This window comes from Hemitrygon akajei, unplaced genomic scaffold (genome assembly GCF_048418815.1).
Source record: "Hemitrygon akajei unplaced genomic scaffold, sHemAka1.3 Scf000034, whole genome shotgun sequence".
NCBI lineage: Eukaryota > Metazoa > Chordata > Chondrichthyes > Myliobatiformes > Dasyatidae > Hemitrygon > Hemitrygon akajei.
In genome coordinates this window covers 10,958,174-11,030,262 of record NW_027331920.1, presented here as the reverse complement: position 1 = coordinate 11,030,262, position 72,089 = coordinate 10,958,174, and the positions used below count along the sequence as shown (strand labels likewise).

Here is a 72,089-nt window from a genome sequence, read left to right as displayed (position 1 = left end):
TCCCGGAGTGTTCTGCCCAACGCCCAACAGTCCTCGGCGTTGTTTTGCCAAATCTGTTTGTCTGCCTCAACTGCAAGTCCTGACTGTTGCTAGGATACCGGCCTGTGTGTTGGTTTATTCCGCTCGAGGTATGAAATGGGTTCTGGTTTAGAAATACAATTGGACAGGGTGTTGCTGAGGCGGAATCTTAATATTGATTATGGTTCAGTATCCCCTGTGTAAGAAAGTGAACAGTACATTAAACACGCTCCAACAGAGATTCATTCTTCACAAACTAAAACAATTTGCTCCAGATTCGTTGGTCGTCTAGAAGAAGGTTTGCCGATTTTACCGAGCGGTACAAAATCCCACTGGGACGTGAGTGTGAGTAGACGGAGTGATTCAGGTGCAGAGAGAGACAACGTGGAAATAACCCCCTGTCCGATTTATAGCGGCTACTGTTAATAATCATCAAGTTCATTTTGAAGTATAATTGTAATCCGACCGTACTCCTGTGTACAAGACGGGACGGTAGCGTGGTGGTTCGCACAGTGCTTTACAGTACAGGTGGCCATAGAGTACAGGGCGCCATATACGACACTACCGGTAAAGAGTTTGTACTTTCTCCCCGAGACCGTGTGGGTTTCCTCCGGTGGCTCTGGTTTCCTCCCACAGTCCAAAGACCTACTGGTTGTTGGATGGAGTTCCGTGACGATCCCTAAGATCCCACATCCCTGGCCATTTATAGACTCCAGACCGACAGGTATTTTTTTACGATCTGCGGTTGACCCGACCAGTAGGAGTACCAGTCTCTGAGTTAGACCATCACCTGAGTACCAACGCTCTTGACGGGAGACCACTTGAGCCAGGAAATGTTTGTCACGTCTTAGAGGCCCTGTGCTTCCTGATAGATTTCACTTTATCTATTCCCTTGGGGTCTGCTTCTGCTGAGGGTTTCTGTGGTTTTCAGAGCATGGCCCCATTATGGTCCTGGGAAACTTCCTGGGATCATCATAGGTCAGAAACATGGGAATGGCTCTATCCTGGGCCGATTCCCAGAAGCTCACGGAGATCCCGAGACTGTAACCCCTGTTTCCGTTCCTGCCTCTGACATTCCCGAGTTTTCGACCTATGACGATCCCAAGAGGTTTCCCAGGAGTATTCCGACTCCTCGGGGTTTCCAGTAAACAGATTGCAAACGCACACACCGCCCCATCGGCGCTATGTTTGTGTCATGAAGTTATTTTAGGGACCCGCCCACCGCATGGAAGACTCCTTCTCTCCCTCAGGACCCGAAATGCTGGTCAAGGACAAGTATATTCAAGAGGTTCTTTCCGCAGGGTTTTTCAGATCCTGCACTTCCCTAGCGGGAGCAGGGTTCTTTGTGTGATCAGAAAGATGGGCGTCTGACACCTTGCATCGATTATAGTGGCTTTAACAAAAATAACAGTGTGAATCACTCCCACTTGTCGATAACTAACACAGTGTTTGAATTACTGCAAGGGGCAACTATTCTCGTAAAACTGAACCTGAGGAATGCCTCTAACTTAATTCGTATTCATTAAGGGGGCGAGTGGAAGACAGCTTTTAATGCTCCGACAGATCATCATGAATGCTGATTGATAATATCCAGTTGTCTTTCAGACATTTATTAATGGCATTCTGAGGGGAATGCTTGACAAGTTCGTGTTCGTGCACCTCGATGACTTTCTGATCTTTTGAAACGCTTATGGGGAACAGGTAACACATGTAAGTCCGGTTCTTCAGTACCTGTTCAGGAATCGCCTGTCTGTGAAAATAGAGAAGAGTGGACCCTGAAACACCACGTGCCGTGTGGGACTGGCCTACATGACCTACAGCCAATAACACTGGAATACAAGAATTGAATTGTAAGAAAGGAGCATAAAAGCAGAAGCTTCAAGTGTGCAGGCGGGTGTAACTCTGTAGACCAACAATCGCAGATGTGAGGTTGGAAACGGGACTATGAGGAACATGCGACCTGCAGAAGGAAGTCATTGGTCTTATATTTCCTGTTCTTTGACCCTTCATTGGTCAGGAAAACTTAGTTGGTGAGCTCAAAGCCCCCACTTGTCCATTTACTTCACATGGTCCCCTTCGTTGTATTTGCCTCGAGTATCACCCCTGGAAGGGCATCACAATGTGTCAACAAAAACTGCCCCGCACACCTCCTTTCAACTTAACCACTCTTGGCGCACATGCGTACCACCTAGTCTGTGATATTGCGCTCTTGGGACAATAAAATCAATTGTTTATTCTATCTGTGTCTCTGTACAAACATTCTTACAAACATTCGTTAAGTTATCCTTCAGCCTCCGCAGCCCCAGAGAAAACAACACGTTTGTCCAATCTCTGCTTGTTATTTACCTCGTGTCTCAACAAGAGTTACACCTGCCAATTCACCTCCTTACCTACCAATATTCAAGGTCCCAAAGAGTCCTTGAGTCCTTATTATTAAAGAGTACTTTGATAATAAATTTACCCGGAATTGTCACGAAAGGAATGTAGGTTTGATTTATTGCTATAACGGTGTGGATGGTGATGAAGATTTCACAATCAGCTGGATTTGCTCTATCCAGTCCAAGGGTCGAACAACATTCCTTTCTTTTTACAATATTTTTATTTAGAAGAAAAAAAACCGAGATTTACAGAGTGCAACACATAGATACATCTCAACATGAAGTGTGTACATTCATATATTGTAATAAAATTGATCAAAATGTTACAGCATATCACACAAAGGTATACCACTCTGTAATCAAAAATTTAAAGATAGGTTATACATCATAAAAGAATTTTTTATATAAAAAAGTCAACCCCCTACCAACTACCAAATAAAAAAACTGTTAAACTTTATAAATTGGAAAAGTAATTTAGGAAAGGTCCCCAGATATCATGAAAAGATTGGTTCGAATTTAAGGCTGAGCAGCGGATCTTGTTCTAAATTTAAATAAGTCATAATATCATGAAGCCATTGAAGATGTGTAGGAGGGGTAGACTCCTTCCATTTTGGGCACCTCTGGAAGGGAATTTCATTCACCCATTACAATACGTCAATAATTCTTGCCCCGCAAATCTCCTTTATATATGAGGAGAGTTTGGCAGCGTTTGGCCTGAACTTACTGGAATTTAGAAGAATGCGGGGGAAATCTGATTGTAACCTCCAGCATGTTGAAAGGACTAGATAATTTGTATGTGAAAATAATGTTTCCTCTGAAGGGGGTATCCAGAACTCGAGGGCAAAACTAAGGCACGGCCACCTGGAGCAGAGTTAAAGAGGAATATTTTAGCCAGAGAGTAGTGAATCTGTGGAATGTGCTGGAGGACAAGTACGAGGGTATTTTTAAAGAGGAAATTGATAGGTTCCTGATTGGTTAAGACTTCAAAGGATATGTCGAGAAAGCAGGAACATGGGGTCGAGTGGAACCCGGGTTGGCCAAGCTGAAATGGTGCAGCAGACTGGATGGGCTGAATGGCCTCATCCTGCTCCTATGTCTTATGGACAGAATCTCCTGCTGGCCACCGATTGTAATTCCCCTTCCCTTTCTCATTCCAACATGCCTGTCCATGGCCTCCCCACTGCCTCTATGACACGACTCCCTGCTTGGAGAAGTAACACCACGTACTTGGCCTCCACCACATTCCACAGACTCCCTACTCTCCAGCTAATTGCCCCAGGTTCCGGTATTTATCCCCCCCCCCTTCCCTTTCTCCCATTCTCTATTCCGGCTCCACTTTCGCCTCCTCTTCTCTACTCACATCCCTTCCTGGGGTACACCTCCTCCTGACCGTTCCCCCATGGTCCACACTCCTCTCCCATCAGCTTCCTTCTTCAGCCATTTATCTCTTCTCCCTGTCACTCCCAGCTTCATACTTCATGTCCCTTCCCCCACCTACTCACCTTTCCCCTCACCTATCACCTTCCCACTTGTTCTCCTTCCACTCTCACGCCATTATTATTCTCCCTTCTGCTCCCTTCCTTCCCATTGCGCAAGAAGGGTCTCAGCCTGATCCGTCAACTCATTATTCATCTCCTTGGATGCTACCTGACCTGCTGAGTTCCTCCAGAATTTTGTTTTTATTATGCTGTTATAAAAATCGCAAAGATCATTGTGCCCAGCGCAGATCCTTGCAGAACACCACATGTCACTGACTTCCAGGCAGAATACCCTCTATCTGAACCACCCTCTACCTTCCATGGAGAAGACAATTCCGTATCCACACATCCCAGCGCGGATCGCTGCAGAACACCACATGTCACTGACCTCCAGGCAGAATACCCTCTATCTGAACCACCCTCTACCTTCTATGGAGAAGACAATTCTGCATCCGCAATTCCCCAAAAATTGAATGGGTTAATTTCAGTTCAAAGAAGGAGAGGTGATTTGATAGGTGTGTATAGCTTACGAGAGCATAGGTAGGGTGGCTAAAATTTTCTAGTTAGCTTGGGTGAACTACATGTGGAGATGATCGGCTAAGGGTGAAAGGTGAAAATTTTAAGGGAACATCTTCACTGAGAGTGTGGTGGGTGTGTGGAACGAGATGCCAGCAGAAGGTCAACATTGACGAGAGTTTTGGATGACTACATGTGTGGGAGAGTTCAGTACAGATCAGTGGGACCAGGCAGAGTAATAGCTCGGCAAGGTCTAGACGGGCTAAATGGCCTGTTCTGTGCTGCAGTGTTTAAAGAAAAGTTGCTAATGTGAAGGGAAACTGCTGGCAAGGTCTAGAAGTAGAGACATGGATCGGAGCAGTGACGACACCCAAGTTTCAGGAACTTCACTGATGATATTATAGTGTGTATCTCTTGTTGTCATAGAGAATTGGCCTTGCTCTTAGACCTGTGCATCAGTGTTTTATTCAGTCAACAGGACCTAGTCTGTTACTTCATTAAGTATTTTTGTATTTTTGGTTGCCAGTGTCAAATGACTTTTAGTGACATGATCATCATTGAGAGGTAAGTCTAGTGGCTGTAATATATCCATCTTGTTGGATGCAATTGACCCAGATTTATTCTTCTGCTGCGCATCCAATATCTGGTCCACGTGACGTCCACATGTCTGGTCTCCAACATCCACTGGTCCTCTCGGTAATCACCTGCTAGGACTTTTTCTCAAAACTTCAAATCTCAAAGTTCCATGCTGATCTGCTGGAAACCGGCTCAAATGCACTTTCTCCATAGATCTGGTTTCAGGATGTCTCGGCAAGATCTCAGACTCCTGTTCATGAACATCATTGCAGGTGTTTGATTTGTCGTCGCATGGACTGAGTTCCAATACACTAAAAAGAAAATTGTTCACCTTGTGCTTTACAGAAATGTCCTCCTTGTCCATAGTTTTGTTCGAATGCTTGAAGGTTTGGATAAAACTTTCAACTAACTCATTCGTTTCCGTGTGGTGGTGAGCTGATTTGAAATATTTGATGCCATTTTCCTGCATGAATAGTCTAAACTCCCCTGACGTCTATTCTGGTCGCTTGTCACACATAATTTGTTCACCATCAGCAACTTGTGGAGAAGGTGGTTGTCAGAGTGGAGGAAGAGCAGAGTGATCGACTTCACTGGTATGACCTTCTGCCACTTCGAATGAGCATCCACAGTAGCCAGAAACACAGAATCCATGTATATCCCAGCAAAGTCAATATCCAGAGATATCCATGATGAAGACGGCCATTCCCACGGGTGTAACGGTGCCTGTAGGGGTTCATTTTGAACTTCGTGGCATCCCAAACAGCTTTTGTCCAAGTCTGCAATCTATCTATATATTCCCGGCCAGCACAGTTAACTTTCATCTTCACTGTATCCAGGTGTCTTTCATGCAGAGTTTCTAACGCCCTGATGCACAGTTTACAGGGAAATACATCACGAGGTCAACACATCACCATTCTTTGACATACCAACAGTTGGTCTCATCTCACTGAGAGCGCTGGAAACATAGGGCTGCCTATGAGCTGGCCATCCTCGCATGGTGATTTCATAGACTTCCGACAATGTTGGGTCATTCCTTGTTTCTCTTTGTGTACTGAATGTGTTACTGGAGTTGATACACCAATGAAGTCCCAAAACGTCGACTGCACTCTTTTCCATAGATGCTGCCTGGCCTGATGAGTTCCTCCAGCATTTTGTGTGTGTCGCTTGGACTTCCAGCATCTGCAGATTCTTTCATTTTCCCTTACAAAGGGAGCATGCCTTATGAGAATAGGGTTGAGTGAACACGGCCTTTCTTCCTTGGAGCGACGGAGGATGAGAGGTGATTTGATAGAGGTGTACAAGAAAACGAGAGTCATTGATCGTGTGGATAGTCAGAGGCTTTTTCCCCAGGGCTGAAATGGCTGGCACGAGAGGGCATAGTTTTAAGCTGCTTGGAAGTTGGTACAGAGGAGATGTCAGGTGTAAGTTTGTTTACCCAGATTGTGGTGAGTGCTTGGAATGGGCTGCCGGCGGCAGTGGTGGAGGCGGAAACAATAGGGTATTTTAAGAGACTCCTGGATGGGTATATGGAGCTTAGGAAAATAAAGTGCTATGGGTAAGCCTAGGTTGTTCTAAGGCAGGGACTTACTCGGCACAGCTTTGTGGGCCGAAGGGCTTGTACTGAGCTGTAGGTTTTCTGTGTTTCTATGTTACATACCTCGAGCAGACTGAGCAAACACACAGGCCGGTATCCTAGCAACAGTCAGGACTCGCAGCCGAAGCAGACAAACAGGTTTGGAAAAACAATGCCGAGCACTGTTGGGGGTTGGGCAGAACACTCCGGGAGGGGGAGGCACAGAATCCAAACTTTAAACGGAGCCTGTCTGAGGGGCGAACAGCAGATTTCCTCCAGAAAGCCTCAAAACAGGGCAAAATTGTGTTGCCTCTCCCAGTCCATCAGTAATAACCCCACTGGCTGAATATACAGGTAACTTAAAACCTTAAAATGGGTTTAACGATAGATAGATAGATAGATAGATAGATAGATAGATACTTTATTCATCCCCATGGGGAAATTCAACATTTTTTTCCAATGTCCCATACACTTGTTATAGCAAAACTAATTACATACAATACTTAACTCAGTAAAAATATGATATGCATCTAAATCACTCTCTCAAAAAGCATTAATAATAGCTTTTAAAAAGTTCTTTAGTTTACTTAAATACATTGAGTCCTAACCCCGGCACTTTAACATATCTTACTCCTGGCGGTTGAATTGTAAAGCCTAATGGCATTGGGGAGTATTGACCTCTTCATCCTGTCTGAGGAGCATTGCATCGATAGCAACCTGTCGCTGAAACTGCTTGTCTGTCTCTGGATGGTGCTATGAAGAGGATGTTCAGGGTTTTCCATAATTGACCGTAGCCTACTCAGCGCCCTTCGCTCTGCTACCGATGTTATACTCTCCAGTACTTTGCCCACGACAGAGCCCACCTTCCTTACCAGCTTATTAAGACGTGAGGCATCCCTCTTCTTAATGCTGCCTGCCCAACACGCCACCACAAAGAAGAGGGCGCTCTCCACAACTGACCTATAGAACATCTTCAGCATCTCACTACAGACATTGAATGACAAGGAGAAAGATTCCAATGAAGACACTTGGGGGACGTGGATAATGAAGACGTGGGCCATCTCAAAGTTGGGATAGTGAAGGGATACGGCGTATCCACTAGGAGGCTGACAAATCTAGAGGGATATCTTCCCAGCTGCCCACATAATCACATCCTTACAATGAAGCTGGTCGGGTGTTTAAGAATGCATATGGTGTGTTGGACTTCATTAGTCGGGACATTAATCTCAAGGGTCATGTTGAGCTCTCTGAAAGTCTAGTTAGACGACACTGAGAGTTTTGTGTCAGTTCTGGTCTCCTCCTGATAGGAAAGTTGTGGAGGTTTTAGAGAGGGAGAGTAGGAAATTTACCCAGGGCATTGTTTTGTTTCAGCCAGTATGCGGGTGTACGGCTGAATCACAGCAAACTGGAACTTGAGCTTGAAGCGGTCGGGGAAAGGCTGCTGGAATGTAAACATCCCACCACGTAGACGAGCCAGTTCTACATTAACCCTCCATCTCCCTCGGCAGAGTCCAACACTTCTGAATGTGAAGACGTTGGAGGATTCCCTCAAAGCAGCTGCACAAGTTGATAGACCGAAAGGCCATGATAGAAAGGATCACAATGGGAACATTAGGCCCATCGAGTCTGCCTGCCATCCCACCATGACTGATTTCTTCTTCTGTGCAAATTCTGTTTGATTTCTGATCCTCAGGGTTCTTCCGGGGCCGTGTCCGTATGTTGACGCAGTGGACAGAAGCTTCTGGAATGATGAGCTCGATTGTTGATACCTGTGAGACTGGCCACACTCAGGGTGGAGGACTGATCATCAGCAGGCACCCTACCATCATGATGTAGGAACTATGAGCATATTTAAATGACAAAAACACAAATTTAAAAAAATACACAAATAAGAATAGCCGAATCACACCGAATCGTTGGTCACTGATTCCTACCCGCTTTACCCTGGGCAAAGCAGCGTGAGGGGAGAAAAATGCAGGACGCACCGTTAAAGAGTCGCTACTGACCGTGAACATAGAATTATAGAACCAAAAACAGGCCATTCATCCCACCTATCAGACGCCAAACTACCGTGCTGCCTCGACCCATCGACTGGATGCGTCGCTCCCCAAATCCCAGCCCTCATTACCTGTGCAGATCACTCTGAAATGTGGAAACCGAAGCCGCATCCACCACTTGCGCTGGCAGCCCGTTCCACACTCTCACCCCCTGAGTGAATGTTCCCACCTCACCTTCCCCTTCAGCACTTCAATGAAAAAACGTCTGAAATAGCCTCTCACATTTTTGGAAGAGGGACTAGCCCCATTTATTGGGCACCAGGACACACCATCTTTAATTACCCACAAAGTTAATTGAAGACTGCACCTGTTAGACCATGATGTACCCCACAACTTATTTACAAACATGTTACAAAATAAACATAATTATCCAGTATACAAACAACATATACACAATCCCCATCACGAGAGACATTGAATATTCCACCGTGTATGTTCGGAAAGGCACCACAAGACAAACCCAAGCATATCGACCCCATTTAAAACACTTTATTGAAAATAACGGGGAAGACATTGAAGTGCATGCACTCAGCCAAATGACAACAGAACGAGAAGACAATGTTTGCGTGTGTAAGGAGTGTGTTTATCGAGCGCTGCCCGTCACAAGCCGAATGGCCGAATCCTGCTCCTGCACCTTATGGTCTCCCATCGTCGTGGAGCCTCAAATGCGGCTGCACGTGTTGATAGACCGAAGGGCCATGAGATAAAGGAGCAAAATTAGAACATTAGGCCCTTCCAGTCTGCCTGCCATCCCATCATGACTGATTTTTCCTCCTGTGGAAACTCTGTTTAATTTTTGATCCTTAGAGTTCTTCTGGGAGTTAAAAATAACTAGTGACCTTAATTGCAAAATTTCAGTTTATCTTAGAGTACAAACAAACATGCAAATTCTCAGCAAACTAAACAAAGAGCTGAGAACGATGGCAAGAAGTGTAAGGCAAAAAAAGTCAGCGCTTCTGAAAAATCTATCACTTCTATAATAAGATAAAGGAACTCACTTCGATGATGATGAATTAATTAATTAAATTCTTCTCCTGCTTCCAGCCGGGTAAAGGTGTCAATTTTAACCGGTGTTTCCATTGCAAACTCTGCCATCTTCATCGGGGATGATGCCTGGGCATGTCTATTCCAGTGGTATATATATTTCCGTCAGCCGCCCCGATTAGATATACCTGGTTGGAAGTCTGAGAAGAGTTTAAACATCATCTACGCTGGGAAATCACTGGGTCCTTTACTTTAAATTAATACGCTGCATAATTTCAACTGTGGGCACCAGAAATATTGGTGTATATTAGACCAATAGCAAAGGTAGGAAAGGTGCGGTCCTCAAGAGATATATTAGGGAGTGAGGTAGAAAGCTGAAACGCAGGACCTCAGGCGTAGTGATCCCTCGATTCTGCCTGAGCCACGTGCCAGTGAAAGTAAGAACAGGATGATTTGACAGATGACAGTGTGGCTGTGAAACTGGGGCGGAGGGGCAGGGTCCGGGATCATTAGTGAACATAGGACCTGTACAACAGGGACTGTTTACACCTGAACTCGGTGGGGGGGGGGGGGGGGGAGGGTCAGTGTCTGCTGATATCCATGCGGGTAGGATTGCTACAGCTGTCCGAAAAGTTTTAAACTAATTTGGCAGCAGATCTGAACTGGAGTGATAGGGCTGAGGAGAATGTTACTAGTTTTCAAACAGCGTCAGTGTGTAGTGAGACTGCCACCATCGAGAGGCTGACGATATGGCAACATTTCAGTGGGCGGGATGAGATGCAATGCAAAAGGGTGAGAAAATGAAAAAGGTGATGAATACGGAACTGAAGGTTTTATATTTGAATGTGTGCAATACATGGAGTAAGGGAGATGAACTTGTGTCACAGTTACAGATTGGCATTGTGGGCATCACTGAATGGTGGCTGAAGGAAGATTATAGCTGGGAGCTTCATGTCCAAGGATACAGATTGTACTGAATGGACAGGCAGGTAGGCAGAGGGGTGGGGAGGTTCTATATGTAAAAATGAAATCAAATCTTCTAACTGGTGAAATGGGATTGCAAGGTTTAGAATAAAGACATATAGGGGTGAATCCTGATGCACTCAAATATTTTCTATTTCATATTTGTAATTACTTTTTTCACTTTTTGGTGATATATTTTCACATTGACACAAAAGAGTTTTTATTTCTGTTGATCAGTGTGAATTAAACAAATCTAAATCCACTCTGTCTCCATGTTGTAAAACAATAAAAGATGAAAACTTCCAAGGTGGCCGCATACTTTTTATAAGCACTGCAAGTGCAATTACGAAGAAAGCACGGCAGTGCCTCTCCTTCCTTTGAAGTTTGCAAAGCTGCAGTATGACATCGAAAACTTTGAAAAACATCTACAGATGTGCGGTGGAGAGGAGCTGCATCGTGGCCTGGTATGGAAACAGCAAAGCCCTTGAAAGGAAAATCCTACACAAAGTAGTGGATACGTCCCAGTACATCACGGGTAAAACCCTCCCCTCCACCGAGCACATCTCTATGGAGTGCTGTCACAGGAAAGCAGCATCCATTAGGAAGGACCCCCACCAACAAGGACATGCTCTCTTCTCACTGCTACCATCTGGAAGAGGGTGCGGGATCCTCAGGCCCACACCACCAGGTCAGAAACAGTGACTACCCCTGAACCATTAGGCTCTTGAACCAGAGGGCATAACTTCACCGAAATTCAGTAACCCCTTCACTGAACCGTTCCCACCACCTCTAGACTCACTTTCAAGGACTCTTCATCTCATGTTCTTCATCTTTATTTCTCATTTATTTATTATTATTATTTCCTTTATAGTCACAGATTACTCTCAGCCTGTGGGATGAAGGGAATGAAGAGATTTCCCAGATTTATTTAGGAGGTGAGGTAGTGTCCTCGGAGAGATTATACTGACCGGGCCTGTCTCAAAATTAGAGAAATAACAAGTGGTCTGACTGAGACAGACACAGTCTCACAGGGTATTGACAGGGTGGGGCAGGAATGATGTTTCCTTTGGTGAGGAACTGGGGTCACAAAATCCGAGTTCACCTCAGCAGGACTAGGATGAGGAGAAATTTCCTCACCCAGAGGGCAGTGAATTTTCTCCACAGGGTTTTTAAATTCGAAGGACAAATTTGGGGCTCTGCGATGCTGGGAACGTTGCGCGAAAGTGGCGCTCAGGTCAAAGATCAGGCATGTTCTGAGTGAAAGGCAGAACAGACACAAAGGGCCGAATGGCCTGCTCCTGTTTCCTTTTTCTAAAGTCCGAGTTTACCTTTGCGCCTGGTTCTCCCTTGGCCTTCAGCCTGTCCTTTTGCACAGGGGAGCGCTCACAGCACCGGAGTTCCATCGGCAGCCGCTGCGGGCCAGCTCCCGTATCCCAGCAGCAGGAGACAGGACTGGGAGGGAACTCCGGACAATAGGCCCCGATCCACGGCGGGGAAAGACCGGGCACCCCCTGTGTGGCTGAAACATCTCACGGAATCTCCGCCCGAATCTTCACCTCCGCCATCGGAAGGATTCAAAACTCCGACCGCTGTTGTAGCCTTTACACGGGGAGCTGCTCCCAATCTCGGGTCTCTCACCGGGTCCACTCGTTCCCGGTTCCAAACTTCGGTCCGCCCAGCATCCAGCCCACTGACACTCCTCAGCCAATGGAGGCAAGATTCTCCCAGTGGTGTTCTCTGATTGGCTGTGACTGTGTCCGAGGACGGGTTGCTACCGGGAGCTGGAGATGACAGTCACAGTTTGTTCTCAGAATCAAAGCAAGTTCCCCGAGGCTCAAAGTTCAAAGTAAATTTTATTATCAGAGTACATACAAGTCGCCACATACAACGCCTACAAACATGCAGAGCAAAGCTACAGATCGGTAACTATATCTGAATCACTGAAAGATCAACCAGAGTGCAGAAGACAACAAACTTCGCCAATGCAAATAAACAACGAGAAGATGAAATAACAGCAGCGGCTGCCGATAGATGTCCGGTGCTCTCAGCGCTCCCTGTTCAATCTGACAGGACAAGAAACAGTGAGGCGCAAAGGTAAACTCGTGTTTCAGAAAATGAGAAATAGAGAGGGTGTGGCCATTCGGCCCCTTGCGCCTCTTCTACCCTTCACTCAGAACATGCTTGACTTTTGACCTCAGCACCACTTTCCTGCAACTTCCCATCACCGCTGAGCCCCAGGATATGTCCATTCAATTTAGAAACCTTGTGGAGATAATTGCAATGATTCACTGCACTCTGGGTGAGGAAATTTCTCCTCACCTCAGTCCTGCTGAGTTGTCCTCGGATTTTGAGTCTGTGAGCGTTGGTTCCACACCTTATGGAAAACATTATTCCAGCCCTTCTGCTGTAAATATCCGGTGAGATTGTATTTCTCTAATTCTGAGACACGAATGTGATCTGTCTCAGTCAAACCACCTCTTATTTCACTCATTTTGAGACAGACCCAATACGATGATTAGTTGTTGGAGCATCTCTATGGACAGCAAGTGAGTGCAGTTATCCTGTGTTGTTCCACAGACAGATGGTTGAGGGGTAGTAACTGTTCCTGACACTGGTGGGACGAGTACTGAGGCTCTCGTACCTTCTAACTGATTACAGCAGTGAGAAAAGAGACTGCCTGTGTGGTGAGCCTCATCACAGCCGCCTGTATCGCCGTCCCCTCCGGCCTGCCCTATCCGGGACCAAAGGGATTGTGGAGAATAAACGTGGTACTCTGTCGAGTATCACTGTGATACGTCCCCTCCGGCCTGCCCTATCCGGGACCAATGGGATTGTGGAGAGTAAATGTGGTACTCTGTCGAGAATCACTGTGATCCGTCCCCTCTGGCCTGCCCTATCCGGGACCTAAGGGATTGTGCAGAGTAAATGTGGTACTCTGTCAAGTATCACTGTGATCTGTCCCCTCTGGCCTGCCCTATCCGGGACCAAAGGGATTGTGCAGAGTAAATGTGGTACTCTGTCGAGTATCACTGTGATCCGTCCCTTCCGGCCTGCCCTATCCGGGACCAAAGGGATTGTGGAGAGTAAATGAGGTACTCTGTTGAGTATCACTGTGATCCATCTCCTCTGGCCTGCCCTGTCTGGGACCAAAGGGATTGTGGAGAGTAAATGTGGTACTCTGTCGAGTATCACTGTGATCTGTCCCCTCTGGCCTGCCCTATCCGGGACCAAAGGGATTGTGCAGAGTAAATGTGGTACTCTGTCGAGTATCACTGTGATCCGTCCCTTCCGGCCTGCCCTATCCGGGACCAAAGGGATTGTGGAGAGTAAATGAGGTACTCTGTTGAGTATCACTGTGATCCATCTCCTCTGGCCTGCCCTGTCTGGGACCAAAGGGATTGTGGAGAGTAAATGTGGTACTCTGTCGAGTATCACTGTGATCCATCCCCTCTGGCCTGCCCTATCCAAGACCAAAGGGATTGTGGAGAGTAAATGTGGTACTCTGTCCAGTATTACTGTGATCCGTCCCCTCTGACCTGCCCTATCCGGGACCAAAGTGATGGTGGAGAGTAAATGTGGTACTCTGTCGAGTATCGCTGTAATCCGTCCCTTCTGGCCTGCCCTAACTGGGACCAAAGGGATTGTGGAGAGTAAATGTGGTACTCTGTCGAGTATCACAGTGATCTGCCCACTCTGGCCTGCCCTGTCTGGGACCAAAGGGATTGTGGAGCGTAAATGTGGTACTCTGTCGAGTATCACTGTGATCCGTCCCTTCCGGCCTGCCCTAACTGGGACCAAAGGGATTGTGGAGAGTAAATGTGGTACTCTGTCGAGTATCACTGTGATCCGTCCCCTCTGGCCTGCCCTATCCGGGACCAAAGGGATTGTGGAGAGTGAATGTGGTACTCTGTCGAGTATCACTGTGATCCGTCCCCTCTGGCCTGCCCTATCCGGGACCAAAGGGATTGTGGAGAGTAAATGTGGTACTCTGTCGAGTATCACTGTCATCCGTCCCCTCAGGCCTGCCCTATCCGGGACCAAAGGGAATGTGGTGAGTAAATGTGGTACTCTGTCGAGTATGAGTGTGATCCGTCCCCTCTGGCCTGCCCTATCCGGGACCAAAGGGATTGAAGAGAGTAAATGTCCTTGCCCACGCCCAGGATTACGGCTGCACAGGTGGAAGGTCAACTGAGGAAGATCTGTACCAGCAAGGCGGCGGGACCGGATGGAGTTTCCCCACGATTACTGAGGGCCTGTGCGACTGAACTGGGAGAACCACTACAGCACATCTTCAACATGAGCCTGGAGCAGAGAAGTGTACCCAGACAGTGGAAAACATCCTGTATTGTCCCGGTACCGAAGAAACCACAACCAAAGGAGTTGAATGACTTCAGACCTGTTGCCTTGACGTCGCTCGTGATGAAGACCATGGAGCGGCTGATAATACAGAATCTGAGGCCACAAACCAGGCACGCCCGGGATCCTCTTCAGTTTGCGTATAAGGAGAAGGTGGGAGTGGAGGATGCTATCCCGTATTTGCTGCACAAATCCCTCTCTCACCTAGATGGGGTCAGTGGTGCTGTGAGGATTACATTCCTGGACTTCTCTAGTGCCTTTAACACCATCCAGCCCAAGATCTTAAGGCACAAACTAACGGAGATGGGAGTAGACTCTCACATGGTGGATTGGATAGTGGACTACTTGACAGATAGACCTCAGTATGTGCGGTTGGGAGACTGCAGGTCTGACACTTTGGTCAGCAGCACAGGAGCGCCGCAGGGAACCGTGCTCTCTCCGGTCCTGTTCACCCTGTACACATCAGACTTCCAATATAACTCGGAGTCCTGCCATGTGCAGACGTTCGCTGATGACACGGCCATAGTGGGGTGTGTCAGGAATGGACAGGAGGAGGAGTATAGGAAACTGATACAGGACTTTGTGATATGGTGCAACTCAAACTACCTGTGTCTCAATATCACCAAGACCAAGGAGATGGTGATGGACTTTAGGAGATCTAGGCCTCATATGGAGCCAGTGATCATTAATGGAGAATGTGTGGAGCAGGTTAAGACCTACAAGTAACTGGGAGTACAGTTAGACGAGAAGCTATACTGGACTGCCAACACAGATGCCTTGTGCAGGAAGGCACAGAGTCGACTGTACTTCCTTAGAAGGTTGGCGTCATTCAATGTCTGTAGTGAGATGCTGAAGATGTTCTATAGTTCAGTTGTGGAGAGCGCCCTCTTCTTTGTGGTGGCGTGTTGGGGAGGAAGCATTAAGAAGAGGGACGCCTCACGTCTTAATAAGCTGGTAAGGAAGGCGGGCTCTGTCGTGGGCAAAGTACTGGAGAGTTTAACATCGGTAGCTGAGCGAAGGGCGCTGAGTAAGCTATGGTCAATTATGGAAAACTCTGAACATCCTCTACATAGCACCATCCAGAGACAAAGAAGCAGTTTCAGCGACAGGTTACTATCGATGCAATGCTCCTCAGACAGGATGAAGAGGTCAATACTCCCCAATGCCATTAGGTTTTACAATTCAACCGCCAGGACTTAAGAACTTTTTAAAAGCTATTATTAATGCTTTTTGAGATAGTGATTTAGATGCATATCATATTTTTTACTGAGTTAAGTATTGTATGTAATTAGTTTTGCTACAACAAGTGTATGGGACATTGGAAAAAAAGTTGAATTTCCCCATGGGGATGAATAAAGTATCTATCTATCTATCTATCTATCTATCTGTCTGGTACTCTGTCGAGTATCACTGTGATCCGTCCCCTCTGGCCTGCCCTATCCGGGACCAAAGGGATTGTGGAGAGTAAATGTGGTACTCTGCCGAGTATCACTGTGATCCGTCCCCTCTGGCCTGCCCTATCCGGGACCAAAGGGATTGAGGAGAGTAAATGTGGTACTCTGTCGAGTATCACTGTGATCCGTCCCCTCTGGCCTGCCCTATCCGGGACCAAAGGGATTGTGGAGAGTAAATGTGGTACTCTGCCGAGTATCACTGTGATCCGTCCCCTCTGGCCTGCCCTATCCGGGACCAAAGGGATTGAGGAGAGTAAATGTGGTACTCTGTCGAGTATCACTGTGATCCGTCCCCTCTGGCCTGCCATATCCGGGACCAAAGGGATTGAGGAGAGTAAATGTGGTACTCTGTCGAGTATCACTGTGATCCGTCCCATATGGCCTGCCCTATCCGGGACCAAAGGGATTGTGGAGAGTAAATGTGGTACTCTGCCGAGTATCACTGTGCTCCGTCCCCTCTGGCCTGCCCTATCCGGGACCAAAGGGATTGAGGAGAGTAAATGTGGTACTCTGTCGAGTATCACTGTGATCCATCCCCTCTGGTGGCTCCCGGTCACCTTCGGGCATCTGCCTGGGAAAGGGTTTCCCACTCCCTGTCCCTGTCCGAGAGGTTCCATATATAACCCTGAGGAGTGGCACAAGTCCCCGGGCAGGGTCTGGAAAGGGGAACCCACTCCCTGTCCCTGCCCGAGAGGTTCCATATATAACCCTGAGGAGTGGCACAAGTCCCCGGGCAGGGTCTGGAAAGGGGAACCCACTCCCTATCCCTGTCCGAGAGATTCCATATATAACCCTGAGGAGTGGCACAATTCCCCGGCCAGGGTCTGGAAAAGGGAACCCACTCCCTGTCCCTGTCCGAGAGGTTCTATATATAACCCTGAGGAGTGCAGGCAAGTCCCCGGGCAGGGTCTGGAAAGGGGAACCCACTCCCTGTCCCTGTCCGAGAGGTTCCATATATAACCCTGAGAAGTGGCACAAGTCCCCGGGCAGGGTCTGGAAAGGGGAACACACTCCCTGTCCCTGTCCGAGAGGTTCCATATATAACCCTGAGGAGTGGCACGTCCCCGGGCAGGGTCTGGAAAGGGGAACCCACTCCCTGTCCCTGCCCGAGAGGTTCCATATATAACCCTGAGGAGTGGCACAAGTCCCCAGGCAGGGTCTGGAAAGGGGAACCCACTCCATGTCCCTGCCCGAGAGGTTCCATATATAACCCTGAGGAGTGGCACGTCCCCGGGCAGGGTCTGGAAAAGGGAACCCACTCCCTGTCCCTGCCCGAGAGTTTTCATATATAACCCTGAGGAGTGGCACAAGTCCCCGGGCGGGGTCTGGAAAGGGGAACCCACTCCCTGTCCCTACCCGAGAGGTTGCATATAAAATTTTTTAAATCCTTTTCTTCTATACTCGCTCCTTGGCTTTGTAAAATTTTTAAAGATGCGTTAAACGTAGGTAAATAACCACAATCTTTTTATGATGCCTCCATTTCTCCAATTCTTAAAAAAGATAAAGACCCCACTGAATGTGCATCCTATCGGCCAATATCCTTGCTGAATGCGGATTCTAAGATTTTTACCAGAATTTTGCCCACTAGATTAGAAAATGTATTTCCTCAAATTATCTCTGAAGATCAGACCGGATTTATTAAAAACTGTGATTCTTCTTTTAACATTAGAAAATTTATTAATATAATTTATACTTCTTCATCTAAAATACCAGAATATCATTTCCTTAGATGCTGAAAAAGCATTCGATAGAGTTGAATGGCTATATTTATTTAATACGTTGCAGAATTTTAATTTTAGCTTGAAATTTATATCATGGATTAAATTAGTCTATTATAATCCTTTTGCTTCAGTTCTTACCAATAATCAAAGATCTCCTTTTTTTCAATTGTCCCGTGGTACGAGGCAAGGCTGTCCTTTAAGTCCTCTATTATTTGACATTGCTTTGGAACCTTTAGCCGTTGCCATTCGTGAATCACCTAATATTTTTGGTACTACCTGTGGGTAAGGGACTTATAAGTTATCATTATATGCTGATGATTTGTTACTATACATATCTGACCCTGAGAGATCTATTCCTGCTATTTCATCCTTGCTTGTTCAGTTTAGTAGCTTTTCTGGCTACAAACTGAATTTTAATAAGAGTGAATTATTTCCATTAAATATGCAAGTTCCAATTTATAAACACTTACCATTTAAAGTTGTCACATGTCATTTTATCATTTCAATTACCAGGAAACGTAAGGGTTTATTGAAAGTTAATTTTTTACCTTTAATTGAACAAATCAAGCAACTTGTTACCAGGTGGTCCCCATTATCTCTGTCATTGGTTGGTCGAATTAATACTATCAAGATGATAGTATTACCCAAATTTTTATATTTATTCCAAGCATTACCAATTTTTATTCCTAAATCTTTTTTTGATATTATTGACTCCAAAATATCCTCGTATGTGTGGCAGAGTAAAAATCCGAGATTAAGTAAAAAATATTTACAGAAGCCCAAGAAAGAAGGTGGTTTTGCTTTGCCAAACCTGAGATTTTACTATTGGGCAGTTAATATTCAATATTTAATATTTTGGAAACAAGAATCGGTCATAGTACCTTGCCCACAATGGGTAAATCTGGAGTGTAAATCTGTACAAGACTTCTCATTGTTTTCTATTTTAGGATCTTCGCTTCCTTTTGCTTTATCTAAACCGAATAAACAAATAACTAATCCTATAGTTAAACATACATTAAGAATATGGTTTCAATTTCGTAAATTCTTTGGCTTGAATAATCAAGCCCTATTATATCTAACTTCTTTTTCCAGCCCTCTTTTATGGACCAAGCCTTTGTGTTATGGAAAACAAAAGGTATAACATGTTTTCATGATCTATTTTTAGATAACAGTTTTATGTCCTTTGAACAGCTATCCAGCCTAAAACTCATTTTTTTTAGATACTTGCAAGTTAGAAATTTCTTGAATGTTAGTATTTTCTGAAATTATGACCAGTGGACATTACAGAAAAAATTCTAGCTCTGAATCCTTGCCAGAAGGGGTAAGTAGCCATCATTTATCATATGATCATGAAAATACAGCCAGGAGTATCAGAAATAATTAAGAAGGAATGGGAAAAAGAACTTCACTGTCTTATACCCACAGAACAGTGGGAGAAATTTTTACAATTAGTCAATTCTTCTTCTATTTGTGCTAAACATGCCGAATACAATTTAAGGTTATTCATAGGGTTCACATATCCAAGGATAAACTCGCTCAATTTTATTCTTATGTTAATCCAACCAGTAACAGATGTCATTCTGAAGTCGCTTCATTGACCCACATGTTCTGGTCTTGCCCCTGTTTGCAAAATTATTGGAAAGATCTTTTTGGTATTATTTCAACAGTTCTGAATATCAAATTGCAACCACATCCTATTACTGCAATTTTCGGTTTACCAATGGTGGATAATAGTCGTTTATCACCCCCCCCCCCCCAAGCCCGGCGGATGATTGCATTTGTTACATTAATGGCTAGAAGATCTATCCTATTGAACTGGAAAGAAATTAATCCTCCAACTATATTTCAGTGGTTTTCTCAAACTATTTCTTGTTCGAGTTTAGAAAAATTACAAGTGTTGTCTTTGACCCTTCAGTTAAATTTGAAGAAACTTGGAGACCATTTATTCAACATTTTTATATAAGCTAAACCTTACTTTTATTGCCCTTAATTATTTGGATGGAGGTGCGGAGTTATTGACGCTACTGTGTATAATTGATATAATGCAATGGCCCATGTCGGTTAGGATTTTTTCCATTTTTTTTGGGGGGGAGGGTTTCTTATATTCTCCATTTTTTGTAACCACTATGAGTTTGGGAGGTCATTATCATCTATTTGTATTTATACCTTAAGCTATTAATTATGTACTCTCAAGCTCTTTGTATTCATGTTTCATTTATTTTTGTTTAAGATCAATAAAAAGATTTAAAAAGAAAGGACTATTCTGAGGAAAGGGTGGAATAGGCGCAACGGGCCGAGTGGCCAGACATGCTCCTGTTACTTATTTTCTAAAGCATGAGTTTACCTTTGCGCCTTGTTCTCCCTTGGTTTTCAGCCGTTCGGATTGCACAGGGGAGCGGTGAGAGCTCCGGAGATCCATCGGCAGCCGCTGCGGGGCAGCTCCCGTCTCCCAGCAGGAAGGGACGGGTCTGGCAGACAACTCCAGACAACAGGCCCCGATCCTCGGCGGGGAAAGGCCGGGCGCCCTCTGTGTAGCTGAAACATCTCACGGAATCTCCGCCAGTCGCTTCAGCTCTGCCTTCGAAAGGATTCGAGACCCGCCGGTGGTGCAGCCGAAACCCGAGGCTCAGCTCCCGGTCTCCGGCCTCACTCGGTCCCGGTTCCAAACCGCCCACTGACACCACTCAGCCAATGGGAGCAACCCTCTCCCAGCGGTGATCGCAGATTGGCTGTGAGTGTGTGAGGACGGGCTGCTGCTGGGAGCTGGAGATGTCAATCACAGTTTGTTCCCAGAATTAAAGCAAGTTTCCCGAAACTCAAATATCAAAATAAATTTTATTATCAGAGTCCAGATAAGTCACCACATACAATCCGGAGAAGCATTTTCCTGCGGACATACTTAGAAAAAGTATAGAATAGTAACCATAACAGAAGCAGGCAGTGGAAGATCAGCCAGACAGCTGAAGGTAACAAACTAAAATGCAAATCAGCGATAAATAACAAGAGCATGAAACAACCGCAGCGGCTGCTGATGGATCTGCGGAGCTCTCACCGCTCCCCTGTGCAATCCGACAGACTGAAGGCCAAGGGAGAACAAGGCGCAAAGGTCAACTCGTGATTTAGAAAATAAGAAACAGGAACAGACGTTGTCATTCGGCCCGTTGCACTGTTCTGCCCCTCACTCGGAACATGGCTGAACTTTGACCTCAGCGCCACTTTCCTGAAACGTTCCCAACATCGCCAAGCCCTTAAATATGTCCGTTTAATTCAGGAAACTTGTGGAGAAAACTCCAAATATTCACTGCACTGTGTTGGGGAAATTTCTCCTCATCTCAGTCCTGCTGAGGTGATGACGGATTTTGAGTCTGTGATCCCTCGTTCCACTGCCCAGCCAGGAGAAAAAACATCATTCCTGCCCCTACCCTGTAAATACCCTGTGAGACTGCGTCTGTCTCAATCAGGAAGCTTCTCCATGTGAACCTTGTGTTAATGAAATTGGTGACAGTTCTTTCAGACCAGCAGCTTTGACCACAAGAACGCCAGACAGTGGTCAGCACGGAATGTCCTGCAGTTACTGCAGGAGAAGGACTGGATGACACAGTGGAGTGGTTCCCTGAGCAGACAGTCCAGACCATCTGGCAGAATGTCTCATCACCAGATCTCAGCAACAGGCACCGAGACCTCACCTGTCTGGCGGGGAGAGGACCCCTCCCAGTCTGCTCCTTGCTGCATGCCCGGAGATCACTCCCACAGCGCGCTGCCCCGAGATTACTGCAGTGGAGACGAGAGGGCCCCTCCCAGTCAGATCCTTGCTACATGCCCGGAGATCACTCCCACAGCGCGCTGCCCCGAGATTACTGCAGTGGAGACGAGAGGGTCCCTCCCAGTCTGGTCCTTGCTGCATGCCCGGAGATCACTCCCACAGCGCGCTGCCCCGAGATTACTGCAGTGGAGACGAGAGGGCCCCTCCCAGTCTGATCCTTGCTGCATGCCCGGAGATCACTCCCACAGCGCGCTGCCCCGAGATTACTGCCGTGGAGACGAGAAGGGGCCCTCCCAGTCTGATCCTTGCTGCATGCCCGGAGATCACTCCCACAGCGCGCTGCCCCGAGATTACTGCCGTGGAGACAAGAGGGCCCTCCCATTCTGATCCTTGCTGCATGCCCGGAGATCACTCCCACAACGCGCTGCCCCGAGATTTCTGCAGTGGAGACGAGAGGGCCCTCCCATTCTGATCCTTGCTGCATGCCCGGAGATCACTCCCACAGCGCGCTGCCCCGAGATTACTGCCGTGGAATCGAGAGGGACCCTCCCAGTCTGATCCTTGCTGCATGCCCGGAGATCACTCCCAAAGCGCGCTGCCCCGAGATTACTGCAGTGGAGACGAGAGGGCCCCTCCCAGTCTGATCCTTGCTGCATGCCCGGAGATCACTCCCACAGCGCGCTGCCCCGAGATTACTGCAGTGGAGACGAGAGGGTCCCTCCCAGTCTGATCCTTGCTGCATGCCCGGAGATCACTCCCACAGCGCGCTGCCCCGGGATTACTGCAGTGAAGACGAGAGGGTCCCTCCCAGTCTGATCCTTGCTGCATGCCCGGAGATCACTCCCACAGCGCGCTGCCCCGAGATTACTGCAGTGGAGACGAGACGGTCACTCACCTCTTTGCGGACTGTGGGCTGGCGAAGATCTGTGGAGAAAGATGCAAGGGCCTGTGCCACAGCAGCTGCGTGACAGAAGGCTCACTGATGCTCGGGCTGTTCCCAGGACGCGCAGGCAAACGGACAGCGAGTGCTGCTGGAAGATCATCAACTCGGGGAAAGAAGCTCGAAACTTGTTGGCCTGCCATCACACCGAGATGTCCGGAGAGCAGCGGTTCCCAACCTGGGGTCCACGGTTACTGGTATTGGTCTTTGGCACAAAATGTTTGGGAACCCTGTCGTACATGAATGCTGCCGACTGGCACATTCCAGACTACAGGGACACCATTGGAACTATCGGGTCCCTCTACTGCTCGACTGGGAGAGGCCGTGTTGGCTGAGGAAACCTCTCAATTATTGTTCTCCACCCCAGGGGGCACATGAGCGACAACAGACAACAGAATACCCCATAGTGAACGAATGTAAATTCATTGGGTAAAGGTACTGGCACGTTTTATCATTCTGAATAAAGCTTATAAAGCTTATTTTGATACAAAAAAAAGTATCAACATCTGATGTGTATCCAGAGTGAAGGAGACCAGGCCTTCTATTGGAGACGGGACGGACATGGGTCAAGTCACAAAGTTTTTCTCACGAAGGGCTGTTGAAATTACCACAAAAATAACATTTTCCACCCTGTGACGTAGGATGTCCAGTCCTGTGCTTTTTCCTGCAGCCACGAGTCGGTCATCACCACTGCATCTCTCTCCTCACAGCACAATATTCTCTCCGCATCCCCAGTTTAATGGCATGTTTTCACTGTTTACTTATCCACCGTATTGCGCTCCACTCTGACTCTCTTAGAACTGGAGAAAGATAAAAAACGACTGCTGGAGGAACTCAGCGGGTCGGGCAGCATCTGTGGAGGGAAATGGACAATCGACATTTCGGGTTGAGACAGTTCAGATGAAGGATCTCGATCCGGAAAGGTCCTTCCGATCAGAGCGATGGGGCCTTTGGACATTGAGCTAACGTTTTTTGTCGCTCTAGGTGTTTACGAGATGGGGTTGCTGGGCATATGGCCAACTCACCTACGCTCGTCGCCGGGATTAGACAGTCCATTGGGCGTTTTCTTATCTTTTCCCTGTTTAATTTGTTTTTGATCCCACACTAACATGGAAATAGCCAGAATTTCCACTGAACATATCCCTGAGTCTGCAGCGCGCGTAGTGGACAATCGCGGTACTGCAGGGGATCAGCAGCTCCCCGAAAGTGAAAGCATTCTGAATCAGGAAGTGCCAGGAGTTAACATGGCTTCGAAAGGACCGGTCGAGAGTTGGACCGAGGAGGTAATTTGTCCCATCTGCCTGGATTTCTTCACCGATCCGGTGTCACTGGAGTGTGGACACAACTTCTGTCGCTCTTGTATCACACGGTGTTGGGAAAGGGAGGAGAGAAACTCCTGCCCGGAATGTAGAGAGGAGTTTGCTGACCGCACCCTCAGGGTGAATCGGGCCTTAGCAAATCTGGCTGAAAAAGCTCGAAATCTAAACCTGAATCCGAAAGAGAAGGAAAGTAAACGTCTCTGCGAGGAACATGAGGAGGAACTGAAGCTGTTTTGTGAAACGGACAAGACACTGATCTGTCTGGTCTGTAGAGACGCGCAGGAACACAGAGAGCACCGCTTCATGCCGATTAAAGAAGCTGTTAAAATCTACAAGGTAAAACTAACCCGAAGTTGATCTTCACTCTATCCTCCATTCTTCTGCCTGGGACCACAGGAGCCTTCACACCGAACACATCATTCCCCGCAACTGTCGCCATCTCCAAACGGGATTCTACCACCAAACACATCTCTCCCTCCAACAGCCCAGACCCACCCCTCCCCACAACTCTCCGCTGTCTATACCGATCCCAAACAATGTCCCATTCTTTCCCAATCCCAAAGAAGGGTCTCATCACGAAATACCGACTGTTTATTTCCCCTGAATAGATGTTGCCTGACTCACTGAGTTCCTCCGGCATTTTGTGTGATAATCGGGTTTGATCACCTGTTTCTTTTGATGCATCTTTGTTTCTATTTCCTTCACTCTCTGACTTCCAGGATCAGCTAAAATCTTCCTTAGACTCTCTCACAAAAAAGAAATCAGACTTCCAGGAAAAGGAGCAGCAACAGAAAGAGAAGATTTCCGGAGTTCGGGTGAGGCTTCCTGAGCGGAATTTCTGATATTACTGTCGAGTTTTGCTCTATTTAATGCAGAATAGCAGAGTATCGCAGCTCCAGTGACCTGGGTTCGATCCTGACCTCTGCTGCTGTCTGTGTGGAGTTTGCATGCTCTCCCTGTGACCACGAGAGACTCCGACACATCCCAAGGACATGCCGGATGAATGGCTAATTAATGTTAACCCTGTGAAGTTGGGGATGGTGTGTGTGAATCAGATGGGGGTTTATGGGTCAATGAGGGAGAATAGGTTTCAGGAAAACGTGAGGGAATGGTGTTGATGGGAATGCACTCAGAAGTAGCATGGACTCCAATAGACTGAACTTAACGACAAAAGGAAACAGAGCACAGCAATGCAGTATATTAATCTTCACCTTTCCTTCGACAGGAACAGTCACACAGTCTTCAGTCCCACGTCACATCCCAGTTTGCTGAACTGCGCCAGATTATCACTGAGAAAGAGCAGAGCTTACTCAGGGATCTCAGGGAAGAAGAGAAGAGGATTCTCAACCCAATGGAGAAAAATCTTCTAGCTCTTCAAGAGAATATAAGGAGTATTCAGGAGGAAATCTCAAAGTTAAAGGAACAGATGGATCAGAAAGACAGTGTTATATTTCTCAAGGTGAGGGATTATATTTCAATTTGTTTCTGTCAAAGGGCACTGAATGAACAGTGGTACATTCAAAATAAACACAGCACCGAGGCCAATTCTAACAAATCAATTGTCGCTCTGGCGACCTCACACAGAAGGCAGTGGAGGCCAAGTCTCTGGATGCTTTCAAGAGAGAGTTAGATAGAGCTCTTATAGATAGCACGGTCAAGGGATATGGGGAGAGGGCAGGAACGGGGTCCTGATTGTGTATGATCAGCCATGATCACAGTGAATGGTGGTGCTGGTTAGAAGGGCCGAATAGCCTACCCCTGCACCTATTGTCTATTGTCCCAAAACTGGGCTTCCACAACTTCTGTACATCCCAGGACAGAATGCAAATCTCTCTAAAATTATTTACTCTGATCATAACACAGAGCTACAGACTGTGTCCTTAATTCTACATTAAATACCCTCTAAAACTCTTGTTAACTCCCATTTCCAGTCATAGGCTGTGAGTGTGTCTGGTGCGGTGGGTGTGAGGGTCTCCTTGTCAATCAGTGAGAACAAAGAATTTGACCCACACATCAGACTTATCTTCTGTATCCGGTTTCCATCAGATTAGGGAAACTATTATTGTCTCTTTACTTTTACAGATAACATTCAAATGAACGTTCAATCGTTCAAAACATAACCAGGCCATTCGGCCCATTTTCTCCTCTCAATTTCCCTGCTTCACAATCCTCCTGCCACTTGCTCACCACAGCCAGCAACAGTGCCCTGAAATCTCTGGTCCCTCACGTGTTTATCCAGCCTCCCCATTACATTCAATCTCTGCTGTTCCATTTCAACCACTCCTGTGGCAGCGGGTTCCACATCCTCTTCACCAAATTTCTTGTGGAATCTGTTAAAATCCATCTGGAATTACATCTCCCCACAAGTCTCCCCATAAATAGAAGTACTTCCTCCACCCGTACACAATCACATAGATCACTGATCTTAAATTCCTCCATCCTATCACACTGACGTCATATCCAGATGGTAATGCACAGCCTGTCCTGTCTTCCCTGTAAGTTTCATCCTCACAGTAATGGTCTGACATTCAGAAACTTTCCCTGTAATTTACCCCATGGTTCTGTATTGTCCGTGTGTGTGAGTGACTGTGGGAGTGGGAATTTTCAACACCTTGTAATGATTTGGATGAAATTCAGGATGTGGACAGTAAGTCCAAGTCTAATCAGATTTGTGTTTTATTCATTTCAGGAGGAAGCTCGTCGGAACAAGAGGTAGGACAGGCTCTTCACTGAAACCCTGAATGGATTTGTAAAATAGTTCAGAATAGCAATTTATAACCAGAAGTTTAATATTTACAGGATTAATGACGATGTCCAGGAATTGGCAGTGACAGATGAGGCCCAACGGTTTGAAAAATTCGATCACCCCTATTTGTTGAACACAGTGCTGAGAGAAACGCTTGATGCTATTAATCGAGGTAAAACTTACAAAGATTCATTTCTCCTTGTTTCTGAAGCTCAATTTAGTTCTAATTTGAGGCAATGATTGTCTGTAATACTCGGCTGAAGGGGAACTGAAGTTTATTTCACATCAACCCCACCGACTGGGTAGCATCACTGTCACACGGTCAGCTGGAGATGTCAAACCCCTGAACACCAACACAGGGACACAATACAACCAATACACGGGTTGTAATCCCAGGCAAATGCACTAACACACCAGGACATGAGTTTGGATCTACCAGAGGAACTGGGAATTTAATACTGATGATAATATTATAGGGAATAAAAGCAGGTATCAGTGTGGTGACAGGGATTGTCAGGAAAATACACAAGTCCTTCATGTGCCCTGTGAGTGCAGACTCTGACTGACACAGGTCTTCCCCTTTCCGGATCAGCAACTCTCACTGTTGTTAGAGGCAGAAGAGGAGAGTGGTCGTGATCGGGGACTGAATCATCAGGGGAACAGACAGGAGAATCTATTGATGTGAACGGGACACTCGAATGGTATGTTGCCTCCTGGGTGCCAGGGTCAGGGATGCCTCGAATCGTGTCCGCAGCATTTTAGAGAGGGAGGGAAAAGAGCCAGATATCTTGGTAAATTTGTGACAATGACATTGGAAGTAAAAGCAAAGTGCTCCTGAAAATAGAATTTGGAGAGCTTGGTCAAAAGCTCTGAAGCAGCACCCCCAGGGTTGTAATTTCTGGATTGCTGCCTGTGCCACGTGCTGGTGAGGGTAGAAACAGGATAATTTGGCAGATAAACATGGCTGAGAAGATGGTGCTGGGGACAGGGATTCAGGTTCTTGGATCATTGGGATCTCATCTGGTGGAGGAATGACCTGCTCGAAATGGATGGGTCGCTCCTGGACCCAAGGGAGAACAATATTCTCACAGAGAGGTTTGATAGAGCTGTCGGGGAGGGTTTAAACTAATTTGGTGGGGTGGGGGGTTGGAAGTGGAGTGAAGGGATAGGACTGCTGGTAAAAATGCAAAGATAGCGTGCAGTCAGACTGTCAGATATGGTGGACAGATGAGAGGAGAAAATTGTAGCCAGCATGGTGAGTATCAGTGCATTAGAGATGCAGAATTGAAAAGGGTAGCAGATAGAGTACACAAAGTGTTATATCTCAATGCAGGGAGTATGAGAAATAAGGTGGATGATCTTGTTGCACTATTACCGATTGTCAGGTATCACGGAATCGTGGCTGAAGGATGGTTGTAGTTGGGATCTGAATGTCCAAGTTTACAGAATGTATCGGTGGTATAGGAAGGTCGGGTGAGGGGGTGGCGTGGCTCTGCAGGTAAATCAGCAGCAAGATGTGACATAGGATTGGAAGATGTTGAATCTTGTGGGTTGAGGTAAGGAACTGCAAAAGTAAAAATGACACTGACACCAGTCATATACAGGCCTCCCAACAGTCAGTGGGTTGTGGCCCACAGATTACAACTGGAAATAGAAAAGGCTGATGAAAAGGATAATGTTATGATAATCATGGGAGATTTCAACATGCAGGTCAATTGGGAAAATCAGGTTGGTAAAGGATCTCAAGAGAGTGAGTTTGTTGAATGCAATGTGATGGCTTTCTAGAGCAGTTTGTCATTGAGCCTACTCAGGGAACAGCTCTACTGGATTGGGTGTTATGTATTGAACCAGAGGTGAGTAGTTAAAAGAAACCTTAGGAAGCAGTGCTCACAACATGACTGAGTTCAACTTGAAATCTGATAAGGAGAAAGTCTGACATTGTAGTATTTCAGAGGAGTAAAAGAAATTACAGTGGTCTGAGAGAGGAGTTGGCCAAAGCAAATTGGAAGGAGATGCTGGCAGGGATGAGAGCAGAGCAGAAATGGTGTCAATTTCTGGGAAAATGAGGAAGGTGAAGGATAGATGTATTCCAAAAATAAATAAATACTCAAATGGCAAAATAGTAAAACTGTGGCTGACAAGGGAAGACAAGTTAATGTAAAGGCAAAAGAGAGGGGATACAACTAAACAAAAATTAGCAGGAAGACAAAGGATTGGGAAGCTTTTAAATATCTAGAGAGGAACTGAAAGAATGATTGGGATGAAAAAAATAAACAAGAAATAGATTTGAATTGAATTGACTTTATTACTTCCATCCTTCATATACCTGAGGATTAAAATTCTTTATGTTACATCTCCGTCTAAATGTTCAATGTGCAATTGATAGTAATTTATGATAAATAATATGTACAACAGGCTGGTTAATAGAACATAGAAATTCAATTGTGTCCACATGAGTTAATCAGTCTGATGGCCTGGTTGAAGAAGCTGTCCCGGAGGCCTGTTGCTCCTGGATTTTAATCTGTGGTTTAGAATCCAATGTTAGCATTCAATGCAAGGGGTTTAGATAGCATTCAATCCAAGAGCAGGGATGTGATGCTGAGGCTTTATAAGGCAGTGGTGAAGCCTCACCTTGAGTATTGTGAACAGTTTTGGGCTCCTCATCTCAGAAAAGATGTGCTGGCGTTGCAGAAGGTTCATTTCATAAGGATGATTCCAGAAATGAAAGGGTTATCATACGAGGAACGTTTGATAGCTCTGTGTCTGTACTCGCTGGAATTTAGAAAGATGAGGGGGAATCTCATTGAAACCTTTCGAATGTTGAAAGTCCGAGACAGAGTAGATGTGGAAAGGATGTTTCCCCTGGTGGTGGAGTTTAGGACAAGAGGGCACAGCCTCAAGATAGAGGGGAGTCTATTTAAAACAGATGCAGAGAAATTTGTGCCAGCAGCTTGTGAATTTGCAGAACTTGTTGGGTGTATTTAAGGCAGAGCTTGATAGGTTCTAGATTGAACACAGCATCAAATGTTACGGGGAGAAGACCAGGTAGTGGGGCTGAGGAGGAAAAAAAGGATCAGCCATGATTGAATGGCGGAGCAGACTCGATGGGCAAATGGCCTAATTCTGCTCCTATGTCTTATGGTGATCAGACCACTACATTGAATCATTGTGAGAATGAGCTCAGACACACCAACAAGCATTGACATGGATCAAGATTTCATCTCGGGAGAAGCACACACAACATAACCGGCCTGGCAAAGCTCCCTCACACACATACACAGGAAGGATTGGCAGATTGTAGTCAGAGCCTCAGCAATGTATGTTGTTATTTCCCTCAGTAACCTGGAAACCAATCTCTTCAGAGACAGTCATTTATTCATTTAAAGAACTCAACACACCAGACATGTGATGACACACTGACACACTGTAACATACAAATTCTTCAATGTGCACACTCTCCTTCAATATGTATACCCACCACACGAATATTTACCACAATCAGCACACACACACACACACACACACACACACACACACACACACACACACACACACACACACACACACACACACACACACACACACACACACACACACACGGATATACTATCAGAGTGTGACACACGGCCACAGAAATAGGCACAAATTCCCATTTAGGATTGAAATCTGCCGTCCTTACCCAGTCTGTCTGTTCTGTGGCACTGAGCTGCCCTCTGACGTGACGTCACATCAACACTTCACAGACAGACTCCGGGGTGAGATTCCTCAGGAGGATGATCTGGGAGGGTTTGACGGATGTTGAACTCACGGCCCACTTCATCAATTTGCAAGACTAAGATGTCTTCTTGAGCATGGCCCATTTGTGTGTGTTTGCCCCCCCCCCATCCCTCTAACCATTTCCCATCTGTGTACCTGCCCAAATTTATTTTAAAATATTTTATTTTTACCTGTTTCTACAGCATCTGAGGGCAAATTCCATTTACCAACCTCCCTCTCTGTGAGAATATTACCCGATAGACCACTCAGAAAAATATCCCGTCTCACTTTCAATCTGAGGCCTCTGGTTCTGTACTCCCATTTCTTGGAAAAAGAAACGTTATTTAAGCTCCTTATCAATTATTTACCTCAATAAGGGGTCATACCTGAACATCCTACACTACAGCTGAATAGCCCAAGCTTATCCACTCTCTACTTTTAACCCAAGCCCCCAGTCCTGGTAACATCCTCCTGAAGCCTCCTGTCCAGTGTAATGACATCCTCCCCATATTCGGGAACCGGAAATGCAGACAATGCTCCAAGTGTGGTCTATCATCGACATCAAAGGCCTTGCTGAATTTCATGTGGACAGTGTGGAATAGGCTGATGAATACAGGACTGAAAGTGTTTTTTTAGATTGGGACAAGAAGGGCGGCGTGGGAGCTAAATTCTGAAGGAAGGCAGTTCTGTAAAAAACTTCGCATACAAGAACGGCGAGACTGCACAGGACAGCGCGGAGAGTTTAAAAAGATGACCACCCTATACAGCGGGCAGCGGAGTGGGTGGCAGCAGAGTGTAGGGCTTTGGCTCAACGGGCTTAGGCGGTAACGGGAAGAGCCGAGAGCGAGGAACCGACTCTTTTTTCCCCTTGGCAAATCGGCCCGGACGGACGGGGGAACAGCAGGGCACATTAGCTAACGGTTTAAAAAGTTCGTGTGTTTGGCAAAGTAAGTGGGTGAGTAGACCTATCTTTCTTTGTTTCATTCCTGTAGAATTAGGTAGCATGTCTGCAGGGTTAGTGCTTTGTTCAGGGTGTCAGATGTGGGAATCCTGGGAGACCTCCAGCCTCCCTGATAGCCACATCTGCACCAGGTACACCGAGATTCAGCACCTCGGAGACCGTGTTAGGGATCTGGAGCTGCAGCTTGATGACCTACTGCTTATTAGAGAAAATGAAGAGGTGATAGACAGGAGCTACAGGGAGGTAGTCATCCCTAGGCTACAGGGGTCAGAAAACTGGGTACTGTCAGGAGGGAGAAGGGAAATGCCCGGATAGTGGAGAGCACCCCTGTGGCTGCCCCCCTCAGCAACAAGCACATCGTTTCGGATGCTGTTGAGGGGGATGACCTGACAGGGGACGGCCACGGTGACTGGGTCTCTGGCACTGAGCCTGGCGCTGTTGTGCAGAAGGGAAGGAGGGAGAAGAGGAATGCGGTAGTCATAGGGGATTCCATAGTCAGGGGAACAGACAGGAGATTCTGTGAGCCTGGTAGAGATACCCGCATGGTGTGCTGCCTTCCAGGTGCCAGGGTATGGGATGTCTCGGATCGGTTCCAGAATATTCTGAAGGGAGAGGGCGAGCAGCCAGCTGTCTTGGTACATGTTGGTACCAATGACATAGAGAGGAAAAGGGAGGAGGTCCTGAAGAGAGATTTCCAGGAGTTAGGAATGAATCTGAGAAGCAGGACCTCCAGGGTAGTAATCTCAGGATTGCTACCTGTGCCACGTGCTAGCGAGGGCAAGAATAGTAGGATCAGGCTGATGAATATGTGGCTGAGAGACTGGTGCAGGGGGCAGGGCTTCAGATTCTTGGATCATTGGGATCTCTTCTGGGGGATGTATTACCTGTTCAAAAAGTACGGGTTACACCTGAACCATAGCGGGAATGTTTAACAGAGCTGTTAGGGAGGGTTTAAACTAATTTGGAAGGGGTATGGGAAACCGGAATGATAGAGTAGAGGAGGGGCAAAACAGAAATAAATCTAAGATAGTGAGCAGTAAAGATGTCAGGAAGGACAGGCAGGTGATGGGGCAAATTTGCAGCCAATGGGATGAGTTGCAGTGCAATCAAATCAAAAAGTATCAAATACTGGACTTAAGGTGTTATACTTAAATACAAGGATACACGGTGTATCGGAAGGATAGGCAGGTAGGCAGAGGGGGTGGCGTGGCTTTATTGGTAAGAAATGATATTAAATCATTAGAAAGAGGTGACATAGGATCAGAAGGTGCAGAATCTTTCTGGGTTGAGCTAAGAAATAGCAGGGGTAAAAGGACCCTGATGGCAGTTATCTACAGGCCTCCTAACAGCTGCAGTGAGGTGGACTACAAATTACAACAGGAAATAGAAAAGGTTTGCCAGAAAGGCAGTGTTATGATAATTGTGGGGGATTTTAACATGCGAGTGGATTGGGAAAATCAGGTCGACACTGGATCTCAAGAGAGAGACTTTGTAGAATGTCTACGAGATGGCTTTTCAGAACAGCTTGTTGTTGTGCCCACTAGGGGATCAGAGGTACTGGATTGGATATTGTGTAATGACCCAGAGGTGATTAGAGAGATTGAGGTGAAGGAACCGTTAGGAGGCAGTGATCGTAACATGATTGAGTTCACTGTGAAATTTGAGAAAGAGAAGCCGAAATCCGATGTGTCGGTATTGCAGTGGAGTAAAGGAAATTACAGTGGCACGAGAGAGGAACTGGCCAAATTTGACTGGAAAGGGACACTAGCGGGAAGGACGGCAGAGCAGCAGTGGCTGGAGATTATGCGAGAAGTGAGGAAGGTGCGAGACAGATATATTCCAAAAAAAGTAGAAATTTTCAAATGGAAAAAGGTTGTGACCGTGGCTGACAAGAGAAGTCAAAGCCAAAGTAAAAGCAAAGGAGAGGGCATTCAAGGAAGCAAAAATTAGTGAGAAGACAGAGGATTGGGAAGTTTTTAAAAGCTTACAAAAGGAAACTAAGAAGGCCATTAAGAGGGAAAAGATGAACTATAAAAGGAAGCTAGCAAATAATATCAGAGAAGATACTAAAAGCTTTGTCAAGTATATAAAGAATAAAAAACGGGTGAGAGTGGATATAGGACCGATAGAAAATGATGCTGGAGAAATTGTAATGGGAGATAAGGAGATGGCTGAGGAACTGAACGAGTACTTGCATCAGTCCTCACTGAGGAAGATATCACCAGTATACTGGACACTCAAGGGTGTCAGGGAAGAGAAGTGTGCGCAGTCACAATTACGACAGAGAAAGTACTCAGGAACCTGAATACTCTAAGGGTAGATAAATCTCCAGGACCAGATGGAATGCACCCTTGAGTTTTGAAGGAAGTAGCTGTGGAGATCGCGGAGGCATTAGCAATGATCGTTCAAATGTCAATAGATTCTGGCATGGTTCCGGAGGAGTGGAAGATTGTAAATGCCACTCTGGTATTTAAGAAAGGGGCAAGGAAGCAAAAAGTAAATTATAGACCTGTTAGCTTGAGAAATGGTTGGGAAGTTTCTGGAGTCAATTGTCAAGGATGAGGTTACGGAGTACCTGGAGCCATACGACAAGATAGGCCAAACTCAGCATGGTTTCCTTAAAGGAAAATCCTGCCTGACAAACCCATTGAAATTTTTTGAGGAGATTACAAGTAGGCTGGACAAGGGAGATGCAGTGGATGTTGTGTATTTGAATTTTCAGAAGGCCTTTGACAAGGTGCCACACATGAGGTTGCTAAACAAGATAAGAGCCCATGGAATTACGGGAAAGTTACATACGTTGATAGAGCGTTGGCTGATTGGCAGGAAACAAAGAGTGGGAATAAAGGATCCCATTCTGGTTGTCTGCCAGTTACCAGTGGTGTTCCACAGGGGTCCGTGTTGGGGCCGCTTCTTTTTACGTTGTACATCAACAATTTGGATTATGGAATAGATGGCTTTGTGGCTAAGTTTGCTGATGATACAAAGATAGGTGGAGGGGACGGTATTGCTGAGGAAACAGAGAGTCTGCAGAGAGACTTGGATAGATTAGGAGAATGGTCAAAGAAGTGGCAAATGAAATACAATGTTGAAAATTGTATAGTCATGTACGTTGGTAGAAGAAATAAACGGACAGACTATTATTTAAATGGAGAGAAAATTCAAAGTCCTGAGATGCAATGGGACTTGGGAGTGCTCGTGCAGGATACCCTTAAGGTTAACCTCCAGTTTGAGTCGGTGGTGAAGAAGGCGAATGCAATGTTGGCATTCATTTCTAGAGGAATAGAGTATAGGAGCAGGGATGTGATGTTGAGGCTCTATAAGGAACTGGTAAGACCTCACTTGGAATACTGTGTGCAGTTTTGGGTTCCTTATTTAAGAAAGGATGTTCTGACATTAGAGAGGGTTCAGAGAAGATTCACTAGAATGATTCCGGGAATGAGAGGGTTAACATATGAGGAACATTTGACCGCCCTTGGACTGAACTCCGTGGAGTTTAGAAGAATGAGGGGGAACCTCACAAAAACATTTCGAATGTTGAAAGGCATGGACAGAGTGGATGTGGCAAAGTTGTTTCCCATGGTGGGGGAGTCTAGTACGAGAGAGCATGACTTAATGATTGAAGGATGCCCATTCAGAAAAGAGATGCAAAGAATTTTTTTTAGCCAGAGGGTGGTGAATCTGTGAATTTCTTGCGGCAGTGGATGCCAAGTCATTGGGTGTATTTAAGACAGAGATTGATAGGTATGTGAGTAGACAGGGCATCGAAGGTCATGGTGAGACGGTGGGAGAGTGGGACTAAATGGAAGAATGGATCAGCTCATGATAAAATGGTGGAGCAGATACGAAGGGCCGAATGGCCGGCTTCTGCTGCTTTGTCTTATGGTCTTATTTGAATGCACCAGTATATGTAATAAGGATCTTGTAGCACAGGTAGAGTTTGACAGGTACAAACTTAGGCAGGTATGACTTTGGTCGAAGGAATAAAGGCATAGACAATTCTGTAAACAGGGCGAAATTCAAAAATCAGAGTTGCAAAGGGACATGGGTGTCCTTGTGCAGGATTCCCTGAAGGTTAACTTGCAGTTTGTGTCAGTGGTAAGATTGGCAAACTCAATGTTTGCTTTCATTTCGGGAGGATTAGAGTACAAGAGCAAGGATGTAATTCTGAGGTTTTATAAGGCATTGGTCAGACCACACTTGGAGTATTGTGAGCAGTTTTGGGTCCCTTCTATCGGAAAACATGTGCTGGCATTGGAGGGGGTGCAGAAGATTCACAAGAATAATTCTGGGAATGAAAGAGTTAACATATGAGGAGTGTTTGATGGTTCTTGGCCTGTACACACGGGATTTTAGAAGAATGGCTGATTTATTATCCACCTCAACCCTATTCTCCCGCCTTCTCCCCATAACTTTTGAGACTCTGACTGATCAAGAAGTTTACTTATTAACTTCTGCTTTAAAAATCAAGCAGGAGAAAATCTGCAGATGCTGGTAATCCAAGCTACACAGGTCCTGATGAATGGTCTCGCCAGATCTCTCTGACACCTGACTGGAGAGAGTTGATGTTGGGAGGATGTGGGTGGGTCGAGAACGGTAAGCACAGCCTCCGACTATGGCGATGCCCATTTAGGACAGAGATGAGGAGGAATTCCTTTATCCACAGGATAGTGAATCTGCCACAGGCAGCTGTGGAGGCCAAATAATTAAGTATATTTAAAGCAGAGTAACACACACAAATTGTTGGGGGAACATCAGTCTGTAAAGTTTCTATGGAAAAGAATAAACAGTCCACGGTTCAGACTGAAACACTTCATCAGGACCTGCAAATTCATCCCCTGTCCTAATGAGGGGCTGCGGGGGATGGGGTTGTGGGAAAGGCGACAAAGTCATCTTCATCTGCCATCTTTGCCCCCTCCAGCTTCTCATTACGTCTACACACACAGTTCACCCACGGGCTTTGCACCCCTCGCCCTCCTGGTTCTATCTGCCATTCATCTCTCCCCTACTGGTTCCCATTATCACCTCCTTTATTGTCTCAAACCATCACACTCCCCCACTTCACACTCACAAATGAATGTGAACATTGTATGATTGGCCTGTTCCTGTGCTGTACTGCTCTATGTTCTCTGTTCCCAGTTTCGAAGAATGAGAGGAGATCTCATGGAAACACAAAATTCTTTCAGGAGTCAACAGGCAGGAGTGAGGGTGGATGTTTCCCCTGTCTGAGGAGTCAAGGGCCAGGGGTCTCTCTGCTCTCCGTCCAGCGGAACCCCCCCCCCACCGATCCCCGGGGCCGCGCCGCCCAAGTCTCCCCCCGATCCCCGGGGCCACGCTGCCCGAGTCTCCTCCCGATCCCTGGGGCCGCGCTGCCCGAGTCTCCCCCCGATCCCTGGGGCCGCGCTGTCCGAGTCTCCCCCCCGATCCCCGGGGCCGCGCTGTCCGAGTCTCCCCCCGATCCCCGGGTCCGCGCTGTCCGAGTCTCCCCCCCGATCCCCGGGTCCGCGCTGCCCGAGTCTCCCCAAACCCCGATCCCCGGGGCCGCGCTGCCCGAGTCTCTGCCCGATCCCCGGGGACTCTCTAATTCTCTGCTTCTCCCCCCAGTCTCCGTCACCCTGGATGTGGAAACGGCGAGTCCGTGTCTCGAGGTGTCTGAGGATCGGAAGAGTGTGAGATATGCCGGGACCCGGAGGGATCTCCCTGACACCGGGAAGAGATTCACACACTGGATTTGTGTGCTGGGATCGGAGGGATTCACATCGGGGAGACATTACTGGGAGGTGGAGGTGACGGGGAATCGGCTCTGGTTTCTGGGAGTCGCCGCAGAGTCTGTGGAGAGGAAGGGACGGGTCAGTCTGAGTCCGGAGACCGGATTCTGGGTCATCGGCCGGGATGATGACGTGTTACATCGGGATTATGACGTGTTCTATGGTCTGCCCTCCCCCGAGTCCCGTCTCCCTGCCGGTCTCATCCCCGGGAGGGTGGGAGTTTATCTCAGTTACGAGTCCGGGACAGTTTCATTTTACAACGCGGAGACCAACTCCCATCTCCACACCTTCACTGGGAATAAATTCACGGGGAAACTTTATCCTTTCTTCGCGACCTGGGATGAAAACCAGTGGCTGAGAATCTGCTCCGGTTCCGCTCCGGGTCTGTAAACGGGTCGGGTCCCGGGACCGGCGTCAGGAGTAAAGTCCCTGTAAATATAAATGTGCGGAGAGTGCAGCTAAATACGTGGCTAAGGAGATGGTGCAGGACGGAGGGCTTCATGTTTCTGGACAATTGGGCTTTGTTCCCGGGATGGTGGGACCTGTTCCGACGGGACGGTTTGCCCCTGAACTGGAGGGGGACTAACATTCTTGCGGGTAGATTTGCCAGTGCTGCTCGTGGGGGGGGGGGGGGTAAAAAAGATTTGCAGTGGGAGGGGAACCAGAGTGTTAGAGCAGATAGTGAGGTGGAGGAGGATAAAGGTCATACGAGGACTGCATGTATAGACAGAAATGAAAGGTTTGTACATTAGGTTGTAAATTAATTTTCAGAGCTTTAGAAATTGTAGAAAATAAAGATTTCCAAAAAGATTTTGATAAAGGACATGACGAGAACATATGTGAAAAAGTGGCTACTTCAGTTTTACACCTATCGCAATAATTGTCTATGTTAGGAAATATTTTGGATAGTCTCTCCTTTGTTAAATAGTAACAGTGAACAATTTTAAATTGAATTAAACACTGATTGGCACATATTAAAGAAGAATTGACCATCTTCATTAACAAAGGTCATATTAAGTTCTCTCTCCCAAACCTGTTTAATCTTTAGTGATTAAGGGGATCTGTTTTTTTTGCAGATTTATTTATTTTTATTATCATTTATTTTGTGATGGTCGATTGATGACTTTTGAAGAGTTAATTAGCAAATATTCTCTCCCTCATACACACTTACTGCAATATCTTCAGGTTAGAAATTTTTTACAAAAATAATTATCTAAGCTTCCATATATGCAAGAATTTGATTTGTTGGATACTATTTTGAATATGAATCCTTTAGTAAGAGGTTCCATTGGTAGAATTTATAATTTATTTTTAATACATTAATACAAAAAGATAACCTCTCACCTAAGGTTTATACATGATAGAAATATTCGTTGTTTCAGACGTGCTAGAGGGGGAGGGATGAAAGGGGGAGGAGTGGCATTACTAGTCAGGGAAAATATCACAGCTGTGCGTAGACAGGACAGCCCGGAGGGCTTGTCTACAGAGGCCATTTGGGTGGAGCTGAGGAACGGGAAAGGTGTGACCACACTAATAGGGGTGTATTATAGACCACCCAATAGTCAGAGAGAATTGGAAGAGCAAATCTGTATAAAGATAGTAGAATGATGTAAGAAACAAGAAGTTGTAATAGTAGGGGATTTTAACTTTCCACATATTGACTGGGACTCCCAAACTGTAATAGGGCTAGATGGCTTGGAGTTTGTGAAATGTTTTCAGGAAAGTTTTCTAAATCAATATATAGAGGTACCTACGAGAGAGGATGCAATACTTGATCTCCTATTGGGAAACCAGACAGTCAGGTGACAGAAGTATGTGTAGGCGAACATTTTGGGTCCAGTGACCATAATGTCATCAGTTTCAAGTTAATTATGGATAAGGATAGGTCTGGTCCTCAAGTTGAGGTTCTAAATAGCAGAAGGGCTAATTTTGTGGAAATGAAAAAGGATCTAGGAAGAGTGGATTCGGATAAGTTTTTTTTTTCCTGACAAGGATGTGTTCAGTAAGTGGAAGGCCTCAAATGTGTGGAGCCTCACGAGATGGGGGAGATCTTAAACAGTTTTTTTGCATCAGTATTTACTCAGGAAACTGGCATAGTGTATATGGAAGGAAGGGAAACAAGCAGTAGTGTCATGGAACATTTGTAGATTAAAGAGGAGGAGGTGCTTGCTGCCTTACAGTGAATAAAGGTAGATAAATCCCCTGGGCCTGACTTGATATTTCCTCGGACCCTGAGAGAGACTAGGGTAGAAATTGCAGGGCCCTGACAGAAATATTTAAAATGTCCTCAGCCACGGGTGCAGTGCCAGAGGATTGGAGGGTAGCTCTTGTTATTCCATTGTATAAAAAAGGCTCCAATAGTAAACCAGGTAATTACAGGCCAGTGAGCCTGACATCAGTAGTAGGTCAGTTATTGGAAGGTGTTCTGAGAGATCGGATATACAAGTATTTGGACAGCCGAGGGCTGATTAAGGATAGTCAGTATGGCTTTGTGCATGGTAGATCGTGTTTAATGAATCTCGAAGAGTTTTTCGAGGAGGTTACCAACTAAGTAGGTGAAGGAAAGGCTGTGGATGTTGTCCACATGAACTTTAGTAAGGCCTTTGACAAAGTCCCACATAGGAGGTTAGTTCAGAAAGTTCAGACATGAGGTATCCATGGAGAGGTTGGAGAGATTGAAAGAGTGCAGAGATTTACTAGGATGTTGCCAGGTCTTCAGGAGTTGAGTTACAGGGAAAGATTGAACAGGTTAGGAATTTATTCCTTGAAGCGTAGAAGAATGAGGGGAGATTTGATAGAGGTTTACAAAATTATGTGGGGTATAGACAGTAAATGCGAGTAAGTACTTTCCATTTAGATTAGGAACGATAAATATGAGAGGACATGGTTTTAGGGTGAAAGGGGAAAGCTTTAGGGGGAACATTAGGAGGATCTTCTTCACTCAGAGAGTGGTGGGAGTGTGGAACGAGCTGCCATCTGACGTGGTAAATGCAGGCTCACTCTTAAGAATAAATTGGATAGATACATGGATGGGAGAGGTCTGGAGGGTTACGGACTGGGTGCAGGTCAATGGGACGAGCGGAATAAAGTTTCCGCACAGACTAGAAGCGCCAAATGGCCTGTTTTCTGTGCTGTAGTGTTCTATGGTTCTATGGAGTGAAATAAACACGACATAAGAATTGTCGATCGATGAATTTTAACTCGTTCACCGCATCCGTCAACCGAACAGAAACACCGGGGAGTCAGCAGTAGCTGCGGGCGGTGGGTCCTGAGCTCCCCCGGGTCTTAAAGTCCACCCGTAATGAGACAGGTTAAATGGGACAAGTGGGGGTGGTGCTGACCGGAAAAGACCGTGAAGATTGTTCATTAAGTTCATCTGCCACTTCTTTGTCTCCCATTACTACTTCACCAGCATCATTTTCCAGTGGTCCAGTATCAACTCTCATCTCCCTTTCACTCTTCATGTAACTGAAAACTAAACTTTTAGTATCCTGATTTATATTATTGGCCAGTTTGCCCTCACATTTCGTCTTTACCATTCTTATGGCTTTTTTCATTGCCTTTTGTTGGATTTTAAGAGCATCCCAATAATCAAACACCCCACTCACATTTGCTACCCTATATGTCATTTCCTAAGGTTTAACACAATTATTACATGCCTTTTCCAGCTCAAACTATGAATTGATTAAAAGTCAGTCCCATAATTTAATAGTTTTTATCTGAAATCTATCTACCCTCGCAAAGATTGTACTGAAGACTGCATTTGATTTTTCTTCAGCATTATACGCTTCACATTGAAATAGTATGTGTTTCGACAGTTTCATAATGACAAAATGTACACGACACAGAATGATTTTTTCCAATTAGTTACAAGACATAATTAAGCATAGTGTGGACATTTCTATGTCATGTCAATATCATTCCTTCCCTTGTTTTAAGCTCTTCTTCTATAAACCCAACAGGTTTATGTATTCTGTAAAGGTGTCTGTCCTTATGTCCATTATCCTACGTCTTGCCATAAGCCCCTAATTCTTAACACTACCAACCCTTTAGCTTCTATATCACAGCTTAACATTTAACAGCTTTTGGTGCTAAACAGTCAACATCATCATTTCCCTCAACAGAGTGATGTGCAGGGCCCATAATGTGCAGACATATAATTCAAACTTTATATATGAAATACCGTTTGATGAGTTTCCAACAGTCAATCTGACCTACTGCCAGAATGACCTGTTTAAGACTCATCAAAACCGAAATGTATTCTGAGCAAATTATAAGGACCAATTTCCTCCACCCACTGTCAGCCTATACTGTTGGCAAATAATTCTGTTTCCTCTGCTGATAAATGGCTATAAGTCATTTCTTTATCATTACCTGCAATTCAGGCACACAAAAACAGCCACACCAACATCCCCAGTTAACTTATCTTTGGATTAATCTGTAAAAATGGTTACTGTATGATAATAACTTTCATTAATATACTAATGAACCAACAGACTCTCAGGCAGAACCGAATCCGATCGTGTAACCTAAAATCAACTGAAGTCATTGGAAAAAACAAGGTGTGTTTACAGAGAAAGCTACAGTGGGACATATTGTATCATCAAATACACCCGTATTCCCAGCGTGATAAGAACCCAGCCACTCAGAAAAAAAAACACTCTTCTTGTGATGTCCCCAACCGTCCTCCAGCACACCTTTAACAGGATGATCATTTCCTTGCCCCCACAAATTAATCCAGTATGTTGACATCAACTCGAACCTCTGTTACTTTGAGGGCAATTGTCCCATTGCAATCAGTAAAGCCAAAACAGGAGACAACATTACCGCACCAGAACAAAATCTTAAAGTCTGCAATTGTATCACATACAAACATTTTTAATTTGAAGATGAAGCTGATCAATAAGCCACACAGACATAATCAAGAACAGATCAAATTAAACAAATATAATTGGTCAACAAAAATTTTCATGTTGCACCCAAGGATACCCACATAGATGTCTGAGGAGATTTGAAGCTCCTTTACATTTATCAATTATTTTACTGATAGGTGCTTCCACGTCAGCTTATTATCCATCCACATACTGAGAAATCTTACCACTGACACTTCCTCAAGATATTAATGACATAATTTAAAATCAAGTGCAAGTCTATTAATGCAGTTTGTAAACCACATAATGTGTTTTAACGACTGAAAGCTTAAAATCCTCATCAATCTGCCCACTGTTTGACCTATTAATTGTAAATTGCAATTAATACCTCTAATCTATAAAGCTACGTCATCTGTATATTGTGATTTACCCAGGGTATCCCATTTTCCCATCTCAGAGAAAATATCATTAATCATAATATTAAATAATGAAAGGCTACAAATACTGCCTTGTGGGATCCCATTCTCTATATCATAGAAACACAAACATAACATGCCGACCGGTACTTGGACAGTCCATCCAAAAAAACTCAGAAAAATTATACAATGTCCCCCTCACTCCTAATTTAATCAAAAGTCCTTTCTTCCATATCATTTCCCTTTTCAGTATCAAGAAATACTGCTATTACAACATCTTTATTTAATTGTGTTTTCCGAATATCATCCTCCAAATCTAAAACTGAATCTAATGTCATTTCAGCCTTCCAAAATCCACTCTAATAAAACACTTTATCACCAATCTTTCCTAAATATAACTCAAGCGCTTGATTACCATACATTCCATAAGTGTACATAAATGAGACATTCACGATATAGGCCCTTAACTAGAAGGATCAAATGGGGATATGCCAGGTTTTAGAATTGGCACTACTGTTTCCATTTTCCATGAGGAAAGTAGATGCACAATTCAATTTCAAATATCACTCTTTCCTGGGAACACCTGACCTGCATTATTAATAGACTTCTTAAATTCATACAAAGAAATCTCTCCATCAGTGATACTATCATTGCTACAGCTGACTTCCAGCACATCAGGGTATTCACTGAAAAACATATCCCTACATTGTTTAACTTCTTCACTTAAATTATCTTGATTATGAATCTCAACAAATGACCCAGCCAGTAACACAACCTTCCCTGTTTCAGTAACAATCATTTTGCCCTCATTAATCAACACTGGAATATTATGATCCCCACAAATCCCCCCATTTTCTAAATCATATCCCAAACAATTCCAAGTTTGATATCCCTTCCAATATTATCTCCATATAAACTCCAGTAAATCACCTCCTTCCTCACCACGGCCTTTGCCCTTTTATTGTTAATAATGTAACTTGGAGACTGATGCGCCATCACATAAAAACTCACATTTCTCCCAATTTGCTTCCTGTCCCGTTATAGATCCAAATCCAAACTCATAAAGACAGGAAGGCTGACTGACGTTCACATAAATTAATCACCCTCTGAGTTCCCATTTGATCGACAGGCACTACAGCCAATGACAGCAGGGGTCAGTGTTATGTCTGAGGTACGATAGGCTGGAGGAAATCGGCCAATCAGCAGCCCCTCCTCTTCCGCTCCATCGCCATGGCGGAGATCAGCGAATCGCTTCTGTCGGTGTCTCCGGCCTCGGCGCCCACAAGGACGGGTATGATTCCCCTTCGCGCCTCGGTGAGTCTGTTTCGGTGATGTCTGTCGTGGCTGACGAAACAGGCTTTGACAGAGAGTGAGCGAGGACCAATGACGACAACTCCCAGAAGGTCCCACTGATGACATTGTGGTGTTGTAAGGTATAAAAGCAAAATGGAGGAAAATATAATGGATTACGTTTTCTGTACTGTGTCGTGCCTTCAATAAAAAATTAAATTAAAAGAGAGATTCCAGAGAGAAATAGATAGAACACAGAACAATACAGCACAGTACAGCCCCTTCGGCCCACAACGTTGTGCCGACCCTTAAACTCTGCCTCCCTAAACTTAAATTACTCCATATTCCTGTCTATAATAGTCTCTTAAACTTCACTAGTGTATCTGCCTCCACCACTGACTCAGGCAGTGCATTCCACGCACCAACTACTCTCTGAGTAGAAAATCTTCCTCTAATATCCCCCTTGAACTTCCCTCCCCTTACCTTAAAGCCATATCCTCTTGTATTGAGCATTGGTGCCCTGAGGAAGAGGCGCTGGCTGTCCACTCTATCCATTCCCCTTAATATCAACTCTCCCTCTATCATTTCTCCTCTCATCCTTCTTCTCTCCAGAGAGGAAAGCCCTAGCTCCCTTAATCTCTGATCATAATCCATACTCTCTAAACCAGGCAGCATTCTGGTAAATCTCCTCTGCACCCTTTCCAATGCTTCCACATCCTTCTTAAGGTGAGGTGACCAGAACTGGACAGAGTACTCCAAGTGTGGCCCAACCAGAGTTTTATAGAGCTGCATCATTACATCGCGTCTCTTAAACTCTATCCCTCGACTTATGAAAGCTAACACCCCATAAGCTTTCTTAACTACTCTGTCTACCTGTGAGGCAACTTTCAGGGATCTGCGGTCATGAGCCCCAGATCCCTCTGCTCCTCCACACTTCCAAGTATCCTGCCATTTACTTTGTACTCTGCCTTGGAGTTTGTCCTTCCAAAGTGTACCACCTCACCCTTCTGCAGGTTGAACTCTATCTGCCACTTTTCAGCCCACTCCTGCATCCTATCAATGTCTCTCTGCAGTCTTTGACAATCCTCTGCACTATCCACAACACCACCAACCTTTGTGTCTTCTGCAAACTTGCCAACCCATCCTTCTACTCCCACATCCAGGTCGTTAATAAAAATCACGAGAAGTAGGGATACCAGAACTGATCCTTGTGGGACACCACTAGTCACAACCCTCCAATCCGAATGTACTCCCTCCACCACAACCCTCTGCTTTCTGCAGGCAAGCCAATTCTGAATCCACCTGGTCAAACATCCCTGGATCCCATTCCTTCTGACTTTCTGATTAAGCCTACCGTGTGGAACCTTATAGATCACATCCACTGCATTACCCTCATCTATATGCCTGGTCACCTCTTCAAAGAGGCTTGTTAGACACGATCTGCCCTTCAGAAAGCCATGCTGACTGTCACTGATCAGACCATGATTGTCTAAATGCCAATAGATCTTATTGTAGTGAATCTTTTCCAACAGCTTTCCCACCACAGATGAAAGGCTCAATGGTCTATAATTATCCGGACTAACCCTACTACCCTTTTTGAACAAGGGGACAACATTCGCCTCCCTCCAATCCTCCGGGACCGTTCTTGTGGACAATGAGGACATAATGATCCTAGCCAGAGGCTCAGCAATCTATTTCCTCGCCTCGGATGCAGAACTGGGAAGTGGCAGATGGAGTTCAACACAGATGAAGAGATTCATTTCTGCAGGTCAAATTTGAACACAGAATATAATATTAATGGTAAGACTCTTGGCAGTGTGGAGGGTTAGAGAGATCTTGGGGTCCATGTCCATACGACACTCAAAGCTGCTGTGGAGGTTGGCAGTGTTGTTAGGAAGGCGTCTGGTGTGATGGACTTCATCAACCGTGGGATTGAGTTCAAGAACTGTGAGGTGATGTTGAAGCTATATTTCTCCTAACCTGTACATAAGTAATTGTAATAAGATGACGAGAAGCTTTGACCATGTGGATAACCAGAGGCATTTTCCCAGGCTTGAAGTGACTAACAAGAGGGGACGTAGTTTTAAGCTGCTTGGAAGTCGGTACTGAGGGAGTGTCAGGGGCAAGTTTCTTGTACAGAGAGTCGTGGGGGCATGGAATGCATTGCCTGCAGTGATGGTGGAGGTGGATACAATAGGATATTTTAAGAGACTCTTAGATAGGTTCATGGAGCTTAGAAACACAGAGGGATATACGATCAGGAAATCCTAGGCAGTCTCTAGAGTAGGTTACATGGTCAGTACAACATTGTGGGCTGAAGAGCCTGTAATGTGCTGTAGATTTCTGTGTTCTGTGTCAAAGACAGGCAGAGGGATTAGTTTAAATGGACAGGAGGATAGCATGGAAAGGTTGGGCCGAAGGGCCTGTGTTAGTGCCGTAAGGGAGGGGTTCTGTCCCAACCATCGACTCTATTCCCCTCAACAGATGCTGCCTGACTTGACAACGTTCTTGAAAAGTTGCATTCAGTTCCGCTTAGCATTCTGTACAAAGGTTGTTTTGTGCTGGAAGAGTGCAGAGGAGATTCATCATGATTGAGGGGGCTTGTGTTCATGTCCATAAGGCATAGGAACAGAATTAGGCCATTCAGCCGATTGAGTCAGCCACCTTTCCATCATGGCTGATCCCAGATCGCACTCAATTCCAGATATCTGACCTCCCGCCATATCCTTTGATGCCCTGACCGATCAGGAAACAATCAACTTCCGCCTTGAATATACCCACACAATCGGCCTCCACCACAATCTGTGGCAGAGCATTCCACGGATCCATTACTCCCTGGCTAATAAAAAAAAAATAAGCTGCTTACCTCTGTTTGAAAAGGTGGCCCCTCAACTTTGTGGCTGTGCCCCACCACAGGAAATACCTTCTCCACATCCACCTTATCCAGTCCTTTCAACATTCGGTAGGTTTCAATGAGATGCCCCGCATTTTTCTGAGTTCCAGTGAGCACAGGGTCAAAGCTGCCAAGTGCTCCTCATATTTTAACCCCTTCATTCCCAAAATCATCTTTCTGAACCTCCTCTGGACTCTCTCCAATGACAACACATCCTGTCTGAAATATGGGGCCCAACACTGTTGACAATACTCCAAGTGTGGCCTGACTCGTGTCTTATAAAGCGTCAGCATTATCTTGTTGCTGTTATATTCATGGGACGAGATTGAACTGTGTTGATCTACAAGGGGATCTTAGAATCCGAGTTCATAACTCCCAGATAGTGGTTCCATTGTCAGGCAGTTATATTGCAGTTGTATAAATCTCTAGTTTAACCACATCTGGAGAATTGCATTCGAATACAGGAATAAGGCTGAGGTTTTGGATGGTGAGTGGAAGAGGCTTAACAGGATGCTGCCTGGATTAAGTGAGACTGGACAATCTCGGGGAATTTTCTCCGGAGTGGCGGAGGCTGAAGGAGATCTGACAGACGTTTTACAGGAATGTGAGAGACACAGACAGAGTGGACAGCCGGGATTTTTTCTCAAAGGAGGAAATGTCCAATGCCAGTGGACATGCACTTCAGGAGAAAGGGGGAACACATCCTCATTGGTCCTTTTTGCTATATTGAACTATTTTGTAATTTAGTGCATTTTGTATCTTCTCTCTGCATAGCTGCTGTTGGAAAAACAAAACAATTAGAAAAGACAAGAATGTTAAAAACCTGACTCAGAATGTTTCAAGGAGATTTGCGTTTCAAGTTTTGTTTTTCATTCCCATCGTGGTGTGTGTCTGGAGTGAATATCGGGTGGTGGTGGAGGCAGATGTGATAGAGGCTATTAGATCCCACGTTAATGTGAGGAGAATGGAGGGATGTGTCCCTTGTGTAGGCAGAAGGGATTGGTTTAGTAAGGCATGAGGTGACCAGTTCAGTTGGTTCAGAACAACACAGTGAGCAGAAGGGCCTGTTCAAGGACAAGTACAGCAAGCAGAGCAGGTAACCTGGATAAAGTGATCCCACTGAGAGAACAGACTGTGACGTCAGTGGATATATGCCGGCATCACAGTTCTCTCAGCAAAGATACTTCAGTGCGGGATAAAATGAAGTTTGTGATGTTTATAACCAATGTGGTGAATTGTACTGATCAGACATCTCACCCTACTGAGGAAATTAAAATTATTGTAAAAGCTGCAGAAAGGTATCTTTGTGTAACTGGTGTTTTGTGGGAAGCTGTGAATGAAGCTCTGATTTGTGGGGGGTTTCTGCATCCCAGTCTACTTGTGAAGATATGTAATGGGATTGAAGTATTGAAGTGAAATACAAGAAGCCTGATTATTGCTCACAGTTTATTTCTGATTTGTCAGATTATTCCGATGTTATATCTGTTCAGGAAACCTCCACATTTTAAGTTTTATTCCTGTGCAGGATTATATTGTCGTTTGGCTTGACAGGTTAGTTGGTAGAGGGGTGGTGTTGTCAGTTTTATAAGGAAAGGGGCAGAGTATAGTGTTGTGAATGGGAATAAAATGTATCATGACCTTGTAAAAAATCTTGATTCAACAGGTATGTATGTAATTTTCTTTTGTGAAAATATTAACTTTCTGAATCATATTTGGAGGTTTGGCCATCTACTTTTCTCATGGAAAATGGTTGTAGTAGTTCCCATTCTAAAACCTGGATCTCCCCGTCTGATCCTCCTTCTTGTAGACCAATATCATTAAAGTCTCATTTATGTAAACTTGTGGAATGTATGGTAATCGAGTGTTTGAATTATATTTTCGATAAAAGAGGTAATTTCACATTTTATCAGAGGGGAATTTGGAACGGTAAAATAAGACCATAAGACAAAGGAGCAGAAGTCGGTCATTCGGCCCATCGAGTCAGCTCTGCCATTTTATCATGAGCTGATCCATTCTCCCATTTAGTCCCACTCCCCCGCCTTCTCACCATAACCTTTGATACTCTGGCTACTCAAATAGCTAGCAATCTCTGCCTTAAATAACATTGGAATCAGTTTGGGTTTCGAAGATCATATTAGGAAAGTACAGTTAAATAAAGATGTAGTAATAGCAATATTTTTGATATTGAAAAGGCAAATAATATTTATTGAAGGATGGACTTTTGATTAATTTTTGGAAATGCAATTGAGAGGGCTATTGTACCATTTTTTCTGATTGTTTCTATTTGTACATCTTGTAAAGGTATGGATGGGCAAGTATGACATTGAATTCATTTTTATATTTGGAAGATGGTATTAGTAAAGCCAGTTAAATATAGATGTTGTAACAGCAGTATTTTTACTATTCAAAAGGCAGATGGTATTTATGGAAGGAAAGAATTTTTATGAAATTGTGGAAATGAGGATGGAGGGGCGATTATCTAACTTTGAGTTGTTTTAATTGAACGTTTTGTGTCAGGTATGGGTGGGAAAGTTATATTCAGGTTGTTATGAGATAGAGACTGGGATCCCACAGGCAGTATTTACTATTTTATATTATAATTAATAATATTTTTCTCTGAGACAGGTTTTTCATTGTGTAAATCACTATATGCAGATGATGGAGGTTTATGGATTAGAGGTAGAAATTTCACTTTCACTGTATATAGGATGCTTTAGCAATTAGTAAGGTCGAACAGTCGGCGACTAGATGGGATTTAAGCTTTCAGTAGGAAAAACACAAGTTATGTGCTTTACAGACAGGAGTAATGGACCTGCACTTGATTGGAAATGATATGGTCAAACTCCTTAAAAGGTGTCAGTGGTAAGATTTCCAGACATGTGGACGGATAATAAGCTGAAATGGAAGCACCCGATCAGAAAATAATTGTGTATTGGATGATACAGTATGTTCCACCGTAGCTTTCTCGGTAACCCCATTTTGTTTTTTCCAATGACTGTAGTTAATTTTAGGTTACACAACTGGATTCTGTTCTGCCTGAGAGTCTGTTGGTTCACGAGTATATTAATGAAAGTTATTATCATACGGTCAGCATTTTTACAGATGGATTAAAACATAATTTAACTGCGAATGTTGGTGCGTCTGTTTTCATTTTTTGTGTGTGCCTGAGTTGCAGGTAATGATAACGAAATCACTTACCAGCCATTTGTGGGTCTATGGAGCAGAATTCTTTGCTTTGATTTTAGGGTTACAGTGTGTGGAGGAAATTGGTCCTTGCAAACTTGTAATTTGTTCAGATTCTCTTTCGGTTTCGATGAGCCTTAAAACAGGACATTCTAGCAGTAGGTCAGATTGACTGTTGGAAACTCATCAAGCATTATTTCATATACAAAGTTAGGTTCATATGTCTGCACCTTATGGGCCCTGCACATCGCACTGTTGAGGGAAATGATGGGGTTGACTGTTTAGCAACAAAACCTGTTAGAAGTTCAACTGTGGATATAGACATTCCACTTCGCAAATCAGAAGCTAAGGGGATGGTAGGGTTAAGAATTCAGGACTTATGGCAAGATCTGTAGGAAAATTGACATAAGGACTGATGCCTTTACAGAATACATAAACAAGTTGGGTTTATGGAAGAAGGGCTTAAAACAGGAAGGGAAGGAATGATATTGACACGACTTAGAATTGCCAACACTATGCTTAATTATGCCTTGTATCTAATTAGAAAACTTCATTCTGTGTCATAGGACCATAGAACCATAGAAGACTACAGCACAGAACAGGCCCTTCAGCCCTCTATGTTGTGCCAGCCCAGATAATCCTTAAAAAAGGTACTAAACCCACACTACCCCATAACCCTCTAATTTTCTTTCATCCATGTGCCTGTCCAAGAGGTTCTTAAATACCCCTAATGTTTTAGCCTCCATCACCATCCCTGGCAAGTCATTCCAGGCACTCACAACCCTCTGTGTAAAAAACGTACCCCTGATGTCTCCCCTAAACTTCCATCCCTTAATCTTGTACCTATGCCCTCTGGTGTTTGCTATTGGTGCCCTGGGAAACAGGTACTGACTATCCACCCTATCTATGCCTCTCATAATCTTGTAGACCTCTATCAAGTCCCCTCTCATTCTTCTACGCTCCAAAGACAAAAGTCCCAGCTCTGCTAACCTTGCTTCATATCACTGTCGTGTACATTTTGTCATTATGAAACTTTTAAACACATACTATTTCAGTGCGAAGCAGATATGGGTGAAAAAAATCAAATGCAGCCTTCAGTACAATCTTTGAGGGGTTGATAGTTTTCAGATAAAAACTTTATTAAGTTATAGGACTGACTTTAAATTAATTCACAGTATTGAACAGGCAAAGGCATATAATAATGGAAACGTCCCAATTGTATTGGGACGTTACTCTAGGGATGACGGATTAACAGAGGTGGCTGACGGATGTGGGAATAGCAGGAGAGACATGTCCCACCGAAGAAGTTCTCAAATGGCAGGGGTAGGAATCCGTCGCTGACAAGGGAAGTTAAGGACTGTGTTAAGCCTAAGGAAATGGCATATAAGGTAGCAAAGGTGAGTGGGATGTTGGATTATTGGGATGCTCTTAAAATCCAACAAAAGGCAATGAAGAGTGAAAGGGAGATGAGAGTTGACACTGGACCACTGGAAAATGATGCTGGTGAAGTAGTAATGGGGGACAAAGAAATGGCAGATGAACTTAATGAACAATCTTCACTGTCTTTTCCAGTCAGCACCACCTCCACTTATCCCATTTAACCTGTCTCAGGGAAAGGGGTGGATTAAGATGGGAAGGGGTTGAGTGAATGGATTTAAACAGGAGGTCACAGAGGCTCTTTGGCCCAACTTGTTCGTGCTGACCAGCTTGTTTTAATGAGCTGGTCCCATTTGCCCATTATTCCTTTCCGCCTTTCTTATCCACGTCCCTGGCAAGATGTATTTTAAAACATTGTCACTGTACCCAACTCTACAGTATACCATGAATTTTAGTGTCACCCACAAACCTACTAACTGTGTCATCTACATTCTCATACAAATCATTAATATGAATGACAAACAACCGTGTCCCCAGCACCGACCTCTGCAGGTCACAGGCCTCCAGTCCTCTGTGTTTAAGAGACGCTTGGACAGACACTTCAATAGGCAAGGCACAGAGGGAGACTGACCTAATGCCGGCCAATCGCATGAATGCAGATGAGTAAATAGATCAGCACAGAGGTGATGGGTCAAAGGGAACATTTCTATGCTGTACGCACCCCTGGGCTGAGAATTCCAAACGGACAGTGACCCCTGACCTTTGACTCCTCAGACAGGGGAAACATCCTCCTTGTATCCTGCCTGTTGATCCCTGAAAGACTTTCATGTTTCCCTGAGATCTGCTCCCATTCTTCTAAACAGGGAACAGAGAACATAGAACACTACAGCACAGGAACAGGCCCTTCATTCAATGTTCACATGCATTGAGTGTGAAGTGGGAAGTTGAATGTTCAAGATAGTAAAGAAGGTGATAATGGGAACCAGTAGGGGAGAGATGAACGGGTGATTGAACCAGAACCAGGTGGGGGAGGGGTGGAATGCCTGTGGGTGAACTGTGTGTGTAAACGTAATGAGAAGTTGGAGGGGAACAAAGATGGGGGATGAGTATTCCTTTGTCCCCTTTCCCACAACCCAATCGCCCACAACCCCTCACTAGGACACGGGATGAAAATGCACAGATCCTTAAGCAACACAGGTCCTGATGAAGGGTTTCAGTCCAAGCCGTTGACTGTCTCCTCTTTTCCATAGATGCTTCCTGGCCTGCTGAGTTCCTCCAGCATTTTGTGTGTGTTAATCTACTTTAAATATACTCAATTATTTGTCCTCCGCAGCTGCCTGCTGCAGGTTCACTATTCTCTGTCGAAAGGAATTCCTCCTCATCTCTGTTCTAAATGAGCATCCTCCAGTCGGAGGCTGTGCCATCTGGTCCTCGACCCACCCACATCCTCCAGACATCAACTCTCTTCCAACAGGAGACCAGGCAAGACCCTTCATGAGGACCTGTGTAGCTTGGATTACCAGCATCCGCAGATTTTCATCCTCCAGTCGGAGGCTGTGCCATCTGGTCCTCGACCCACCCACATCCTCCAGACATCAACTCTCTTCCAACAGGAGACCAGGCAAGACCCTTCATGAGGACCTGTGTAGCTTGGATTACCAGCATCCGCAGATTTTCATCCTCCAGTCGGAGGCTGTGCCATCTGGTCCTCGACCCACCCACATCCTCCAGACATCAACTCTCTCCAGACAGGAGACCAGGCAAGACCTTCATCAGGACCTGTGTAGCTTGGATTACCAGCATCCGCAGATTTTCTCATGTGTGATCTTTAAAGCACAAGTTGATAGGTAAACTTCTTGATTAGTCAGAGTCTCAAAAGTTATGGGGAGGAGGCGGGAGAATAGGGTTGAGGGGGATAATAAATCAGCCATTCTGCTAAACTCCAATGAGTACAGGCCCAGAACCAACAAATATGTCTCATATGTTAACTGTTTCATTTCCAGAATTATTCTTGTGAACCTCCTGGACCCTCTCCAATGCCAGCACATCTTTTCCGATATAAGGGACCCAAAACTGCTGACAATACTCTAAGTGTGGTCTGACCAATGCCTTATAAAACCTCAGCATTACATCCTTGCTCTTGTATTCTAATCCTCCCAAAATGAAAGCAAACATTGAGTTTGCCGATCTTACAACTGACACAAACTGCAAGTTAACCATAAGGGAATCCCGCACAAGGACACCCAAGTCCCTTTGCACTTCTGATTTTTGAATTTTCTCCCTGTTTACAAAATTGTCTATGCCTTTATTCCTTCTACCAAAGTGCATGCACGACTTCCCTACCCGATAATCCATCTATCACGTATTTGCCCATTTCCTGATCTGTCTCTGTCCTTCCCCAGATTCTGAGCTTCTGCAGCACTACTTGCCCCTTCACCTATCTTCATATCGTCTGCAAGCTTGGCCACAAAGGCAAGAATTCTGTCATCCAAATCATCCTTTGTCTATCTTGGCTTTGTGTTCCTCAAAGAATTCCAACAGATTTGTCAGGCAAGATTTCCCCTTAAGGGAAGGCTCTATTTTATCATGTGTCTCCATGTACCCGAAAGCTCGTCCTTAACACTGGACTCTAACATCTTCCCAAGCACACCACATCCAGACTAACTCACCTATGATTTTCTTTCCCCAGCTGCTCTGCCTTCTTAAAGAGTGAAGTGACCTTTGCAATTTCCAGTCATCTTGAATGATCTAGTGATTCTTGAAAGATCATCACTAATGTCCCCATATTCTCTTCAGCTAACTCTTTCCGAACACTGGGGTGTGGTCCACCTGGTCCAGGTACCTTCAGACCTTCGATCTTCCCACGCACTCTCTCCTTAGTATTAGTAACAGCACTCATTTCTCTCCCCTGACACTCTCACATTTCTGACGTACAGCTGTTATCATTCACAGTGAGGATTGACACACAATATTGAATAAGTACCTCTGCCACGTCCTTTGTCACATTTCTCCTCTCCAGTGTCATTTTCTAGGGTAGTGGTCACCAACCTATATAAGCCCAACATATACTACCTCGGCCGCATAAAAGGTGAGATCGACTCCAAATTGATTAGTCACACGTATGCACACCGGGGCAGAAAAGACCAGAAGTAGAAATAATGCATAAGTGCCACGGGTACCCACTCTGTTTTGTACCGTGGACTGGTTTAATATTGAGAATATTCTTGCAGACAGCGGGGGGGGGGGGGGGGGTGATAAACACGACCTTCGCAACTCTTGGCACCAAAAGTAATATTGGACACGGCCTACCCTACCACACTGAAGTCTACTGGTTGAGCAGAGGTGTTGTGCTCAAACATTTTCTTTCAATTACGTGCAGAAATTTGACTATTCATCGATGAGAAAGGGAAGCCAGTGGCAGAGTTCGATGACCCAGACTGGCTTCACGATCTTGCATTCTTGGTGGATATAACAGAGCACTTAAATGTGCTTAATGTTAACATGCAAGGCCCAAACAACCTTGTTACCGAATATTACAACAGCATTTGTGCCTTTCAAATTAAATTAAGCCTGTGAGAGATGCAACTATCCCAGAGCAACCCAGCTCATTTCCCCTCTTTGCAGTCTGTATGTGTCGCTCATGGTAATAATGACAACATGGACAGCTATAAGGACAAAATATCACGGCTGGAAAGTAAGTTTCAGAATCATTTTCAAGTCTTCAGTCAGCTCGAGAAGGAATTCTCACTATTTTGCTTGGCGTTTGCCGTCACCGCAGCATCAGATGTGCCGGAGGAACTCCAAAAGGAACTAATTGAAATTCAGTGTAACTGGGCTTTGAAATATAAATTTGAGACTGTGAGTCTGGACTCATTCTATCAATACCTCGGACCAATGTACCCCAAGATGACAGACTTTGCCTCAAAGATCCTTTGCATCATCGGGACAAGATATCTCTGTGAGCAGGCGTTCTCCATAATGAACATTAACAAATCCAAACTGCGCTCGCAGCTGACACACAAACATCTAAATGACATTATGAAAATCGGAACTGCCCAGAAACTGGTGCCTGATGTTGACAGGCTGGTTAAGACCAACAGATGTCAGGTGTCTGGAAGCAGCAAGTGAAAAATGAGTGATACTGTTTGATGCTCTGCGACATGTAAGCAAAATGCATTATGAAATATTGAGTGTCACAATCTCAGTCAACGTAGCATCGTTTCTTCTCTCCCTCAGCACAACTTTCTTGTAGCCTACGACTGTAAGTTAATACCAATCATAAAAATAGTGCTTGCTCGGCGATCTTCTTCATAAGAAACGGAATTTGTGAAGTGAACCACTTTGTAGTTATAGCAGAGACAGAACGGAGGCAACGAAAGCTGCGTTCGCACGCACCCGACTGTTCCGGCCCGCATGAAGCTGCATTTTGCCCAATCCGGCCCGTGACCTAAAATGACACCCCTGATCTACTACATCCCCTTTATCCTACTTGTAACTCCTCAAGGAATTCCAACGGGTTTGTCAGGCAAGATTTTCCCTTGAGGAAACCATACTGACTTTGTCCTATTTTGTCCTGTGTCACAAAGTATTCCATATGGGCATACTTAACAATTGACCCCAACATCTTTGAAACCACAGAGGTGAAGCTAAGTGGTCTATAATTTCCTTTCTGCTGCCTTCCTCCTTACTAAAAGACTGCAGCGACAGTTGAAATTTTCAGGTCCTCTGACAAGATGCCAGAGACAAATGATTTTTGAAAGATCATTTCAAATGCCTCCAGAATGCCTATTGCTACCTCTTTCAGAACACTAGGGTGCAGTTCATCTGGTCCGGGTGACTTATGTACCTTTAAGTCTTTCAGCTTTTTGAGCACCTTCTCCCTTGTAACAGTAACTGCACTCACTTCTCTTCCCTCACACCCTTCAACACTTGGCACAGTGCTAGTGTCTTCCACGGTGAAGACTGGTGCAAAATATTTAGTTCATCTGCCATCTCTTTGTCCCCCGTTAATGTATATCCAGCCGCATTTTCTTGTGATCCTATTACCACTCTCATCTCTTTTATTTACCTACTTGGAAAAAAAACTTCTACTATCCACTTTGATACTGTTTGCTAACTTGGTTTCAAATTTCATTCTTCTCCTCCCAATGATTATTTTATTTCCTCTCTGTAGGTATTTAAAGCTTCTGAATCCTCTGTCTTCCTACTAATTTTTGATTTGTTGTAGCCCCTCTTGTTTGCCTTTACAATAGCTTGTCTTCCCTTGTCTGCCACAGTTGTACTATTTTACCATTTGAGTATTTATTTATTTTTGGAATACATCGATCCTGCACCTTCCTCATTTTCCCAGAAACTGACACCATTTCTGCTCTGTTGTCATCATTGCCAGCATCTTCTTCCAGTTTGCTTTCGCCAATTCCTCTTTCAGACCACTGTAATTTCCTTTACTCCAGTGAAATACTACAACATCAGACTTTACTTTCTCCTATCAAATTTCAAGTTGAACTCAGTCATGTTGTGAGCACTGTCTCCTAAGGGTTATTTTACCTAATCACCTCTGGTTCAGTACATAACAGCAGCAGGAGACAGGTAGGAGACAGGTGTAGCACTTGTCCCGCTTGCAGGTGTCAGTGCCAGGAGGGAGAGGAGCGAGTGGATAAAGGAGTGATGTAGACAGCGATTCTGAGTGGGCTGGGTGTAGGGAGAGATGTGTTTGGTGGTAGAATCCGGCTGGAGATGGTGAAAGATGTCAGGATAAGTTGGATATAGAGGCTCGTGTTGCGGTAGGTCGGACTTTGGAGATAAACTTGACCATGGGGTCGGTATCGAATTCAGGTTGATTTTACCTTGTAGATTTTAACAGCTTCTTTAATCGTCATGAAGCGGTGCTCTCTGTGTTCCTGCGCATCTCTACGGATCACACAGATAAGTGTCTTGTCCGTTTTACAAAATAGCTTCAGTTCTTCCTCATGTTCCTCGCAGTGAAGTTTTATTTCCTTCCCTTTCGGATTCAGGTTTTGATTTGGAGCTTTTTCAGCCAGATTTGCTAAGGCCCGATTCACCCTGAGGGTGCGGTCAGCAAACACCTCTCAACAATCCGGGCAGGAGTTTCTCTCCTCCCTTTCCCAACACCGTATGATACAAGAGCGACAGAAGTTGTGTCCACACTCCAGTGACACCGGATCGGTGAAGAAATCCAGACAGACGGGACAAATTTCCTCCTTGTTCCAACTGTTGACCTGTCCTTTTGAAGCCATGTTAACTCCAGCACTTTCCTGATTCAGAATGCTTTCACTTTCGGGGAGCTGCTGATCCCCTGCACGCTGCAGTGTCGGGCACTGACCGTGGTTTTGCTGGATGTGTTCATTGGGGAAAAATGTGGCTATTTCCATATCAGGGTGGGATCAGAAAAATGTTTAACAGGTGGGAACAGTAAAGAAAACGTAGCCCTGGACTGCCTAAGCCCGGCTGTGAAAAGAGGAGGGTTGGGCTTGTGAAAAAAAATCAGTGCGACAGAAGCATCAACTGAATCTCCAATGGGCTCATCCCTGGGATCAGAAGGACCATCCCTGGGATCAGAAGGACCATTCCTGGGATCGGAAGGACCATCCCCTGGAAGACGATTGAAGTCGTGGCTGAAAAAAGAAGCCACAGGGCCGATCAACCCAGGCCCTGGATTGGGGTCTCTGGCGAGCTGCTGTTGGCGACCCGTAGACGTGATGGGCTAAAGAAGAAGCAGAACAGAAATGAAGCCGGAGAGAAGAGCTTCTGAGGCCGGACTGAAAGGGACAAGTTCTGAAAAGAGAGGCCCAAGAGAAGGGCGAGATCCTTCATCTGGAATGTCTCAACCCAAAATGTCGATTGTCCACTTCCCTCCACAGATCGCTGCAGTTGCTGCCTGACCCATTGAGTTCTCGGGAAATAAATAACGAGAACATGAAATAACTGCAGCGGCTGCTGATGGATCTGAGGTGCTCTCACCGCAAAGGCAAACATGTGCTTTAGAAAATAAGACACAGGAGGATGCACCACCATTCGGAACATGCCTGACCTTTCACCTCAGCGCCACTTTCATGCAAAGTTCCCAACATCGCCGAGACACCAAATTTGCCTTTTCAATTCAGAAACCTTGTGGGGAAAATTCAAAAATATTTACCGCACTCTGGGTGAGAAACTTTCTCCTCATCTCTGTCCTGCTGAGCTGACCTCTGATTTTGAGTCTGGATCCCTGGTTCCAAACCACAGCCGGGAAACATCATTCTTACCACTTCCTGTCCATATAATCTCTCCAAGGACACCTCCTCATCTTCCTCTTCCCCCAAATCAATCTGGGAAACCTTCTCTTCATTCCCTTCATTCCAAAGACTGACTCTCCGGGAGGGAGACCAGACCTGTACACAGTGTTCCATTGTACGCTCTCACCAGGACCCCATATACCTTCAGAGGAGATCTTTATTCTTGTATTCAAACCTTCCTTCCCATTCAATGCTCTTCATTTAATATTGAACTCAAACAGTGAACAGACACAACACAGCCTCAGCCATGAATTTAAAGGGCAGGTGTTGCAACAGTGTGAGCTTCATACCGGGGTCCACGGAGCAAGCAGGGTGTCACAAAGGGAGGAATGTGGGAGTGTTGTATGTCTGAGCCCAGCTGTGTGTGTTTGTGTATCAGAATCAGGTTTAATATCACCAACATATGTGTGAAATTTGTTGTTTTGTGACAGCAGTACATTGCAACACATAGTAATAAAAAGTATAAATTACAACAAGTATGTACAACATTATATTTAAAAAGTAGTGCAAAAGAGAGGGAAAATACAGAGCAAGTGTTCATGGGCTCGTTGTCCATTCAGAAATCTTATAGCAGAGGGAAAAAAAGCTGTACCTGAAACAGTGAGTGGCTCTTCAGGCCCCTGTACGTCATCCTTGATGGTAGCAATGAGAAGAAGTCATGTCCTGGGTGATGGGAGTCCTTAATGATAGATGCCACCTTTTTGTGGCATCATCTTTTGAATGTGTCCTGGATGCTGTGGAGTCCAGTGCCCATGAAGGAGCTGGCTGAGTTTACAACTTTCTGCAGCATTTTCCGATCCTGTGCAGTGGCCTCTCCATACCGATATGTCACCTTTCTCACTTTTCGTTGTTTAAGGATGAGCACATTACACATGTGCTACATTTACTGAAATTATGCAGCGTATTAATTTAAAATAAAGGACCCAGTGATTTCCCGGCGTAGATGACGTTTAAACTCTTCTCAGGCTTCCAACCGGGTACAGGTGTCTATTTCAATCAACATGTCAATACCAAACTCTGCATCTTCGTCAGGGATGACACCTGGGCATGTCTAATCGGGGCGGCTGACGGAAATATATATACCACTGGAAGAGACATGCCCAGGCATCATCACCGATGATAGCAGAGTTTGTAATGAAAACATCGGTTAAAGTTGACACCTGTACCTGGCGGGAAGCAGGAGAAGAATTTAATTAATTAATCCATCGTCATCAAAGTGAGTTCCTTTATCTTATTATAGAAGGGATAGATTTTTCGGAAGTGCTGACTTTTTTGCCTTACACTTCTTGCCATCGTTCTCAGCTCTTTGTTTAGTTTGATGAGGATTTGTATGTTTGTTTGCACTCTAAGATAAACCGAAATTTTGAAATTAAGCTCACTAGTTATTTTTAACTCCCGGGAGAACTCTAAGCATCAGAAATTAAACAGAGTTTCCACAGGGGAAGAAATCAGTCATGATGGGATGGCAGGCAGACTGGAAGGGCCTAATGTTCTAATTTTGCTCCTTTATCTCATGGCCCTTCAGTTTATCAACACGTGCAGCCGCATTTGAGGCTCCACGACGATGGGAGACCATAAGGTGCAGGAGCAGGATTCGGCCATTCGGCTTGTGACAGGCAGCACTCAATCAACACACTCGTTACACACACAAATATTGTCTTGTCGTTCGGCTGACTATACGCACTTCAATGTCTTCCCCGTTATATTTAATAAAATGCTTTAAACCGGGTTGATACGCTCAGGTTGGCTTTGTGGTGCCTTTCCGAACATACACGGTGGAATATTCAATGTCTCTGGTGATGGGGATGTGTAAATGTGTATATGTCATTTGTATACTGGATACAGATAGATAATTATGTTTATTTTGTAACATGATCGTAACTACATTGTGGAGTGCATCATGGTCTAATTTGGGTGCAGTCTTCAATAAACTTTGTGGGTAATTAAAGATGGTGTGTCCTGGTGCCCAATAAATGGGGCTGGTCGCTCTTGCAAAAATGTGAGAGGCTATTTCAGATATTTTCTCATTGAAGTGCCGAAGGGGAAGGTGAGGTGGGAACATTCACTCAGGGGGTGAGAGTGTGGAACGGGCTGCCAGCGCAAGTGGTGGATGCGGCTTCGGTTTCCACATTTGAGAGTGATCTGCACAGGTAACGAGGGCTGGGATTTGGGGAGCGACGCATCCGGTCGATGGGTCGAGGCAGCACGGTAGTTTGGCGTCTGATAGGTGGGATGAGTGGCCTGTTTTTGGTTCTATAATTCTATGTTCAAGGTCAGAAGCGACTCTTTAACGGTGTGTCCCGCATTTCTCTCCCCTCACGCTGCTTTGGCCAGGGTAGGAATCAGTGACCAACGATTCGGTGTGATTCGGCTATTTTTATTTGTTTTTTAAAAATTTGCTTTTTTGTCATTTAAATATGGCTCGTGGTTCCTACATCACGATGGTAGGGTGTCTGCTGATGGTCAGTCCTCCCCACTGAGTGTGGCCAGTCTCACGGGTAACAACAATCGAGCTCATCATTCCAGAAGCTTCTGCCCACTGCGTCACTATACGGACATGGTCCCGGAAGAACCCTGAGTATCAGAAATCAAACAGAATTTGCACAGAAGAAGAAATCAGTCATGGTGGGATGACAGGCAGACTCGATGGGCCTAATGTTCCCATTGTGATCCTTTCTATCATGGCCTTTCGGTCTATCAACCTGTGCAGCTGCTTTGAGGGAATCCTCCAACGTCCTCACATTCAGAAGTGTTGGAATCTGCCGAGGGCGATGGAGGGTTAATGTAGAACTGGCTCGTCTACGGTGAGGGATGTGTACAGCATTTCCCCAACCGTTTCAAGTTCCAGTTCCAGTTTGCCGTGATTCAGCCGTACACCCGCATACTAGCTGAAACAAAACAATGCCCTGGGTAAATTTCCTACTCTCCCTCTCTAAAACCTCCACGACTTTCCTATCAGGAGGAGACCAGAAATGACACAAAACTCTCAGTGTCGTCTAACTAGACTTTCAGAGAGCTCAACATGGCCCTTGAGATTAATGTTTCGACTAATGAAGTCCAACACTCCCTACACATTCTTAAACACCCGACCAGCTTCATTGTAAGGATGTCAACCTCCTCGTGGATACACCGTATCCCTTCACTATCTCAACTTTGAGATGGCCCACGTCTTCATTATCCAGGTCCCCCAAGTGTCTTTATTGGGATCTTTCTCCTCGTTAACCTCATTTTAATGTTTGAAGTTACCTGGACGTTCAGCTGGTGGGGTTATTACTGATGGACTGGGAGAGACAACACAGTGTCACCCTGTCCTGAGGCTTTCTCAAGGGAATCTGCTGTTCACCCCTGTGGTGAACTACATATACCTGTCTGGACTGCTCCTGTGGCTCTTCTCACAGATCCCTGTATAAAGGCGATTGAGGCCTGAGCCCGGCTCTCATTCTCCAGGATGTAGTGTTGTTCATTCTTCCAGTCAATAAAGCCGATATCTCGCTTCTTACGTCTCAGAGTGAGTTATTGATGGTGCATCAACCCCTCAGATGGGCTCCGTTTAAAGTTGGGATTCTGTGTCTCCCCCTCCCGGAGTGTTCTGCCCAACCCCCAACAGTGCTCGGCATTGTTTTACCAAACCTGTTTGTCTGCTTCGGCTGCAAGTCCTGACTGTTGCTGGGATACCGGCCTGTGTGTTTGCTCAGTCTGCTCGAGGTATGTAACATAGAAACACAGAAAACCTACAGCTCAATACAAGCGCTTCGACCCACAAAGCTGTGCCGAACATGTCCCTACCTTAGAACAACCTAGGCTTACCCATAGCGCTCTATTTTTCTAAGCTACATATACCCATCCAGGAGTCTCTTAAAATACCTTATTGTTTCCGCCTCCATCACTGCCACCGGCAGCCCATTCCAAGCACTCCCCACAATCTGGGTAAACAAACTTACCCCTGACATCTCCTCTGTACCTACTTCCAAGCATCTTAAAACTATGCCCTCTTGTGCTAGCCATTTCAGCCCTGGGGAAAAAAGCCTCTGACTCTCCACACGATAAATGACTCTCATTATCTTGTTACCTACCCCGTAACTGCGTGTCTAACCAGCAGAGAAAGAAGAATTGGTTGGAGTCTGGTGGTAACAAACTAAAGGTGTTTATTAATAAAAATAAGCAAAGACCATATCAATAATGCAAATATACATATAAAACAAGTTAGCAGTAACAAACCTAAAAGTGTAGGAATAATAATAATCAATAATAAACAAGCTCTAGCGATGTCTAGGGGTAAATAAATTGTCATAGAAAAGTATAAAGTTCAGTTCAGTTCACGAGTGCTGATGTAATTATGGTTGTTGTAGTGTAATCGTTGGAGAGAGAGAGAGAGAGAGAGAGAGAGCGAGCGAGATGTAACAGCTACAGTCAGGCAAACCTTCCTTTGCGTTCTTAATCCGTCGTATCGGTGTGGTCATTCAGTTATGACCTCTCCGTCCTTCTGCTAGACCGTTCTTCTGTGGTGGACTCGTCACTCTGGCATGAATGGACACACACCGGCCCTGCTGTAACACTGTGAGCTTTACTGACCGACCTCCTGGGTCGGTCTCCGAAGCCCCCACCTTTCTTGTGGGTTCCAACACTCAATCAGTGTGCACTGGCGTGTCTGGAGGGTGTCTCTCCAGACCTGTCTTTTATCCCTACTCACGGGGACTCAGCTATCCATCACTCCTGAATGACTGTGTCCATCAAATAAGGCCACTCCTTCAGTCCGCTGAGGAATGTTTATGAGCAAACTATTGTCCTTGCAGCGAAACAGTAAATAATTCAAAAAGGAGTCACAATACGGTTAATCAGCAATTTCCCCCTCTCTCTTACCTGTCGCCGATGTTCTTGCTTGTTTTTCCATCTCTCTTTCTCATGGTCAGCATAGCAACAGTAATAGTTCGTGTTTCTCGGGGGGGGGGGGATGGTTAACTCTTCACCCCATTGTCCATCAGGTCTGTTCATCACCCATAACAATCTTGTACACCTCCATCAGGTCACCTCTCATCCTCTGTCGCTCCAAGGAGGAAAGGCCGTGTTCACTCAACCCTATTCTCATATGCAAAGCTCCCTTTTCATAAGGCATGCTCCCTTTTTAAAGGAGAACGAGAGAATCTGCAGATGCTGGAAGTCCAAGCGACACACACAAAATGCTGGGGGTACTCATCAGGCCAGGCAGCATCTATGGAAAAGAGTGCAGTCGACGTTTTGGGACTTCATTGGTGGATCAACTCCAGTAACACATTCAGTAACAGAAAGAGAAACAAGGAATGACCCAACATTGTGGGAAGTCTATGACATCACCATGCGAGAATGACCAGCTCACAGGCAGCCCTATGTTTCCAGCGCTCTCAGTGAGATGAGACCAACTGTTGGTAAGTCAAAGAACGCTGATGTGCCTCGTGCCGTGTTTCCCTCTAAACTGTGCACCAGGGTGTTAGAAACTCTGCACGAAAGACAGCTGGATACAGTGAAGATGAAGAGTCTCGTCCAGAGTTACGTGTGTTGGCCAGGAATAGGAGATAGATTGCAGACTTGGGCAAAAGCTGTTTGGGATGCCACGAAGTTCAAAATGCACCCCTACAAGCACCGTTACACCTGTGGGAATGGCCGTCTTCATTGTGGATAGATGTGCATATTGACTTTGCTGGGCTTTTCATGGATTCCGAGTTTCTGGCTGCTGTGGATGCTCATTCGAAGTGGCAGAAGGTCATACCAGTGAACTCAGTCACTGCTCTTCCTCCACTCTGACAACTGACTTCTCCACAAGTTGCTGATGGTGAACAAATTATGTGTGACAATGGACCAGAAGAGATGTCAGGGGAGTTTAGACTATTCATGCAGGGAAATGGCATCAGATATTTCAAATCAGCTCACCACCACACAGAAATGAATGGGTTAGTTGAAAGTTTTATCCAAACCTTCAAGCATTCGAACAAAACTATGGACAAGGAGGACATTTCTCTGAAACACAAGGTGAACAGCTTTTTTCTTTTTAGTGCATTGGAACTCAGTCCATGCGACGACAAATCAAACACCTGCAATGATGTTCATGAACAGGAGTCTGAGATCTTGACGAGACATCCTGAAACCGGATCTATGGAGGAAGAGCAGTTGAGCAGATCGGCACGGAACTTTGAGATTGGAGAAAAAGTCCTAGCAGGTGATTACCGAGAGGACAAGTGGATGCTGGAGACCCTGTATGGAGACGGCACGTGGACCAGATATTGGATGCTCAGCTGAAGAACAAATCTGCGTCAATTGCATCCAACAAGACTGACACATTACAGCCACTAGACTTACCTCACAATGACGATCCTGTCACTAACAGTAATTTGACACCGGCAACCAAGAATGTCGGTGGTTACAGAAAGACTTAACGAAGTAACAGACTAGGTCCTGTTGGCTGAATAAAATGCTGATGCACAGGTCTAATAGCAAAGCCAGTTCTCTATGACAACAAGTGCTACACACTATAATATCATCAGTGAAGTTCCTGAAACTTGGGTATCGCCACTGCTTCAATCTATGTCTCTACTTCTAGACCTTGCCAGCAGTTTCCCTTCACGTTAGCATATTTTATTTAAACACTCCAGCACAGAACAGGCCATTTAGCCCATCTAGACCTTGCCGAGCTATTATTCTGCCTGCTCCCACCGATCTGTACTGAACTCTCCCACACATGTAGTCATCCAAAACTCTCGTCAATGTTGAACTTCTGCTAGCAGCTCGTTCCACACACCCACCACACTGTCAGTGAAGATGTTCCCTTAAAATTTTCACCTTTCACCCTTAACCGATCATCTCCGCATGTAGTTCGCCCAAGCTAACTGGAAAATTTTAGCCACCCTATCTATACCCTCATAAAATATACACACCTATCAAATCACCTCTCCTTTGAACTGAAATTAACCCATTCAATTATCCCCTATAACCAAGAGCTTCTGGTGTCAGTAACATCTTCGTAAACATCGTATTGAATTCCTTGAGGGTGTGATAAAGTGTATTGATGAAGTTAGAGCAGTGGATGTGGTGTATATGGATATTAACAAGGCATCAGTTCCTCATGGTAAGCTCATTCAGAGTCAGGAGGCACGGGATGTGTGGATACGGAATTGTCTTCTCCATAGAAGGTAGAGGGTGGTTCAGATAGAGGGGATTCTGCCTGGAGGTCAGTGACATGCGGTGTTCTGCAGGGATCCACTCTGGGATGTGTGGATACGGAATTGTCTTCTCTATAGAAGGTAGAGGGTGGGTGCAGATAGAGGGGATTCTGCCTGGAGATCAGTGACATGTGGTGTTCTGCAGGGATCCGCTCTGGGATGTGCGGATACGGAATTGTCTTCTCCATGGAAAGTAGAGGGTGGTTCAGATAGAGGGTATTCTGCCTGGAGGTCAGTGACATGTGGTGTTCTGCAGGGATCTGCGCTGGACTGTGCAGATACAGAATTGTCTTCTCCATTGCAGGTAGAGTGTGGTTGCAGATAGAGAGTATTCTGCCTGGAGGTGGTGCTCTGCAGGGATTTTCTCTTTCCTATTTATATAACAGTGTAATACACACAAAATGCTAGAGGAACTCATCAGATCAGGCAGCATCTCTGGAGATGAATAATGAGTTACTGGTTCAGGTCGGGACCCTTCTTGCAGAGTAGAAAGGAAACGGGCAGAAGGGAGAATAAGGGCGGTGTGGGAGTGGAAGGAGTTCAAGGGGGCAGGTGATAGATGAGGGGAAAGGTGAGTGGTTGGAGGAAAGGATGTGAAGTTGGAAACTGGGAGGTGATAGGGAGAAGAGATAAACAGCTGAAGAAGGAACCTGATGGAAGAGGAGTGTGGACCGTGGGAAAATGATGAGGAGGAGAGGTACCAGATAAAGTTGCTGGAGAGGTGGTGAGATGAGAGGGGAGCCAACATGGAGAATGGGGGGGGGGGGTGAGAAATTCTTGGAAGTTGGGAAATCTGTGTCCATGCTGTAAGGTCGGTAGGCAGCCAGGGTATGATGTTACTCCTCCAACCTGAGAGTAATCTCATTGTGGCGGTAGGAAAGGCTATGGACAGGCATGTTGGAATGGGAGTGGAAGAGGAATTACAATGAGCAGCCAACAGGAGGTGCTTTTCATAAGATCATATGACGTAGGAGAAGAATTAGGCCATTCAACCCATCGAGTCTGTTCCACTATCACTGCATAGCTGACTCCGGATCCCAAACAACTCCATATCTTTTCGCCATATGCTTTGACGTCCAGAGCAGACAGGAAACTGTCAACTTCCACTTTAAATCTACCCACGGACTTGACCTCCAGCACATTCCACAGATCCATTATTCTCTGGCTAAAAAATACCCTCAGTTTTGAGGCTCTGTCATGTAGTTCCCCCAACACAGGAAAAATTCTTTCAACATCGACCTTATTTAGTTTTTCAAACACTCGGTAGTTTTCAATGACCGCCCCCCCTCCCCCCGCATTCACCTAAATTCCAGGGAGTACAGGCCCAAATGCCAAACGCTCCTCATACGTGTAACTTCTTCGTTCCCGGAATTATCCTCGTGAACACGGAATCACCCGGAAAGAAGAAAAGTAGTTCCCTCTAGTGGTCAGAGCTGGTCACTGCAGAGGGGACGGAGAACAGTTGGTCAAACTCACAAGCGAAGTGTTACCTCATCTGGCGGCATTGTTTAGGACCTAGAATATTGGTATGTGAGGAGTTGAATGGGCAGGTGTAGCAATTGTTGAGACGCAATGTAGATTATAAGCAGACACTGGACAAACTTGTATTCTCTGGAGCTGTGGAGGTTGAAGGAAGATTTAACTAATGTTTGTAAGATTACAGAGTCACAGACAGAATAGACAATTGGTTTTGTTGTCCCAAGATTGAAATATCACAGACTGGGCGGCAAGCATTTAGCTGAGATGGTTTAAGTTGAAAGGAGGTGTGCGGGGCAATTTTTTGTTGACACACTGTGGTGGGTGCATGAAATGTCCTTCCAGGAGTGATACTGGAGGCAAATATGGCAGGCGGGATCAAGAGGCTCTTGAATAGGTAGATGAATGTGCAGGGAATGGACAATTGGGGACATTATATAGGCAGATAGCAAAGTTGGCTGATTGCATCTGTTCTTTTGAAACCGTGATCATGATTCAAACGCTTTTAGCAAAAATCAAGCCAAAAATCCTTTCTTAGCAGTTCCAGGTAAATTTATTATCAAATCACATACTTCATGGAGAATCAATTTCTTGTTGCTGCTTATACTGTATGAAAAAAACACAACCAAATTTATTAAAACTACACAAGAAAAGACGAAGATAGAGAAACAACTGATGTGCAGTGAAAATAAAGGGTGCAAATAAAACAAAAATGACGATAACATTGAGTTGTAGAGGCTGTCATTTGAGGAATCAGTTGAGATTTGATGGTGATGTGCAAAGGGAGTTAGGATTAAATGTCTGAAAGTCTAAAATTGCAAATGTCACTCCATGCTTCAAGAAGGGAAGGAGTGAGTAGCTGAGCTCAGAGGTTGGGAAGATGTCGGAGTCGATTAGTAAGGATGAGGGTTCGGGGTACTTGGAGCCAAATAAGAAAATAGGCCAGAGTCTGCAGAGTTCCCTGAAGAGAAACCCTTGCCTGACGAATCAGTTTGACTTCGTTGAGGACTTTAAAAAGCATGACAGGAAAAGTGGTCGGTATTGTGCACTTGGATTCTCAGAACCTTTGACAAGGTGAGGCTGCTAAAGAAAATAAGAGTGCAGGGTATTTCAGGAATGATAGTAGCATGGATAAAGCATTGGCTGATTGGCTGCAGCCAGAGAGTGGGAATAACAGAAACTTTTCTGACGCTGACTGGGGTAATACTCATAGTCTGGTAGCGCCAGCTGAACTGCTTCCTTATCTCGCTCGGCTAATCCACTCCCGAGGACACACTCGAGTGCAAAAGGTAATTGACGGATTTTTCCAATGGAGGTGAAATCCATAGTTCATGATGCAAGTCCGACTGACAGCCGAGAGATGTATGAAACAGAAAACAGACCTGGATCACCGGGGAAGCTACCTCAACCAAGCTCTGCTGCCCACCTGATGCATTTTTACATCTGCAAGTGGATGACGTCACTTCACCAACGAGCCGAGGATATTTATATCTATCAGCAGTGGACACATTTGCAGGATGGGTAGAAACCAGAACCACATCTCACTGGAAATGTTTGTCAATAATTATGTTGAATGATGAATATTGAATGGCTTTTCACTGTCCACATCCACCAGAGTGATGAAGACAAGTTGATGGAATAAATGGGCATCATCAAACAACGGCTGACCAGCTCTCACAAGGAAGACGTACCATGGCCCCCGTTTGGTGAAATGGAGCATCAGGACAGCCCCAACAATGAGAACGAAATGTAGGCAATTAGAAGTGGTGACGGGACGACCTCTAGGAAGCTCTCGATCTCAGAGAGGCTGATAGACATGTTATGTCAGATAGTTTAGTAGATAATTTTGCAAAACTGACAAATCTGTTCAGTCTGATTCTCAACAGGTTTCTGTTGCTTGAAGTGGTCCATTAGCAGGAGGACATACCTTGATTCATGGCGACTGGGACCTGGTCAGGAAACCGCATAAGGAACCCCTGGAAGCTCGGCGGGAAGCTCCTGACCAAGTACGGTTGATTACCAATTCAGCAGTTCAGGTAGAAGTTAAAAGTATGTGGATAGACGCCAGCCACTGCAGGCGAGTTGAAATGTCTCCGGATGATGATGCCTGGGCATCATTGGACTAGACATGTCCCTGCATCATCCCTGATGAAGATGGCAGAGGTTGTCATCGGAATATCGTTTGAATCGATACCTGCACCCGGCTGGAAGCCCTGGAAGAGTTTAGTAGCCTATTAGTTAATAAATTGGTATCTTGTGAATAGTCTTTTATTATCAAAATAATAGCCCTAAGAAGCACCAGCTTTTATTTCTTTGCCTTACAGTTCTTAGCATTAGCATCGTTTCTCAGCTCTGTGTATGGTTTCCTTACTATTTCTGAGCTTGTCCTCTGAGATAAGCTAAAATCTTGAACATAAGGTCACACGTTATGTTTGACTCCCTGTCGAACAGTAGGATGAGAAAATGAAGAGAGATCCGACAGCAGAAGAAATCAATCATGACGGAACGACAGGACAGATTCGATGGGCCGAATGGCCTAACCCTTTGTAACACGGTCTTTTGTCTACCAACGTGACCAGCTACTTTGAGGGATCTCTGACCATAGACCATAATATATAGGAGCAGGACTTGGCCTCTCGGTTTGTGACAGAGAGCGTTCGGTAAACACACTCCTTACACACTCGCCGTCCTGCTGTCGTTCGGCTAAATGGACTCAATTCAATGTGTTCATAAAAGGGTTTTAAACAGAGGGGAAACGCTCGGGTTGGCTTTGTGGTGCGTTTCCCAACACACACGGTGGAATATTTAATGTCTCTGGTGATGGGGATGGGTAAATGTGTACATGTCGTTTGTATACTGGATAAAGACAGATAATTCTGTTTATGCAAGAGCTCTTGCATAAAAGTGAGAAGCGATTTCAGCCAATTTTTGTCGAAATGCTCAACGGGAAGGTGAGATGGGGAAACTTCACTCAGGTAGTAAGAGTGTGGAACGAGCTGCCAGCGCAAGTGGTGGAAACGGATTTGATTTCAACGTTTAAGATTAATTTGGATATGTACATGTATAAGAGGGGTACCGGGTCGATGGGTCTAGGCAGCATGGTAGTTTGGCACCAGTTAGATGGGCCGAATGGTCTGTTTCGGTTCTATGATTCTATGTTCACCAGGGTCAGCAGCGGCTCTCTGACAGTGGATCCCGCATTTCTGCCCTCTCACAGTGATTTTCCCAAGGTAAAGCGGATATGAACCAGTAACTGACATGCAGCAGCGATTCAGATTTAATTTTTATTTGTTTTTTACTGTGTGTTTTTGTTATTTAAACATGTTGTGTGGCTCCTACATCACGATGGTAGGATGTCTGCTGATGATCAGCCTTCCACCCTGAGTGTGGCCAGTCTCACAGGTAACAACAATCCAGCTCATCATTCCAGAAGGTTTTATCCACAGCGTAACCATTGGGGCCCGGTTTTGTACAGAATCCTCAAATGTCTTCGCATTCAGAAGTGTAGGAATCTGCCGCGGGAGAAGGAGGGTTAATGTAGAGCTACATTAAAACTGTCTACAGTGAGTGATGTTTACATTCCAGCAGCCTTTCCCCGACCGCTTCAGGTTCAAGTTCCAGCTTGTCGTGATTCAGCCGTATACCAGCACACAGCGAAAACTAAACATGCCCTGGTAAAATTCCTATGCCTCTCGAAAGACATCCACGTCTTTCCTATCAGGAGGAGACGAGACCCGACACAAAATTCTCAGTGTTGTCTAACTAGACTTTTGGACAGCTGCAACATGGTTCTTGAGATAAATGCCACGACTGATGTCCAACACACCATACGCATTCTGAAACACACCACCAGCTTCATGGTAAGGATGTGACGATGCAGCAGCGAGGAAATATCCCCCTTGTTTGTGACCTGCTAGTGGATGAACCGTATCCCTTCACCCTGCCACTTTGAATTGGCTCACGTCTTCATTATCCAGGCATCCCACGTGTTTTTTATTGGGATCGTCCACCTCGTTAAACTCATTTTAATGTTTAAAGTTGCGTGTATGCTCAGTATGGGGGGGACTGGGAGAGCCCCCACAGTTACACACTGTCAAGGAAATCTGCTTTTCGCCCCTCAGACGGGCTCCGTGTAAACATGAGCTTCTGTGCCTCCCCCCCCACCTCCCGGACTGTTCTGCCCAACCCCCCCTCAGGTGGGCTCCGTGTAAACATGAGCTTCTGTGCCTCCCCCCACCTCCCGGACTGTTCTGCCCAACCCCCCCTCAGGTGGGCTCCGTGTAAACATGAGCTTCTGTGCCTCCCCTCCCCCCCCCGGAGTGTTCTGCCCAACCCCCCCTCAGGTGGGCTCCGTGTAAACATGAGCTTCTGTGCCTCCCCCCACCTCCCGGAGTGTTCTGTCCAACCCCCCCCTCAGGTGGGCTCTGTGTAAACATGAGCTTCTGTGCCTCCCCCCCCCCTCCCGGAGTGTTCTGCCCAACCCCCCCTCAGGTGGGCTCCGTGTAAACATGAGCCTCTGTGCCTCCCCCCACCTCCCGGAGTGTTCTTCCCAACCCCCCTCAGGTGGGCTCCGTGTAAACATGAGATTCTGTGTCTCCCCCCCCCCCACGGTGTGTTCTGCCCAACCCCCCCTCAGGTGGGCTCCGTGTAAACATGAGATTCTGTGTCTCCCCCCCCCCCCCGGTGTGTTCTGCCCAACCCCCCCTCAGGTGGGCTCCGTGTAAACATGAGCTTCTGTGCGTCCCCCCACCTCCCGGACTGTTCTGCCCAA

The 72,089-nt window shown here is 45.4% G+C and overlaps 1 protein-coding gene across 1 annotated transcript; it reads left to right on the top strand.

Annotated features, from left to right (window-relative positions):
* The first annotated feature begins 24,358 nt into the window (after positions 1–24,358).
* On the top strand, positions 24,359–55,485 carry LOC140719991 (uncharacterized). Its single transcript, XM_073034902.1, has 6 exons — positions 24,359–24,432; positions 24,816–24,911; positions 25,322–25,555; positions 26,786–26,808; positions 26,896–27,014; positions 55,136–55,485. Exons 1-6 carry the CDS (start codon positions 24,400–24,402, stop codon positions 55,483–55,485), a joined length of 855 nt encoding a protein of 284 aa, XP_072891003.1. The 5' UTR covers positions 24,359–24,399.
* The last annotated feature ends 16,604 nt before the right edge of the window (positions 55,486–72,089 follow it).

Excerpts from the sequence above, each read along its gene's own strand:
- LOC140719991 (XM_073034902.1), top strand. The coding sequence starts at position 24,400 with ATGCCGATTAAAGAAGCTGTTAAAATCTACAAG. Across the intron at positions 24,912-25,321 it reads AGAAGATTTCCGGAGTTCGG|GAACAGTCACACAGTCTTCA; the intron begins GTGAGGCTTCCT and ends TTCCTTCGACAG. Across the intron at positions 27,015-55,135 it reads GCTTGATGCTATTAATCGAG|CATCAGATGTGCCGGAGGAA; the intron begins GTAAAACTTACA and ends CCGTCACCGCAG.